Raw genomic sequence first — 62890 nt, 5'->3', positions numbered from 1 at the left:
TAGCCACAACCTATGGCTCAAATTGGTCAATTGTGAGAATGAATGCATTGAATACAGTGAAGTCAAAGGTAGTGCATAGTACATTAAGTTATGTGCCAATTCTGGGTTTTGTGCAGATATAGACTATTTAAGTAATTTCTGAGTCAATCATGGAGAAGAGGATAAATTTGAAAACAGTTATAATTCAAGAAAGCAAGAGAAAACAACTGAATAGTATATGCTAACATTAGCAAAATACAAATATATCAGATTACAGAGCAGTCACCAAAAGTCCTAGCGAACTATTTCAAAAACCACCTTCATTGCATTAATACATGAACCACTTTTTAGGAGTGTAATATTTGAATAGTTTCAGCCAATTAGGCAAACATTAAGCAACCATAATTTTAGAGAAGAAACAAGGAAGATGCCTTACCTTTTTCTATTCTATTGTTTTCATCTCTTTTCCCAGAAGATGCCTAAAATTAAAAAAAAAAAAACTCTAAATCACAAGGGTTAGGGTTTAGGGTGAGGCAATGAAATTGGCAACTGAGACAATATTTGAGCAGGATGACTTTTACCTTATTTCATAAACTCACCTTGTTGGAAAATATTGGTTCATAAGATCATAAATCCAACTTAGGAGCAAATAAAATTACCATTTCATGAGATCCAACTGTGATATTGTATAGAGAAAAAAAAAAAAAAAAGTCCATCAATAAGATATCATCCAAAAATGTTTGTAATAATCAAAAGCTGAGCTTTTTTACAATAAATCACAACAACAACGCATCAACATGAACCTTGTAAAACAAAAACATAAAACTTGTGACATGTACTTTTACATGGTATTATATAGCCACAGCATAGCCATAGAAAGAAAGCAAACTAATTAAGCAAATACAAGAAACAAAAGCAGCCTCAGAAGGCAAAAACATCAGGAAAAGCCCAGAAAAACCAACCAGAGTTTCACATAGAAAACAATTACCCAGATAGTAGCAGCTTACAAGAGTAGAAAGAGCAATCAACATCATTTCACTGCCTACAAAACCAAACATCATCAATATTAGATAGTAACTATGTTGAATCACAACACAGAAAGTATCCGGCAGTAAAAGATCATATAGCAGTAGCCTTCATCTAACATATCTAATTAAATAGTTCAGCACCATAATCTGAATTCCAGGGAAGAAAATCCGGAGAATTTCAGAATGACAGCCATCACAATATGTGTCGACAGGCCAAGCTAAAATATTATTGTTAGTGTGTGCACCAGAGACAAAACAAGACTGAAACAATCACTGTAAATTTTGCAGTATTGTCTTTCATTGTTAGTCAGCTTGAACTTCTTTCATTACTTGGTTAGCTTCCTCCCACAACAGAGTAATGATCCTGTTAATCCTTTCCCATAAAGAATATATCCTTCTATGATGAATAGTACTTTGGCGTGTTTTTGCAGCTTTTTGCTTTCGTTTCAGTCATCTGGGAAGGCTGCAAACTGACTAGCATCAGAAAGAGGCAATTCTGCAATTCAGGAATTGAATGAATAATTCATAAAAAGAATTGTGCGACCTGATGTACACACAATATGCATGGGATGGGTTGCTGTCTCAATGGGGCCTTTCATCCTCGTCAGAGGAGAAATTATCAAATGTCCCTCACACTTTGAGGCAAGGAATTTTTTATTTGAAAGAAAAATGAAGACTATGCCTTCACCAGATGAATGCTTGATATTAAGTAATAATAGCAGTTCAAACTGCAGAATCTAGAGGGCATGGCATGGATTCACCTAAATATATAGTAATGCAAAACAAGACAAACCAAATATAATGACCAATATAAATTGCAGAAAGCTAGCTTCAGAAGGCAACAAAAAGTAAGCTTTACCTTGAAACCATTGAACTATTATGCTGGACACCACTACAACTATACAGAATACCAATGAAATCATATAGGACGTATAATTCTTCACCCATAAATCATATAGTCAGATAACAAGGTTACAATGCATGTTCAAACTGAAAATGCATGGCTAAAAGTAATACATATATGCAAATAACAAAGTTTAATTGAGTATGAGAAGCATCCAACGCTGGAAAGAGTTGTTACAAGGTTTAACAAGTAATGATTTACTAAATAATTTGAATTCAATGTTTGAGTCCACTTACCTTATAGAAGAAAGAACAAAGTGGCCAAAGTTTTTGAGGGCATAACTATGAGAAAGTTACTTTCTAGTTACCCACATGGCCGCATATGCGTTAAGTCCATAGAAACCATACAAAACAAGGCCTTTCTTTTATTAAGTTTTTGGTTAATTTAATCCAACTTACCGTGCCTGTTTACTGGTCGCTTTTATATTTCTAAATGTAGGCACCAGCTATAGGTTTCAATCTCTGGTCTCTGTCCACTTTTGCATCTGTTCCCATATAATTATCTTTGTCGTACAACAATGTGACTCCACACTTTTTCACCTTGCTGAAATCAATGCTATTCTCACTTCCATGCTCAACAAAGAACATAATGTAGCCCTCACTATTCAAATTGAGTGTAGGCAATTCATCAAACATGATAGCAAAATCATATCCAACGAATACATGATCGAATTCAATAACCTCATGCCCATTATATTCAAACAAATGGCCAAAGGAAACGATCTCCTTGTTAACAAGCAAACGAAATCTTACTGTGAAAGTTCCAAGCTCTTGATAGTCTCGAAAAGATGCAACAGCACAGAAAGCAAAACCAATTAAGTTATCACTGAGCCAACCTACTAGAAGTAATACCACTCTGGAATTTTGCTTCCAGGGTAACATATACAAGCACTTGACGACAATATCGATCGCTGCAAGTAGTCTCTCGTTACCTGTACCAAGAAAATAATCAACTTTTGATCTTCTTAATTGTTTCAACTTCCCTTTAAGGTTTGCTTTAATGCCAATTAGGTCCTTGTAAAATATATATAAAGACGTTTTTAAGTAAGTTTTGTGAGAACATTATATTTATTTGTAAGAGATCATGCGTGATAAATCCAATTGTATTTAACTATTGTCCTCACAAAAATTACTACCTAAAGTTCATATTCCATTTACTACCCAGAATTTACTTCCCAATTCGGCGACAAACAAAGAGCAAATTAGTCCAGGATGTTAGAGCTTTTGAAGAGAAGATGTTGTTGAGTCTTTTAGTAGTGGCAGACTAGATTTTAATGGTTGAGGTTGGTCATAATCTAACTTGAGAGGGGCGGCTGTGTGTTCTATAAATCGCTCGATTATCGAAGATTGGCAAGGTCGATGGGATCAAGGTTTGAAGGTTTTAGTAAATGATGATCGAGGAAGAGAATGGTGGCGGTGAGGGTTGCAACAATATTGGAATTGGCTGGCGATTGGTCAAAATATAAACTTGGGGTAGTAAATTGGTATTTTGAAACTTTTTGGGTGAGAAAGGAGTAAGGCAACCCTTGGTTGGGAAAAAAAGTTGTGTACTCTTAATACAACATTAACCGTACTAAGTTGACGTGCCCCTTCCACAAGTCCACTTACTGCGGTCAGTGCTTTTTACCTTACGCTATTTTTGTTGCTTAAAAAAGATGTGATAGATAGATGAATAAAATATTTTTAAATAATTTATCATAATTAAAAGTACTCACAAAAATATAATATTTAGTTCATTTAATGTAAATAACTAAATTATTGAATAACATTAAAGCTGATTTGAATAATATAATTATTTATTTATTGGTTATAATTAACATTAGAAAATATTATTAGTTTGTAATAGTAATATTAAAAAATAAGAGCATATATATAATTAAAAATAGATTATATATATGCTTAGTATCATATGAAAAGAGAGTGAGAGAGAGAGACTTACTTCTTCTTCAGGGAAAAACAGTTAGATAAGCAATTGATGTAATTTCAGTTTGAAACAATTGATGAAGCTAATCGTGTAAAACGTGCTTGGGCACAGACTTGGTAAACCTGATAATGCTTCAAGTGAGGTGCAACCCTGTGCCTCTATTGTCTCTAACTGCTGTGGAAGCTCCGGTAAGGATTTAAGCTTCTTGCAATTGCGTAAATCAAGCCATAACAAGTTAGAGAGGTCTTTGATGCTCACTGGTAGGCTCTCAAAATTGTTTCGGCCCAGATATAATCTCACCAGTGAGCGTATTTGGCTAAGATCGTTGGGTAACACTTCGATACAACAGTCAGTCAGATCTAGTTTCCACAACCACCAGCTTGGGAAAGGATACTCTAGGAAACTCAGCACCTCCAGATTCCTACATCCGGCCAAAGATAACTTGTCGAGGAATTTCAAACATGTTATAGATGATGGTACTTCTCTTATAGCAATTCCCTTGACTTCAAGTATCTTCAATGCTTTTAAATTTCCCAAGCTGTTAGGCAATCTGTCAAGTTTTGAACAATCCGAAAGATAGAGATATTCAAGAGATTTCCACTCACAAATATTCTCCGGGAGACTCTCAAGCCTTGAACAGTTTTTAAGACTTAATATTACTAGTCTAAACAGATGCTCTAATGACGACAATTCTTTTATTGCAGTTCCATCTAAATATAACTCTTCTACGGTACTAGGGAAGTATGGAACCATTTTGAGATTTGAACAATTGAAAAGAATAATTATTTCAAGAGATTTTGTTTCTGGAACAAAAAATAAAATTAAAAGAACATAAATAACCTACAAATATTTACAATTTAAAGCACAAAATGAAAAATAAAAGTTAACATATACCTGGTCCCCATTCCAAAGTTGTTTAACTTTGCTAAAAGGCATGTGGAGTGCAACAAGGTTTTTTGGATTAAAATTTAGTGGCAATGATTTGTCAGAATATCCATCCCAGCGAAGGTACCGTAGCTTAGAGAAATCAGATTTTATGACTTCGAAAGCATGTACCTTTTTATCATTCCAGCAGCCATGTACTTCCAAGAATCTTAGGTTATGCATCTTCTTGAAAGATTTAGGATTTAAATGTAGCTGTCTTACTTCAGACATATCCAAGCGCATGCCTAGAATAGCTCTGGTCCCCTAATAATCAATAGCAGATTGATGATGAGTTAGTATTACATAGCTTAATTACATTAACTATCAAGTAATTAACTTTCTTTTAAAAAATGTAATATATTCTACAAACTGGAATTGAATGTTCTACAAACTAATATTTCATAATATCTCAAATAAAACATAGAAATAAAAAATTAATGTCTTTGGCTCTCACCGCATTATTTGTCAATACTGAAAAGATATCCTCATGATCCAAAAGCCGACTACGTTTGCTAGGATCATTAGGTGATTCCTGACAAACGATATCTCTACCCATTTCTTGAAGTAAATCATGCATTGTTATGGTGTTCAATGATGCGGTTATGAGAGACCTTTCAATCAGAACATTAATATCAAAATGTGGGGCTATGCCACAGCCATCCAAGATTGCTTCTATAAGATCTCTATTATACCCTTTAAAGAAACAAGCAATATCCAAAAATACCTCCTGCTCTTCATCATTTAGCCCATCATAACTTACTTTTAATACCTTTTGGATATTCATATCAAGAATTCTCGTTAATCTTTTTATATAGCTTTCCCATTCTTTCTTTGTCCTCTTATATAGAGAGGAACCTAAAACTTCAAGAGCAAGTGGAACACCTTTAGCATATGATAACACCCTCTTAGATAGCTGCACAAAATCTTTTGGGGGAAGGTTTTGTCTAAAGGCGTATCGACTAAACAATTCCAAAGCTACATCATCAAATAATATTTCAGTTTCATATATGTAATCCACTTCACATTTTTCTAATACTCGTTTATCTCTTGTCGTTATCATGAATCGACTTCCTGAACCCAAATACTCAAAATGTCCAATCAAAGATTCAATTTGCTTTAGATCTGTCACATCATCAAACACAATGAGAACTTTCTTGCAAGCAAGCCTTTTTTTGGTGAAGGGGGATCCTATATTGGCATGTTTATCCTTTAAAATTGCACGAATAAGTTTTTTGTGCAACTTAGTTAGCCCCTTGCTTTTCTCTGATTCTTCTCTAATATTTTTAACAAAGTAAGAGTTTTCAAAATGTCTAGAGATTTTATTGAACGCAGCACCAGCAAGAGTGGTCTTACCTATTTCACCAATACCCCAAATTCCTATCTTGCGAAGACCAAGAAACCCAATGAATAGTTGCCATTCAATATACTCGATTCTAGAATCTACCCCAACTAGGTTCTTGTTTAATTAAGGGAGAATCCTCATTCAATATCTCCAAAATATTTTCGACAACTTTCTGTACAAGTATAGACTCAGACCTACCAAATATAAATAAAAAAAAAAAAAAAAAAAGGAAAATACTCAAATTAGATAAATCAAAACGAAAACAATGTACATTTTCCATCCTTGGATATGTGACCAATGGAAAAAAAATTTGGATGTCAAATAGAGTTTGAACCTTTGCACATCCTTAACAATAATAATTAATTTGACATATGTCATATATCTCAATGCAAAAAACATTATATAGCCTAATAAAAAAATCAATAAAAGTTAAGCTACCTAATAAAAAACTGAACTAGTAGTTTGCTATCAAATGACATCATATTTAAACATTAACACAGGATCAGCCCTCCAAAACAAAAGAGTTTAAAAAAATTGTCACTAAAACTCAATATCTTTCATGTATCTACTATTTCTTTTACATTTCTCTCCAAACCCTTAATGCCAAAGAACTTATCACTTGTTTTAACTTCATATTATTGGTTCTTATCGTTTTTTTCCTTTCCTAAAGAGACCAAAAAAACATTGATTTGTCAGACAACATGATTTTCACAGTGTAAAGTAATAATCTAAGAGTACATATGGCTTAGTTTTAATATAAAATGATAACTTTCCATATATCACGTCTACCAATGTTTCTATTTAATATCACATGTGGACGACAGTTGAGTGATACACAATTAAAAAATATTAAATAGTTCAACCAATGATTAATGCTAAATTGAAACGAAGAATTAAATAAGTCAAATAAGTTAAATGAAAAACAAAAAATCAGCAGAAAATAAAAGTATTAACAGTCACCTGATGACATTTGAATCAAAGCCAGACAGATTGGCAGCTTCTCTCAAAGCAGTCCTCCATCTCTGCAATGTTTCTTGCGAACCCTTGAAACGTTTTTCAAGCTTAGAAAATGAGTCCCAAAAAGTCTCAATCTGATTCCTTACATATGATGGATATACACCATAGAAAACAGGGATTACAATCTGACCATAACTGTTCTTGCATTCAAGGATCTTTACAAGTTCTTCAAGGCACCATCCTGAAGAAGAATACTCTTTTGAGAAAATGATCAAGGAAATCTTTGACCCTTCAATTGCATTCCAAAGAGATGGAGAAATTTGATCCCCTGTTTTAAGCTCGTCATCAACGAATGTATTGATCATTTGTTGACACAAAGCGGCATACAGATGGCTAGTAAAATTATTGTGGGTATCCTCACCTCTGAAACTAAGAAAAACATCATACTTCTCTTGAGGAGAAGATGAAGAAGAAGCAGCAGCCATTAACTTCCAGTGATGAGAATTACTTGACATTAACAAAAACATAAAGAGCTAAACCAAGACAACATATAAATGAGTCTTTGCATCAATCTCTAAGTATTTCAACTTATCTCCTTGCCTAGAAGATGTCTTGCCTTTTTTCTTTTTCTTTTTTGACTAGACTAATAATTGCAACCCCAACAAACAAGTAATAAGCCATTCACATCTGGTGTGATTGTGACACAAATTCATTAATTCCACACGAGAAATTCCTCAGCAAGGGTTCACATTTAGTTACACCCAAAAGTTTCCAAGTCATTACAATTTAGTTAAATTCCCGATCTACCCTTCTACATCGCCCACTATTTGCTGTTAACTTTGTCTCTGCAATCATGAAAAACTGTTATTATAACAAAAAATATTATAACAATTTATTGAATTACATAAAATAAAATTAATTTTTGTGTGGTTTAGTCCTTGGTAAGGACACTGATCCATTTCTATTTCTCTTATTTCAGTCTTTTTTATTCTGCAGAAGAAAGAAACAAAGAAACTCATAAGTTTGAAGAAGTCATATTTCAATACATGTTATGTGCTAAAAAAATCAATGCATTGATATACTAAATTTTTTGCCTTTTAATGCCCTTGATGTATGCACTAAGGGCACGTGTTAAAATAATCCTACTTAATAATATTATTGCAAAAACATTATTAAACAAAAAATTACATGCAAAAATTAGTGAAGTATTCACTTAAGCTTATTAAAAGTCTCCTAACAAAAACAAGTGTGCGATTGTAAATTGTAGAGCAATTTGGATATATGACTAGAGGAAGTCAAGTCATGTTAATTAATTTTATGCGATTGATGTGCTAGCAATCCATCTTTTCTTCCATATTTTTATCGACAAGGGTAGAAATTGTAATATAAATTTCGAAAGAAAAGAAAGTTTTGTTACTTTGAGATAGGGAGATCACTAAAGAAGGTCAAAAAAATGTGTTATCAAATTAGTTATTTGAAAATGAAACAAAGATAAACATATGCGTTGAAAATAACAAAGATAAATACGTGCATTAAAAATGTACTAACCTTTGATGTAATAAATTAAAAAGTTAAATTATATTCTATGAAAGTAACATACTAATTTAGACTCTAAATTGAAGAAATAAAATATAATTTCAACTAATAAAGCTGAAATCCTATGAAATCCCTACATACTTTTATATAAATTATGTAGTGTTGGAACTTAAATATTATTGTTAAGCCCTAAAGAGATTTTTTTTTTTTTTAGAAATAAAAATAATTACATTCACGGTATGGTACAAAAAGTTGATAGTCGTCCAAGTCAGCAAGTCAATACAACTAACATAGAAATTTTCCACATTCAATTTGAAGTGTAAGATAAGACAAGTTAGAAACTAAATAATAGTATTTTCGAAGGAATAGTTTTTGGAAAATAATTCATAAAAGATCTATTTCTAGGTTGTTGCTTATCTCAAATCTTTGACATTCAAAACAAGTGTGGAAATTGTAATATAACTTCCAAAAGAATAGAAATTGTTGTTACTTTGAGATTAATAAATCACTAGAAAATGTCAAGTCGTGTTATACAGTTATATTAAAAAGATATGTTATCACATCAGTTTCCTATCTTTTTAAAACAGACTATACTTTCTTAATCCCCTTAACACGACCAATTTATTCAATTCTTTTAATTCATTTTTAATTGATGGAGAATTCAATAACTAAATCACTAAGAGCTAAGAAAAGGAAAGAAGAAATAGATGGAAAAAAATATATAAATAACGAAGAAATAAACAATTGTGCAATTGTAAATTGTACTCTTAGTTGGATAGATCTCAATAAACCTCCTCTTACCTTTGACATTATTATTATTAACAATCTCATTCTTAAACTATGTTTTATTAAAACCTCTTCTTAAATAAAATTATTTCAAGAACATTATTGAACAAACAATCACATGCAAAGATTAATGAAATATTCGCTAAAGCTTATGTAAAGTCTCTTGATAAAAGTAAATGTGTAATTGCAAATTATATTACAACCTGGACAAATCATTAAAGGAGGTCAAGTCGTGTTAATTAATAATATGAAATTAATGAGCCAACAGTTCTCTATCTTTTCTTTCGTGTATATCTTATCAATAAGTGTAGAAATTGTAATATGACTTCCAAGTTACTTTAAAATGGATAAATCACTAAGAGAAGTTAAATCGTGTTATACGGTTGTATTAAAAAGAGTTGTCCTATAAAATATACACAAAATGAGTGTAGACACCACAACACAAATCCTAATTTCTCAACCCGCTTAATCCATTTTATTAATTCTATTTTTTAATACCTAATTTCTCAACCTGCTTAATCCCTTTTATTAATTCTTTTTTTTAATACCGAAATTCAATTATTTTCTTTCGTTTTCAATTGATGGAGAATTTGATAATTGAAATTCCAGTTGAAATGTCGGGCAAGTTTTCGGATCCTGGAGTCACTAAACCTAGGAACTGCGAGTCAAAAAAAGGAAAGGAAAAAAGACAAAAAGGGCGATTTATGAGCTTATTCAAATTCTGCCGGTGAACATATATTCCATTGGATATTTATTTACTTAATTTCACATTAAATTGAATCCAGCTTCATTATTAACAATAATTCTCTTTGTTATAATACTTGTAAATGCCTTCCATATATCATGAAACTACGTATAATAGACCCTCTTAATTACTAAATAGTATTGTTTTAATGTGTGCTCTAATAAGGATACATACATTGATATACAAAATTCTTTGTCTTTTAATGCCCTTGATATATAAACTAAGAGCATACTGTATGATAATCCTACTGAATAATATTATTGTAAAAACCTTATTGAACAAAAAATTACAAGCAAAGATTAGTGGAGTATTTGCTTAAGCTTATTCAAAGTCTCCTAACAAAAACAAGAGTGCAATTGCAAATTGTAGAGCAATTTGGATATATCAGCAGAGGAAGTCAAGCCCTGTTAATTAATTTTATGAATTAATGTGCTAGCAATCCATCTTTTCTTCCGTATTTTTATCAATAAGTGTAGAAATTGTAATATAAATTTCAAAAGAAAATTAATTTTGGTTACTTTGAGATAGATAGATAAATCACTAAAGGGGGTCAAGTCAAACTGTATTATATAGTTGTATTAAAAAAATTTGTCATCAAATTAGTTCCTTAAAAAATGAAACAAAGATAAAACATGCATTGAAAATGTATTAACTTCCGATGCAATAAATAAAAAAGTTCAATTATATTTAATAAAAGTGATATACTAATTTAGACTTTAAATTGAAGAAATAAAATATAACTTTAACCAATACAGCTGAGATCCTTTGAAAAATCCTTACATACTTTTATAAATTATGTAGTGTTGGAACTTAAATATTGTTGTTAACCCCTAAAGAGATTTTTTTTAGAAATAAAAATAATTACAATCACAACATTGTAGAAAAAGTAGATAGTCGTCTAAGGCAGCAAGTCAATACAACTAACATAAAAATTTTCCACATTCAATTTGAATTATAAGATAAGACAAGCTAGAAACTAAATAACAGTATTTTAAAAGGAATAATTTTTTTGGAAAATAATTAATAAAAAGTCTATTTCTAGATTATTGCTTATCTCAAATCTTTGACGTTCAAAACAAGTGTGATATAACTTTCAAAAGAATAGAAATTGTTATTACTTTGAGATAGATAAATCACTGTCAAGCCATGTTATATAATTGTATTAAAAAGATGTGTCATCACATCAGTTTCCTATCTTTTCAAAACAAACTCTAATTTCTCAATCCCCTTAATACGTCCAATTTATTCAATTTTTATCTCAAAATTCAATTCTTTTCATTCATTTTTAAGTGATGGGGAATTCAATAACTAAAACATTGAGAGCTAATTCAATAACTAAATTAGGAAGGGAAAACTAAGTCGTTTATTTTTTATTGCCTTTATAGAACAATATGTTCTCTTGATATAAGCGTTTACCTGAGCTAATAAAGTGTTTTATATATTAGCTGCATCAGTATAATTTTCAGTTTAGTTAACACAATAGACTTTGTTCTTTAGAAATTGTAAAATTTTCGTTTCGTTTCACTTACAAATGAAAAGATCACTACAGGAGCTAATCAAACCCTGTTATTTGCTTTATAACACCTTTTTTTTTTTTTTTTGGAATTGCTATGATATTCTAATTAGCAATATATTAAATTATTGGCAGTTAAGGAAATATTTTATTCAATATATAAATTATAATGGTATGCTATTAAAGTATTAGTAATATGATGACATCTTTTTTAAAAAAAAAAAAAAATCCAGAATGCATCTTCTTGAGAAAATAATAATTTTTTTTTTTTTCAAGAAAACTCGGTAATTGTATAAAAAAACGAAAGAATACAGGGAAAAGGGACACCCCCACACTCTCTTACCTTGGACAAGCCCAAGGAAGAAAATAAAGCAAAAGCCTAAAAGCTGGATGTACAATCCATTACAACAGGCTTAACAAAAAAATAAGGCTGGGACAAAAAGAAACAACAATTTACAAAGCAAAAACAAGCCCAAACCAAGGCTAGAGCAAACCAGCCTTCTGTCAACTTACACAGCAGAAACCCAAAGTCTCTCTATTCCTATTAGCAGCAAACAGATGATCTATTCAACCATTAATGACTTCTTCCTCATACATCCTATTGCCTTTGACATTATTATTATTAGCAATTTCATTCTTAAATTATGTTTTAATGAAACCTCTTATTAAATAAAATAATTGCAGGTACATTATTGAACAAACAATCACATGCAAAGATCAATGGGATATTCGTTAAAGCTTATTCAAAGTCTATAATAAAAACAAGTGTATGATTGTAAATTGTATTGCAACCTAGACAGATCACTGAAGGAGGTCAAGTAGTGTTAGTTGATTTTATGAAATTGATGAGCCAATAATTCGCCCATCTTTTCTTTCGTATATCTCTTATCAATAAGTGTGAAAATTGTAAAATGACTTTCAAAAGAATAGAAATTTTGGTTATTTTAAAATGGATAAATCACTGAGAGAGGTCAAACCGTGTTATTTGGTTGTATTAAAAAGAACTGTCATAGAAGAAATATACAAAATGAATGTCTAAGCAAGAGTGCACAACCACAAGAAGCCTAATCTCTACGATCTTGTGATCCTATACAAAAAGCCAAACAAGAGAGGAACGCCATAGAATCTCTGTCCATCTCTCCCAACGGCAGCCCAAAAAAAAAAAAAACAACGAAAAGATATGCACAAAGGGCAACCTCACTTCCCACACCAAAGCCACAGCTGAGACTGCAACTTTTCCACTGTCTAGCCTACGATGCAGCATATATATATATATATATATATATATATATCATCTGCAAGAAATCCATCCTGCCCAAGTTCCCATCCTTCATACATGGCACTACAAAGGACTGCAGTATACTGGATGCATATTGAAACCCACAAGTGCACACGGGACTTTATAACCAGTAAAACCTGTCAAATGCACCATCTATTGCTCCCACCCCTTAAACACTGCATAATCTATTTGAGTTTGCTTGACCAAATAGATTATGCAGTGTTTAAGGTCACCATGGTCACACCTGCTAGCTTCTCCCAACCTAGGCACAAGGTTTGGCATATATATCCTGAAGATCCGGCAAACAAGAAACCCCAGAAATGATGGACTATAAAACCTTGAATTTCCTACTGAAATTTATAATTATATATATTTAAAAACTATTTATATTATAAATGCAATTTTTGCCAATATATTTTGAATATTAATATTATAAATTTTATTATATTATTATGAAATTTGAATATAATTATTTTGTTCAATCTAGTATTGTCCCAAACATAATACAATATCCTATCACACACACATGTATATATTCAATCCAATAGAATCATTTGAGGACTTTTATGTCTACACATGCTTCTTAACCGTCCCTGGTGGGGCAATTAAATGAGTTGAGCTGGTTGTGAGGACAGATTTGAGGAGCAAATAAACGGTGCTGCTTATAATGGCATATGGAGATGATAGGACTCCGTCCAACCAAATCTACGGACACGCAAAATCTGCACCGAAATGTGTATCGGCCTAACGTGTATCAGGCGCTAATTTTTTATCAATTTTTTTTAGTGAACGGCCGTCCATCAAATTTGACGACCGTTCACTCACATGGACTCCTGTCCATATTATATGGACAAGGTTCATATTCCAGGACGGGCATCCCTATTTAAGGACGCTCGTCTATAAATAAAATCACTAATAACAAATTTGCAAAACATTAGGGACGGCTGTCCATACATATGGACGGTCGTCCATTCCTTGACCCAAATATGAAAAAAAAAAAAAAAAAACTTTGGGGATGGCCCTCCATAAATTTTGAATGGCCGCCCCTTACATTTGGACAGGCGTCCATCGTCCATACTTTTAATAAAAAAAAACAATATAAACAAAAACCCATCTTCTTCTCGTCTTCATTCCTCCTCTTTTTCTTCGTCTCAATTGCCATGCTGTATATAAAGTGTAAGCTCACTTAGGACTTTCCAGTTTTCATATGTAACGTCTCATCACGATTCATGTTTCAAACACTCTCTATATCCCACACGAGCTGAAATTGAATATTCTACCGATCTTTGCTGAAATAAATATACAGTATTGTATATGCAAAGAACCAATAAATGCGCATGAATGCGTATTGCCATGCTGGATTTTTCAAATGGTAACCATAATCAATCTTATCTTTTAACTCTCTTAAGCGTTTGTATGATGTAAGAATAACTTCCATGGAAACGACTAGTCGACTGCTTACTTTTTTATGTAAAAGTTGTCGGCAAATAGAAGAAAAAGCAGAGAGCATAGTACACAGAGCAAGAGGCAATTACCAACACCAGCTGCCCAAACTTCTTATCTGGATAGCTTACTTGATTCTATTTTTTATTCTACTCCTTAACTCAGTCACAATGGCAACCCAAGAAGTGAGAAGAAATCACAAGACACAGTGAAAGTGAAAGTCACCGGAAAAACCCACGCAAGCCCTGCAAGATAATAGGAAGAAGAGAATGCCAATTGATCACCTTTGATCTTCCATATCTAGCTTTTTACTACCACAGAAGCTGCTTCTTTATAAAGGTAATGAGAGAGTTTGACGCCATGGTTGAGAAACTCAGGACGGTTGAAGTTGTTCTGGAAGAGTTCACTCAACTAGCTGGGAAACTTAGGAAAGATGAAGAGGGTTTTTAGAGTGGAGTATGACGATGAAATGGAGGGCGTTGAACTGAGTGAAGCGTGGCTGAAGAGATCGGAGTATGACGATGAACGGAGGGCGTGGACGATGCAATCAGTAGTTCCGTCCATTTACTGTTTACATAAGGGACGGCCATCCCTTAAGTGTGGACTGTCGTCCATACATAATGGACGGGCATCCATTAGTACGGACGCCTGTCCAAACTTAAAGGACGCCCGTCCACAATTTATGAACAGGCGTCCAAATTTTTTATTTTATTTTTAAAACAAATTAAGTTTGGACGGGCGTCCATTCCTTACGGACGCCGTCCAAACTTAATGGACGGGCGTCCCGTATTTGCGGACGCTCATCCAAAATTAAGGGACGACCGTCCACAACCTATGAACGGCCTTCCATAATGTTTGTAAATTTTTTTATTGTATTTTATTTATGGACGGGCGTCCTTTAAATGGGGACGTCCGTCCCTGGTATATGGACCTCGTCCATATAATAAGACGGGAGTCTATGTGAGTGAACGGCCGTCCAAATTCGATGACAGCGTTCACTAAAAAAAAATTGATAAAAAAGCAGACCCCTGATACACATAGGCCGATACACATTTTCGATGCAGATTTTTGGTATCGTATCTTATTGCTCACTGATTATTACTATAACCATTGAAGTCCAAAGAAGTGATGCTTTGAGATTAATTGTTTTGGCTCTCTTCATCAGATTTCCAATTCATTATATTAGAATGAATAGAACGAATTGATATTTATAAAATGAGCATTCTTTCATTCTCCCACTAACCAATGACTAAATCTTTATTTAAGTACACCTACCTCGAGAACAAGTATCTTTTCATACTCAATAACACAAAAACATTATGAAATACACGATTTACGCAACAAACATAAGAACCAAAATTGTCGTCTTGTAAAGATTTACATGACGACGTTGCGACAGTACCCCAAAGCATAAAACCTAAATATATTCTTTAAAAGATGATAAAATGTACATCATGCATTGAAAATTACAAACTACTTCCTCTGGCGTAAAAAAACTATTTATATACAATTTCTCAGGACGCATGGTGTGGTTGCTTCAAAATGTCAGCCGTTGAGAGGATGCAAATTAGTTTTTCAACAATGTCCACAGGTACCTCGAGGGGGAAACAAAGTTAGATGGTGATGATTTTCCAGAGATTTTGTGCTTGTAGACCTTTTTCTGGTATATGATTAGGCAGGCTCACGAACAAGTGACCCAAATAGAACTCAGAGCTCTAAGTCGTTGAAGTACTCCCCCAACGCAAGCAAGCCTCAAGCTGCTTGGCGAGTTGTTAGGATACGAGGCATCTGCTGTAGCATTTCCTGGTGAAAATGGTCAGCCTGTTTGGACAAGAAGTAGAAGTGCAAATTCGCTCACTAGAAAGTTTCTCAATTTAACAGATTGTCTGATAAAGAACTAATTGACAGATCAGAAATGGATTACTGAAAGATATTGAAAGTACAGATAGCATGCAAATAGAAACATCAGCTATTCTTACCTGGTTCACAAAGACGACTAGAGCTTCCAACTTCTCCATTGCAGTAGGTATCCGTGGACTACCTCCTCCTACCAGTTGACCAGCAGCTACAGTTTCAGCAAGAGTTATTACAATTTCTCCATGCCTTGAGACAGAGCATCTGATTAAGCAATATGTGAAAGAGCAAATTTTACACATATATATAATATATTATCCATAAATACCTTCAATGGAGCAAATTATTCACTTATTAAATAAATAGAAATATAATCACCTTAAGAAGCTCGAAGGCGAAATCCTCCAATCCAAAAGAAAAACGTTCGGTTGCTGTCTTCCACATGCTAGACATTACATAGAAAACATCGGCTTTTGCAGCAATAGATTTCATGCGAAAAGTTCAAAATAGTGGCTCATGCCACCCTCCACGTATGTGAAGCTCTATATCACTAATATGGGCCTGCAAAGCAGACCACAGTTCACAAGTTTGCCTATTTTGCTCTTCAACCCGGTGTCCATACTCCATCTCAAATGAACAATTCTGCACAACCTCGATGAGGACTTTTTGTTGAATGCAAGACAAAAATGACAAAAAGTAGTGTTCTATAAGCAACAGGAATTACGGAAATCAAATCACAAAGAACACCATTCAGCACATCAGAGATTATTACATAGCTTCATAACACAACATCAATTTTCACGGTGGTGTCAAGTTTGCAAAGCGTTGGAAACTTGTGCTTATGGATGGCTGGAATCTTTTGCCAGGACATTTTCGAGACATTTATTTATAGACTGCATTGAAATGACTTCTGTGTGGATGAGAAGTTATGAAGTCTTTCTACATACTCTTTACAAGCACTTGAAAAAATGGCGGAAAATTAAAATGAAGATTTAGGAAATAAAACATGAACATTTGGGGGAATCATGCTTTGAAGGGAACATGATTAAAACATAGATAGCAGGAGCATACACTGAGTGGTGATGGTAAGCTAGCAATACCAAAATTCCACAAACAGTCTAATATCAAGCGAACACTCTAGGTCCCCAGAGTCAGATACCAAAACACCGCAATTAGAGACATGCAATTTCAAGAAATAGCAACGCCTGTGAGTGAGGACATCAAAACCAGAAGTAATTCAACAATATTTTGACAAACCTGAGTTTACAGGCCAGAGAACCCCATCGTAGAACCTTCTACTCCACCACCTATATACAAACCCTCAGTGTAGCATTCGTTGTTTCAAATATTTGAATGAGAATAGGAAATGAGGGAAAGGGTTTTCTAGTGTCATAACACCAATCGACTAAACAAGAAACAGAAATAGTAATCTTCTCTATACCTGTTGTCTGCTTGCTCAAGCTCTTGCTCCAACTTTTCTAACTTAATCTACTAGATTCTAGCTACTGAACATAGCCCTGCAAAACAAACACAAATTAAATTTAAAATCCCAATCCACTTGTTGCATGTTAGGGAATCTGTTTAAAAGCAGGCCTCATCATACCTTTTCCACAACCGGCTTTTAGAGCACCTCACGGTTTTGTGCAAGACGTCTTTGTATCTGCAGAATTTTGACCAAAAAAAAAAAAAAGAAAGAAAAAAGACTCATTTCTGTTGAAGGGAATATCATTTAAATATTAAAAAAACCATATCACAAATTAGCCACAACCTATGGCTCAAATTGTCAATTGTGAGAATGAATGCATTGAATACAGTGAAGTCAAAGTAGTGCATAGTACATTAGTTATGTGCCTTCTCGGGTTTTGTGCAGATATAGACTATTTAAGTAATTTCTGAGTCAATCATGGAGAAGAGGAAATTTGAAAACAGTTATAATTCAAGAAAGCAAGAGAAAACAACTGAATAGTATATGCTAACATTAGCAAATACAAATTATCAGATTACAGAGCAGTCACCAAAAGTCCTAGCGAACTATTTCAAAAACCACCTTCATTGCATTATACATGAACCACTTTTAGGAGTGTAATATTTGAATAGTTTCAGCCATTAGGCAAACATTAAGCAACCATAATTTTAGAGAAGAAACAAGGAAGATGCCTTACCTTTTCTATTCTATTGTTTTCATCTCTTTTCCCAGAAGATGCCTAAAATTAAAAAAAAAAAACTCTAAATCACAAGGTTAGGGTTTAGGGTGAGGCAATGAAATTGGCAACTGAGACAATATTTGAGCAGGATGACTTTACCTTATTTCATAAACCTCACCTTGTTGGAAATATTGGTTCTAAGATCATAATCCAACTTAGGAGCAAATAAAATTCCATTTCATGAGATCCAACTGTGATATGTATAGAGAAAAAAAAAAAAAAAAGTCCATCAATAAGAATCATCCAAAAATGTTTGTAATAATCAAAAGCTGAGCTTTTTTACAATAAATCACAACAACAACGCATCAACATGAACCTTTTAAAACAAAACATAAAACTTGTGACATGTACTTTACATGGTATTATAAGCCACAGCATAGCCATAGAAAGAAAGCAAACTAATTAAGCAAATCACGAAACAAAAGCAGCCTCAGAAGGCAAAAACATCAGGAAAAGCCAGAAAAACCAACCAGAGTTTCACATAGAAAACAATTACCCAGATAGTAGCAGCTTACAAGAGTAGAAAGAGCAATCAACATCATTTCACTGCCTACAAAACCAAACATCATCAATATTAGATAGTACTATGTTGAATCACAACACAGAAAGTATCCGGCAGTAAAAGATCATATAGCAGTAGCCTTCATCTAACATATCTAATTAAATAGTTCAGCACCATAATCTGAATTCAGGGAAGAAATCCGGAGAATTTCAGAATGACAGCCATCACAATATGTGTCGACAGGCCAAGCTAAAATATTATGTTAGTGTGTGCACCAGAGACAAAACAAGACTGAAACAATCACTGAAATTTTGCAGTATTGTCTTTCATTGTTAGTCAGCTTGAACTTCTTTCATTACTTGGTTAGCTTCCTCCCACAACAGAGTAATGACCTGTTAATCCTTTCCCATAAAGAATATATCCTTCTATGATGAATAGTACTTTGGCGTGTGTTTTGCAGCTTTTGCTTTCGTTTCAGTCATCTGGGAAGGCTGCAAACTGACTAGCATCAGAAAGAGGCAATTCTGCAATTCAGGAATTGAATGAATAATTCTAAAAAGAATTGTGCGACCTGATGTACACACAATATGCATGGGATGGGCTGCTGCCTCAATGGAGCCTTTTATCCTCGTCAGAGGAGAAATTATCAAATGTCCCTCACACTTTGAGCAATGAGTTTTTTATTTGAAAGAAAATGAAGACTATGCCTTCACCAGATGAATGCTTGATATTAAGTATAATAGCAGTTCAAACTGCAGAATCTAGAGGGCATGGCTGGATTCACCTAAATATATAGTAATGCAAAACAAGACAAACCAAATATAATGCCAATATAAATTGCAGAAAGCTAGCTTCAGAAGGCAACAAAAAGTAAGCTTTACCTTGAAACCATTGAACTATTATGCTGGACACCACTACAACTATACAGAATACCAATGAAATCATATAGGACGTATAATTCTTCACCCATAAATCATATCTCGATAACAAGGTACAATGCATGTTCAAACTGAAAATGCATGCTAAAAGTAATACATATATGCAAATAACAAAGTTTAATTGAGTATGAGAAGCATCCAACGCTGGAAAGAGTTGTTACAAGGTTTACACAGTAATGATTTACTAAATAATTTGAATTCATGTTGAGTCCACTTACCTTATAGAAGAAAGAACAAAGTGGCCAAAGTTTTTGAGGCATAACTATGAGAAAGTTACTTCTTAGTTACCCACATGGCCGCATATGCGTTAAGTCCATAGAAACCTACAAAACAAGGCCTTTCTTTTATTAAGTTTTTGGTTAATTTAATCAACTTACCGTGCCTGTTTACTGGTCGCTTTATATTTCTAAATGTAGGCACCAGCTATAGGTTTCAATCTCTGGTCTCTGTCCACTTTTGCATCTGTTCCCATATAATTACTTTGTCGTACAACAATGTGACTCCACACTTTTCACCTTGCTGAAATCAATGCTATCTCACTTCCATGCTCAACAAAGAACATATGTAGCCCTCACTATTCAAATTGAGTGTAGGCAATTCATCAAACATGATAGCAAAATCATATCCAACGAATAACATGATCGAATTCAATAACCTCATGCCCATTATATTCAAACAAATGCCAAAGGAAACGATCTCCTGTTAACAGCAAACGAAATCTTACTGTGAAAGTTCCAAGCTCTTGATAGTCTCGAAAAGTAGCAACAGCACAGAAAGCAAACCAATTAAGTTATCACTGAGCCAACCTACTAGAAGTAATACCACTCTGGAATTTTGCTTCCAGGGTAACATATACAAGCACTTGACGACAATATCGATCGCTGCAAGTAGTCTCTCGTTACCTTACCAAGAAAATAATCAACTTTTGATCTTCTTAATTGTTTCAACTTCCCTTTAAGGTTTGCTTTAATGCCAATTAGGTCCTTGTAAAATATATATAAAGACGTTTTTAAGTAAGTTTTGTGAGAACATTATATTTATTTGTAAGAGTCATGCGTGTAAATCCAATTGTATTTAACATTGTCTCACAAAATCTTACCTAAAGTTCATATTCCATTTACTACCCAGAATTACTTCCCAATTCGGCGACAAACAAAGAGCAAATTAGTCCAGGATGTTAGAGCTTTTGAAGAGAAGATGTTGTTGAGTCTTTGTAGTGGCAGACTAGATTTTAATGGTTGAGGTGGTCATAATCTAACTTGAGAGGGGCGGCTGTGTGTTCTATAAACGCTCGATTATCGAAGATTGGCAAGGTCGATGGATCGGTTTGAAGGTTTTGTAAAGATGATCGAGGAAGAGAATGGTGGCGGTGAGGTTTGCAACAATATTGGAATTGCTGGCGATTGGTCAAAATATAAACTTGGGGTAGTAAATTGGTATTTTGAAACTTTTTGGTGAGAAAGGAGTAGGCAACCCTTGGTTGGGAAAAAAAGTTGTGTACTCTTAATACAACATTACCGTACTAAGTTGACGTGCCCCTTCCACAAGTCCACTTACTGCGGTCAGTGCTTTTTACCTTACGCTATTTTGTTGCTTAAAAGATGTGATAGATAGATGAATAAAATATTTTTAAATAATTTATCATAATTAAAGTCACCACAAAATATAATATTTAGTTCATTTAATGTAAATAACTAAATTATTGAATAACATTAAAGCTGATTGAATAATATAATTATTTATTATTGGTTATAATTAACATTAGAAAATATTATTAGTTTGTATAGTAATATTAAAAAATAAGAGCATATATATAATTAAAAATAGATTATATATTGCTTAGTATCATATGAAAAGAGAGTGAGAGAGAGAGACTTACTTCTTCTTCAGGGAAAACGTTTAACAATTGATGTAATTTCAGTTTGAAACAATTGATGAAGCTAATCGTGTAAAACGTGCTTGGGCACAGACTGGTAAACCTGATAATGCTTCAAGTGAGGTGCAACCCTGTGCCTCTATTGTCTCTAACTGCTGTGGAAGCTCCGGTAAGGATTTAAGCTTCTTGCAATTGCGTAAATCAAGCCATAACAAGTTAGAGAGGTCTTTGATGCTCACTGGTAGCTCTCAAATTGTTTCGGCCCAGATATAATCTCACCAGTGAGCGTATTTGGCTAAGATCGTTGGGTAACACTTCGTACAACAGTCAGTCAGATCTAGTTTCCACAACCACCAGCTTGGGAAAGGATACTCTAGAAACTCAGCACCTCCAATTCCTACATCCGGCCAAAGATAACTTGTCGAGGAATTTCAAACATGTTTATAGATGATGGTACTTCTCTTATAGCAATTCCCTGACTTCAAGTATCTTCAATGCTTTTAATTTCCCAAGCTGTTAGGCAATCTGTCAAGTTTTGAACAATCCGAAAGATAGAGATATTCAAGAGATTTCCACCACAAATTTCTCCGGGAGACTCTCAAGCCTGAACAGTTTTTAAGACTTAATATTACTAGTCTAAACATGCTCTAATGACGACAATCTCTTTATTGCAGTTCCATCTAAATATAACTCTTCTACGGTACTAGGGAAGTATGGACCATTTTGAGATTTGAACAATTGAAAGATAATTATTTCAAGAGTTTTGTTTCTGGAACAAAAAATAAAATTAAAAGAACATAAATAACCTACAAATATTTACAATTTAAAGCACAAAATGAAAAATAAAAGTTAACATATACCTGGTCCCCATTCCAAAGTTGTTAACTTTGCTAAAAGGCTGTGGAGTCAACAAGGTTTTTTGGATTAAATTAGTGGCAATGATTTGGCAGAATATCCATCCCAGCGAAGGTACCGTAGCTCAAGAAATCAGATTTAATGACTTCGAAACCATGTACCTTTTTATCATTCCAGCAGCCATGTACTTCCAAGAACAGTTTTTTGGATTAAAATTTGGTGGCAATGATTTGTCAGAATATCCATCCCAGCAAGGTACCGTAGCTTAGAGAAATCAGATTTATGACTTCGAAAGCATGTACCTTTTTATCATTCCAGCAGCCATGTCTTCCAAGAATCTTAGGTTATGCATCTTCTTGAAAGATTTAGGATTTAAATGTAGCTGTCTTACTTCAGACATATCCAAGCGCATGCCTAGAATAGCTCTGGTCCCCTATAATCAATAGCAGATTGATGATGAGTTAGTATTACATAGCTTAATTACATTAACTATCAAGTAATTAACTTTCTTTTAAAAAATGTAATATTCTCACAACTGGAATTGAATGTTCTACAAACTAATATTTCATAATATCTCAAATAAACATAGAAATAAAATTAATGTCTTTGGCTCTCACCGCATTATTTGTCATACCTGAAAAGATATCCTCATGATCCAAAAGCCGACTACGTTGCTAGGATCATTAGGTGATTCCTGACAAACGATTCTTCTACCCATTTCTTGAAGTAAATCATGCTGTTATGGTGTTCAATGATGCGGTTATGAGAGACCTTTCAATCAGAACATTATATCAAAATGTGGGGCTATCACAGCCATCCAAGATTGCTTCTATAAGATCTCTATTATACCCTTTAAAGAAACAAGCAATATCCAAAAATACCTCCTGCTCTTCATCATTAGCCCATCATACTACTTTTAATACCTTTTGGATATTATATCAAAATTCTCGTTAATCTTTTTATATAGCTTTCCCATTCTTTCTTGTCCTCTATATATGAGAGGAACCTAAAACTTCAAGAGCAAGGAACACCTTTAGCATATGATACACCCTCTTGATAGCTGCACAAAATCTTTGGGGGAAGTTTTGTCTAAAGCGTATCGACTAACAATTCCAAAGCTACATCATCAAATAATATTTCAGTTTCATATATGTAATCCACTTCACATTTTCTAATAAGTTTACTCTTGTCATTATCATGAATCGACTTCCTAACCCAAATACTCAAATGTCCAATCAAAGATTCAATTTGCTTTACATCTGTCACATCATCAAAAACAATGAGAACTTTCTTGCAAGCACGCTTTTTCTGGTGAAGGGGGATCCTATATTGGCATGTTTATCCTTTAAAATTGCACGAATAAGTTTTTTGTGCAACTAGTTAGCCCCTTGCTTTTCTCTGATTCTTCTCTAATATTTTAACAAAGTAAGATTTTCAAAATGTCTAAGATTTTATTGAACGCAGCACCAGCAAGAGTGGTCTTACCTATTTCCACCAATACCCCAAATTCCTATCTTGCGAAGACCAAGAAACCCAATGAATAGTTGCCATTCAATATACTCGATTCTAGAATCTACCCCAACTAGGTTCTTGTTTATTAAGGGAGAATCCTCATCATATCTCCAAATATTTTCGACAACTTTCTGTACAAGTATACGCAGACCTCCAAATATAAATAAAAAAAAAAAAAAAAAAGAAATACTCAAATTAGATAAATCAAAACGAAAACAAGGTACATTTTCCATCCTTGGATATGTGACCAATGGAAAAAAAATTTGGATGTCAAATAGAGTTTGAACCTTTGCACATCCTTAACAATAATAATTAATTTGACATATGTCATATCTCAATGCAAAAACATTATATACCTAATAAAAAAATCAATAAAAGTTACGCTACCTAATAAAAAACTGAACTAGTAGTTTTGCTATCAAATGACATCATATTTAAACATTACACAGGATCAGCCCTCCAAAACAAAGAGTTTAAAAAATTGTCACTAAAACTCAATATCTTTCATGTATCTACTTTCTTTTACATTCTCTCCAAACCCTAATGCCAAAGAACTTATCACTTGTTTTAACTTCATATTATTGTTCTTATCGTTTTTTTTCCTTTCCTAAAGAGACCAAAAAAACATGATTTGTCAGACAACATGATTTTCACAGTGAAAGTAATAATCTAAGAGTACATATGCTTAGTTTTATATAAAAATGATAATTTCCATATATCAAGTCTACCAATATTTCTATTTAATATCACATGTGGACGACAGTTGAGTGATACACAATTAACATTATTAATAGTTCAACTAATGATTAATGCTAAATTGAAACGAATTAATAGTCAAATAAGTTAAATAAAAACAAAAAATCAGCAGAAAATAAAAGTATTAACAGTCACCTGATGACATTTGAATCAAGCCAGACAGATTGGCAGCTTCTCTCAAAGCAGTCCTCCATCTCTGCAATGTTTCTTGCGAACCCTTGAAACGTTTTTCAAGCTTAGAAAATGAGTCCCAAAAAGTCTCAATCTGATTCCTACTATGATGATATACACCATAGAAAACAGGATACAATCTGACCATAACTGTTCTTGCATTCAAGGATCTTTACAAGTTCTTCAAGGCACCATCCTGAAGAAGAATACTCTTTTGAGAAAATGATCAAGGAAATCTTTGACCCTTCAATTGCATTCCAAGAGAATGGAGAAATTTGATCCCCTGTTTTAAGCTCGCCATCAACGAATGTATTGATCATTGTTGACACAAAGCGGCATACAGATGGCTAGTAAAATTATTGTGGGTATCCTCACCTCTGAAACTAAGAAAAACATCATACTTCTCTTGAGGAGAAGATGAAGAAGAAGCGCAGCCATAACTTCCAGTGATGAGAATTACTTGACATTAACAAAAACATAAAGAGCTAAACCAAGACCATATAAATGAGTCTTTGCATCAATCTCTAAGTATTTCAACTTATCTCCTTGCCTAGAAGATGTCTTGCCTTTTTTTTCTTTTCTTTTTGACTAGACTAATAATTGCAACCCCAACAAACAAGTAATAAGCCATCACATCTGGTGTGATTGTGACACAAATTCATTAATTCCACACGAGATTCCTCAGCAAGGGTTCACATTTAGTTACACCCAAAAGTTTCCAAGTCATTCACATTTAGTTATTCCCGATCTACCCTTCTACATCGCCCACTATTTGCTGTTAACTTTGTCTCTGCAATCATGAAAACGTTTATTATAACAAAATATTATAACAATTTATTGAATTACATAAAATAAAATTAATTTTTGTGTGGTTTGTCCTTGGTAAGGACACTGATCCATTCTATTTCTCTTATTTCAGTCTTTTTATTCTGCAGAAGAAAGAAACAAAGAAACTCATAAGTTTGAAAAAGTCATATTTCAATACATGTATGTGCTAAAAACAATGCATTGATATACTAAATTTTTTGCCTTTTAATGCCCTTGATGTATGCACTAAGGGCACGGTTAAAATAATCCTACTTAATATTATTGCAAAAACATTATTAAACAAAAATTACATGCAAAAATTTGGAAGTATTCACTTAAGCTTATTAAAAGTCTCCTAACAAAACAAGTGTGCGTTGTAAATTGAGACAATTTGGATATATGACTAGAGGAGTACTCATGTTAATTAATTTATGCGATTGATGTGCTAGCAATCCATCTTTTCTCATATTTTTATCGACAGGTAAATTGTAATATAATTTCGAAAGAAAAGAAGTTTTGTTACTTTGAGAAGGGAGATCACTAAAGAAGGTCAAAAAAATGTGTTATCAAATTAGTTATTTGAAAATGAACAAAGATAAACATATGCGTTGAAATAACAAAGATAAATACGTGCATTAAAAATGTACTAACCTTTGATGTAATAAATAAAAAAGTTAAATTATATTCTATGAAAGTAACATACTAATTAGACTCTAAATTGAAGAAATAAATATATTTCAACTAATAAGCTGAACCTATGAAATCCCTACATACTTTATATAAATTATGTAGTGTTGGAACTTAAATATTATTGTTAAGCCCAAGAGATTTTTTTTTTTTTTGAAAATAAAAAATTACATTCACGGTATGGTACAAAAAGTTGATAGTCGTCCAAGTCAGCAAGTCAATACAACTAACATAGAAATTTTCCACATTCATTTGAAGTGTAAGATAAGACTTAGAAACTAAATAATAGTATTTTCGAAGGATAGTTTTTGGAAAATAATTCATAAAAGATCATTTTCTAGGTTGTTGCTTATCCAATCTTTGACATTCAAAACAAGTGTGGAAATGTAAATAACTTCCAAAAGAATAGAAATTGTGGTTACTTTGAGATTAATAATCACTAGAAAATGTCAAGTCTTGTTATACAGTTATATTAAAAGATATGTTATCACATCAGTTTCCTATCTTTTTAAAACAGACTATACTTCTTAATCCCCTTAACACGACCAATTTATTCAATTCTTTTAATTCATTTTTAATTGATGGAGATTCAATAACTAATCACTAAGAGCTAAGAAAGGAAAGAAGAAATAGATGGAAAAAAATATATAAATAACGAAGAAATAACATTGTGCAATTGTAAATTGTACTCTTAGTTGGATAGATCTCAATAACCTCCTCTTACCTTTGACATATATATTTAACAATCTCATTCTTAAACTATGTTTATTAAAACCTCTTCTAAATAAAATTATTTCAAGAACATTATTGAACAAAACATCACATGCAAAGTTAATGAAATATTCGCTAAAGCTTATGTAAAGTCTCTTGATAAAATAAATGTGTAATTGCAAATTATATTACAACCTGGACAAATCATTAAAGGAGGTCAAGTCGTGTTAATTAATAATATGAAATTAATGAGCCAACAGTTCTCTATCTTTCTTTCGTGATATCTTATCAATAAGTGTAGAAATTGTATATGACTTCCAAGTTACTTTAAAATGGATAAATCACTAAGAGAAGTTAAATCGTGTTATACGGTTGTATTAAAAGAGTTTTCCTATAAAATAACACAAAATGAGTGTAGACACCACCACAAAAATCCTAATTTCTCAACCCGCTTAATCCATTTTATTAATTCTATTTTTTAATACCTAATTTCTCAACCTGCTTAATCCCTTTTATTAATTCTTTTTTTTAATACCGAAATTCAATTATTTTCTTTCGTTTTCAATTGATGAGAATTTGATAATTGAAATTCCAGTTGAAATGTCGGGCAAGTTTTCGGATCCTGGAGTCACTAAACCTAGGAACTGCGAGTCAAAAAAGGAAAGGAAAAAGACAAAAAGGGCGATTTATGAGCTTATTCAAATTCGCCGGTGAACATATTCCATTGGATATTTATTTACTTAATTTCACATTAATTGAACCAGCTTCATTATTAACAAAATTCTCTTTGTTATAATACTTGTAAATGCCTTCCATTATCATGAAACTACGTATAATAGACCCTCTTAATTACTAAATAGTATTGTTTTAATGTGTGCTCTAATAAGGATACATACATTGAATACAAAATTCTTTGTCTTTTAATGCCCTTGATATATAAACTAAGAGCATACTGTATGATAATCCTACTGAATAATATTATTGTAAAAACCTTATTGAACAAAAATTACAAGCAAAGATTAGTGGAGTATTTGCTTAAGCTTATTCAAAGTCTCCTAACAAAAACAAGAGTGCAATTGCAAATTGTAGAGCAATTTGGATATATCACAGAGGAAGTCAAGCCCTGTTAATAATTTTATGAATTAATGTGCTAGCAATCCATCTTTTCTTCCGTATTTTTACTAAGTTAGAAATTGTAATATAATTTCAAAAGAAAATGAATTTTGGTTACTTTGAGTAGATAGATAAATCACTAAAGGAGGTCAAGTCAAACTGTATATATAGTTTTATTAAAAAAATGTGTCATCAAATTAGTTCCTTAAAAATGAAACAAAGATAAACATGCATTGAAAATGTATTAACTTCCGATGCAATAAATAAAAAAGTTCAATTATATTTAATAAGTGATATACTAATTTAGACTTAAATTGAAAGAAATAATATAACTTTAACCAATACAGCTGAGATCCTTTGAAAAATCCTTACATACTTTTATAAATTATGTAGTGTTGGAACTTAAATATTGTTGTTAAGCCCTAAAGAGATTTTTTTTAGAAATAAATAATTACAATCACAACATTGTAGAAAAAGTAGATAGTCGTCTAAGGCAGCAAGTCAATACAACAACATAAAAATTTTCCCACATTCAATTTGAATTATAAGATAAGACAAGCTGAAACTAAATAACAGTATTTTAAAGAGAATAATTTTTTTGAAAATAATTAATAAAAGTCTATTTCTAGATTATTCGAAAATGGAGTCTGATTAAGCGAAACTAGGGATTCAAAATTAAAAATATCAGAGTTTCGAATCAAGATTAACAACAACAAAAAAAATCAACAAAAGAAATTTATTAATGAATTAATTGAAGGAAAAATGGGTTTTACATACCAAGTATTCAGTCTGGCTCTTTCTCACGAATCAGGCATATGAAGGATTGAATGAAGGGAGATTTAGGGTTTGACAATGTGATTTGTAACCAAATTTGGCGCGAATGAACTGTATCTTCGTTCTCCATCCCATTTCACGCGCTTTTTTGTGTCTTCCTAAGCGGAGCTCTGCAATTAGAGGAATTAAAAAGAATAATGGAAACTGGGTTTTCACTAGAAGTGAGTTAACTAAGTCGGCTTCGAAAATGGAGTAGGGTTAAGTGAAATAAGGGATTCAAAATTAAGAATATATGAGTTTCGAATCAAGATTAACAGCAACAAAAATCAATCAACGAAACAAATTTATTAATGAATTAATTGAAGGAAAAATGGGTTTTCACATACCAAGTATTCATTCTGGCTCTTTCTCACTAATCAGGCATAAGATGATATGAAGAAATTGAATGAATGGAGATTTAGGGTTTGACAATGTAATTTGCAACCCCTGTTAAGAAATTGTTGAAATATTTTCAAAATTGTTTTATGATACCCCCGTCAAAGTTAATATTTTTTTTAAAATTTATTTCATCATCTGTATTTGTATGAAATATCAATTTTATCCTCCTTGTCACCCATTTTAACAGCTCCGAGCTCCAACACCAACAGTCGGGGGTGAGGGTATATTTTATAGTTTTTGACGTTGGTGGAGGCTGTGTATTACACTTTTTAGTTTCAGGGGTGTATATGGCACAGACCCTTTTTTGAAAGACGATAAAGAACGTTTTCTCACTGATTAGTAACTATGAACCATTGAAGTCCAAAGAAAGTGATGGTTTGAGATTAATTGATTTGGCTCTCTTCATCGATTTCCAATTCATTATATTAGAATGAATTGAGAGTTATAAAATGAGCATTCTTTCCTTCTCCCACTAACCACAATGATTAAATCAGTACACTACTACTTCAAATTCTCAAGTATCTTTCCATACTCCAAGAACACAAAAACACTATGAAATACATGATTTATGCGAAAAATATAAGAAAGTAAAACTGTCGTCTTGTAAAGATTTACACGACGATGTTGCAACGGTAACCCAAAGCATAAAACCTAAATATGTTCTTTAAAAGATGATCAAATGTACATCATGCATCAAAAATTGATTTAATTACAAACTTAACTTCCTTTTGAGTAGAAAAGCTATTTATATTTACAATTTCTCAAGACGCGTGCATGTGACTGCTTCAAAAATTTTCAGTAGCTTAAAGGATGCATATTATTTTTTTAACAACAATGTCCACAGGTACCTCTGATGGGGGAAACAAAGTTTGGATGGCAAGGACTTTCTAGAGATTTTTGGTCTTGTAGACCTTTTTCCAGTATAAGATTAGGCAGGCTCGCGAGGACGAGTGACGCAAATAGAACTCAGAGCTCTAAGTTGTTGGAAGTACTCCCCCAACGCAAGCAAGCCTTGAGCTGCTTGGTGAGTTGTTAGGATACGAGACGTCTGGTGTAGCGTATCCTGGCAAAGATGGTCAGCCTGTTTGGACAAGAAGTAGAAGAAATGAAAATTTGACTCACTAGAAAGTTTCTCAATTTAAATCAGATGTGCTGATAAAGAACTAATTGACAGATCAGAAAATGGATTACTGAAAGATATTGAAAGTAGAGACATCATGCAACAGAAACATCAGCTATTCTTACTTGGTTCACAAAGACGACTAGAGCTTCCAATTTCTCCATTGCACTAGGTATCTGTGGGATGTAACCTCCTTCTACTCGTTGACTAGCAGCTACAGTTTTAGCAAGAGTTGATTGCAATTTCTCCATGCCTTGAGACAGAGCATCTTCCGTTTGTTGACATGACTGTCTTAGGTTACTAACTTCCATATATTGTGATCGGTCAAGGTGTCAAGATGAAGAACAAGAACCTGTTATCAATGTCAGTTTACGAACTAGCGTTATTCTAGCTGTGGTGAAAGACCTTAGATAACAATTCGATTAAGAAATATGCGAAAGAGCAATTTTTACACATATATATAGTAAATTACGGAATGTGTCCAAAACTATGGTTACTCCATTTATTATCCATAAATACCTTCAATGGAGCAAGTTAGTTCACTTATTAGATAAATTGAAATATGAATAACCTTAAGAAGCTCAGAAGGTCGAAATCCTCCAATCCAAAAGAAAAAAACGTTCAGTTGCTATCTTCCACATGCCGGACATTACATAGAAAACATCGGCTTTTGCAACAATAGATTTCATGAGGAAAAGTTCAAAATAGTGGTTCATGCCACCCTCCACTAGTACGTGAAGCTCTATATCACTAATATGGGCCTGCAAAGCAGATCTCAGCTCACAAGTTTGCCTATTTTGCTCTTCAACCCAGTGTCCACACTCATATACAAAAAGAGCCATATTAGCCACAACCTATGGGTCAAATTGGTCAATTGTGAGAATGAATGCACTGAATAAAGTGAAGTCAAAGGCAGTGTGTAATACATTAAGTTATGTGCCAATTCTTGGCTTTGTGCAGATATAGACTATTTTAAAGTAATTTCTGAATCAATCATGGAGAATATGATCAATTTGAAAATAGTTGTAATTCAAGAAAGCCAGAGAAAACAACAGAATAGTTCAAAAGTCCTAGCGAACTAATACAAAACCCACCTTCATTGCATTAATACATGAACCACTTTTTAGGAGTGTAATATTTCAAAAGTTTCAGCCAATTAGGCAAACATAAAGCAACAATAATTTCAGAGAAGAGACAAGTATCAAAGACTAAGAAGTAGAACAAGAGTTTGTGAGTCTGCAGAAAATAAAAGATGCAAATAAACATGTACAATAGCTTATCAATATTCATATAAATTAGAATCAGAGGGAAACAATCAAACTTACCTTATCAATAGGTTTACTTGCTTCTTGTTCTTACTTGTTAGAAGGCGGGAACGTTCCATGCGAAGTATCCTCTGACTGAAAAGATGAACAAAAGAATTATTTAGCTTGGGAATCCAAATAAGTTGTCCTCTACCATCATACCAAGTAGAGTAAATGTTAATAGTTCGCCCCTGAGTGTCTAGTTTTGTATCCACCTCCACAATCATATGTGTTGATGTATTCGGATTGCCATTACTTTTAAAGTTTTCCCCGCATGTGCCAAGTTGATGAATGGGCTCATAAATTCCCAATCTACTTGGGGTGACAAACTGGGTGGACGGAGAGTTCATGCCCTTCGAACTTATGATGGGATGCAGCTCCATTAGCTTTAGACATAAACACAAATACAAGATACAAGCATAAAGACAACAAGATGCCAAATTGATATAAGGGGTATTTGAGCGTGAGGTCTAAATTTGAATTAAACAAAATCAGGCTAACAAGATATCAAATTGACAGAGTTCCAGTGTGTAACAACCGAAGTCATGGAAACCTTAAAAACTTGCTCTACTTACGCATTAGCAACAGAGTCTAAGAGTGAAGTTCTAACATAATTTGATTCAGATCTGAGAAGCATTATTTTTTGCAGATGAAATCAAATTATTTATAGGGATGCAAAAAGACAAGAGCAGACGGACTATGTGGCAGTCTAGCAATGAAAGTCAAATATCTCAATGCACACGCACACCACAATCTACAATACACACTTCACCAGAGGAGTTGGAGGCACAAATAGAGAAAGAAAAAGGCCTTAATTTACTGCAAAATTTTGATTTTGCTTAACCTACAAATGAAAACATCACCATTCACCAGAGAAGCTAATCAAACCCTGTTATTTGCTTTATAACGCCTTTTTTTTTTCCCTTGAATTGCTATGGGTTTATTTGTTTTATTATTTTGGATATGATTTTGAGAATAATATTGGGTAGTTGAATAGGGGAGTATTACGAGATAAAATTTAAAAATTTACAAAAAAAACCCCCTAGGTTTGCTAATTTAAATTTTTGTAAAATGACAAAAACACCCCCACCCATCCACAGTGCTAGATTTCGGTCACTATCGCCAGAATCTGGCCGAAAAATGACGATACGACACAGACCGGTCGGTTATGGTGAGTAGGACGTTGATATGGCCTTTTTCGATCAAATCCATGGTAGATCTAACCGGAAAATGCCAGATCTAGGTCAGATCTGGCTGTCCACGGCCTCAAAAGTCCAGATCCGGCCAGATCACCAATCTGACTTTTTCCGGCCAGGTCCACTATGGACCTAGTCGGAAAATGCTAGATGATTACTAGCTAGTTCTGGTAGTTTGTGGGCCATTATGACAGATTTTTTTTGTAAATCTGGTAATTGTATAAAAAATACCGAGGAAATGAGGAAAAAACCCCACAACTCTGATACATTGGATAGGCCCAGGGAGAAAAACAAAGTAAAAGCCTAAAAGCTTAGGATGTACAATCCTTTACACCAGGCTTAACCAAAATAATTAAAAAAAAAAAAAAAAAAAGTTGGAACAATAGGAAACAACAATCTACAAAGCAAAAACAAGCCCAAACAAGGCCAGAACAGACCAACCTTTTTCAACTTAAAAGCAGAAGCCCAAAGTCTCTCTATTCCTATTAGCAGCAAACAAATGATCAATTAAACCATTAAAGGCTTCTTCCTCAAGACCTCTTATTGCCTTTGACATTATTATTATTGACAACCTCGTTCTTAAACTATGTTTTAATAAAACCTCTTATTAAATAAAATTATTGTAGGTACATTATTGAACAAATAATCGCATGCAAAGATCAATGGAATATTCACTAAAGCTTATTCAAAGTCTCCTCATAAAAACCAGTGTATAATTACAAATTATATTGCAACCTGGATAGATCGTTAAAGGAGGACAAGTCGTGTTAATGGATTTTATAAAATTGATGAGCTAACAATTCACCCATCTTTTCTTTCTTATATATCTTATCAAAAAGTATGGAAATTATAATATAACTTTTAAAAGAATAAAAATTTTGATTACTTTAAAATGAGTAAATCACTAAGAGATGTCAAACCGTATTATATGGTTGTATTAAAAAGAGCTATCATAAAAGAAATACACGATCTTGTGATCCTATACAAAAAGCCAAGCAATAGAGGAATGCCGTAAAACTCTGTCCATCTCTCCCAACGGTAGCCAAAAAAACAACAAAAAGATCTGCACAAAGGGCAGCCTCGCTTCCCACAGCAAAGCCACAACCGAGATTGCAACTCTTCCATTGTCTATGCATTGTTTAATGTCACCATGGTGACACCTGCTAGCTTCTCCCAACCTAGGCACAAGATTTGGCATATATATCCTGAAGAACAGGCAAACAAGAAACTTCAGAAATGATAGACTAAAAAGCCTTGAATTTCCTACTGAAATTTATAATTATAAATGATTTATATTATAAATGTAATTTTTTCCAATATATTTTGAACTTTAATATTATAAATTTTATTTAAATTAGTTATTATATTATTATGAAATTTGACTATAATTATTTTGTTCAATCCGGTATTGTCCCAAACATAATACAATATTAAATCATAATGAGACATGTTCTAAGTTTTACAACTGATTAATTGTAAAAACGATTTTTATCACTTTTTAAATCTCACAGTGATTTTTCTTATTAAATGAAATTTCTAAGAGTCAAGTAACTCTAAAAATTACCATTTTCAAAGATCCAACAGTGATATTGGGATTAAAGTTGTAAACCCTTGGAGATTTCCCTTATGTACCTAAAGGCTAAAGTTCCTGAGTATCGGAAATAACTCTAAACCCCTGGGTATCAGCAATTAGCAGTTTATATGATCGGGCTTAGTATTAACGATATATGGAAAAACAAATCTAATTATGCAAACATGTAGACAAAAGCAGCCTTAGAAGGGAAAAGTTCAACAATAAACCAGTGTTTCAAAAACAACAGAACTCGTAAATAATAGCAAGCTTACAAAAGTATTCAAGAGCAATCAACATACAAATCACAGCCCAAAAAACCAAACATCAGAAACCTCATCATAGCACTATCCCTAATGTAACACATAATTAAATAGTAGTTCGGCAAAATAAACCAATTCCAGGGAAGAAAATCCAGAGAACATCGAGATGACCGTCAAGGGAATATGTGTCCACACGCCAAGTTTGCAGCCAAATCTTAGCATGCCGGCCCGTGATCAAGCTAGACTGAAAGCACAATGAATAGCATTAAAAAAGAGGCACTTCAACAATTTGGAAGAGAACTGCAGGGCATGAATATAAATTGCAGAAAGTAAGCCGAGTTTTGAAGGCAAGATAAAATAAGCTTTATCCAAAAACCATTGAACTATTATGCAGGGCGCCACAACTATGTAGAAACTATAGAGAAAGTTCCAGATTTGGCATATCCTGAAGATCAGCTTGGGAATTGAAGTAAATAGTCTTGAATTTCCTCTGGAGGGTTTCCTATCGAAGCAAAAAGAACCTGTTGTGCTGAATTTGTACAAGCATCAGCCATCATTTTACCCTGGAGGGACATGGTGAAATAAAAGGAATCCTATCAACTTGTTCCGATCTACAATAATAAGCTCATGGGTTTGGACTTGGAACACCTTTTCTGTAAGAAGATTTCAACCTACAAGTCTCACTCAGATGAGTCCACGGTTTTTTAAGAAATCATATTCTAACTGTAAAACAAGGAAATTTACATTAGTAATAGCAATAAAACATAACCATAGCACTACGTTATTTCTGCAAAGTGAATAAATAATGAAAGATCATTCCACACATTATGACTTGAGATCATTGTATATCATTTTTTCTTTAATAAAAAGCCATGATTACGCAAGGCTTATCGGAGCATAGAAGTATCTAACACTAGAAACAGTGTAGAATAAAAAGACTTGACAAGTGTGATTTTAATAATAAATAAACTGAATTGAATGTTTGAGTCCACTTACCTTATAAAAGAACAAATCATGAGAAAGATAATTACTATTTACCAGCATATGCGTAGAGGCCATAAAACAAATACAAGCCTTGTAATATATTTATGAAATATATTTAATCCAACTTACTGTAATTGTTATATTGGTCGCTTGTACATTTCTGAATGCGGGACCAGCTATCTAAATTTCATATTGTTAATACAGGAGAGATAGAGGTGAGATTGAAACTGAAACTGATCAGAAGCCTGGGAAAGTAAGTTTAATTGAAGTGATGGGTTTTGATGAATCAGTTGATTAATGGTGCTCCGTTTTGGTTTTAGTTGCGTTAGTTAATGAAGTGCTGCGTTTTGTAAATATAATTATATAAAGCTGAAGAAGAAGTGCAAAACGCAACTGCGTGAAAGCCTTTCGAATCCAACGTGGACTCATTTTTAGTATAAAACAATTCAAGATCAGTTCTAGAAATTCTTTTTTCTCTCAAGTTTCTCTGTTTGTTTCGCAGGAAAGTGTTATAACTTTCAGGATTTTTTCTACATTCGATCCTAGGATTCTCACACCCCGGGCTCTTTCTCACAACTTAGGCATGTCAAGAAATGGAACAAATGGAAATTTAAACAACCAAATTTGGCGCCAATAAACAATGTCTCCACTCCATTTCCCGCGCTTTTCATTGCCTCTCTCACCACTAAACGACACACGAGCCTTCCGATTAGAGTAAAAATTGATTGTTGATGTTGTGTGATGCAGATTTTCTTGTTGATGTTTTGGACAATGCAATTTCAAAGTTGAGGACAATATCCAAATGACAGCAGCTTACAAGATAGAAACCAATAAACTTCATTTCACAGCCCAGAAAACGCGCCTGCAACATTTCATAGTAACCATGTTGAAGCACAACAGAGGTCTGGCTGTAAAATTATATAGCGTAGCCTTCATCTAACTTATCTATTAAATAGTTTGGTGACATAATCTGAAATCCAGAGAATTTCAGAATGACATCCTCACAATATATCCCACATGCTAGCTAAAAGCTTATCATTAGAATGCGCACCAGAGATCTAGCCAGACTGAAATAATCTGTAAATTTAGCAATTCTGAACAATGCAGGTCGCATTGTCTTCAATTGTTGGCCAGCATGAACTTCCTTCATTACTTGGTTAGCTCCTCGTCTGAGTATAAATCCTGTTACCCTCGCCCATAAAGAACATCTCCTTCTAAGATGAAGGGTTTGGCGTGCTTTTGCAGATTTTTTCTTTCCTTTCAGTCATCTGGGAGGGTTGCAAATTGACCAGCATCAGAACGAGGCAATTCCACAATTCAGGAATTGAATGATAATTCATAATCTTCTGTTGGACACTTTTCTCCAAAGGCATATAGGGTAAAAAGTTGAAAAGCTTTATAACCCTTTCATCTCATGCATGTATCCACTGTTTGAGTACATGTTAATCTCTTGCCGTGATGATGATTATTCGACTTTCTGAATCCAAGTAGTCAAACACTCCCATTAGATATTCTATTTTCTGATTGTGTCACATCATCAAACACAAGGAGAACTTTCTTGCGGCCAAGTCATTCTCTTTGAAGGTGACCAATATTGGGATGTATATGACCAAAAGTGCATAATTAATCTTTGGCACACGTCATTTAGTCCCCCACTTCTGTGATTTTTTCTCAATATTCTCAACGAATTAGGAAGCTTCAAACTGTCTAGAGATTTTGTTGAATATAGCCGCAGCAAGAGTTTCTTACCTACACCCCCAATGCCCAAAATTCACAGCTTGCAAAACCAGCCATATGTAAAAAAATTTCAATCCGTCAATTGTTGAATCTAGTCCAACTAAGTTTTTGGTGTGAATTACCGAGATCATCATTCAATCTCTTCAAAATACCTTCAACAATATCCTTTACAAGTAATGACATAATTTTAATTCATAGAACTGAATTCCTGATGATGTTACTTTGTAATGATCAAGAGAAGGGTACTGCTTGTTCCATCCTAGGATATGAAACATTTATGGCTACAGGGTATTAAGTACCTCTCTTTTTTCTTCCTCTTATATGTTCATTGACTAAGCATTCTAAAAATATAGGTTGGCACTATAAAGTACTGCCATCTATGAATTATGATGCTAGATATTTTCTTGTTCTTAAAAAAATAGACAAAAATTCAATTTTCAGTGGCACCAATTTCGGATTCAAACATAATTGGTGATCACTTTACATATCCTTAATATATATTCATTAGTTTGAAGGAAGCTCAATCACAATGCAAAAATACTTATAAACTATGATACTCATGGGATATGTCAACTGATCATAATATCAGTGCTCAAATTCAAAAGAAACGAAAATATTGTTCTTGGATAAATGAATTGATCAGGAATTAGCTATCAAACAGCATGATATTTAGAAAGAAGTGGATAAGTTAGGTTAGCCTCATCTTGAAAGAACTTATACATAGACTATGGTTATAAAATATAATCTAAAAATTATTTAAGGTAAATATGTATCACCTAAAAGTTAAAAATTACAAATTCTCACTAAACTTGATTATTTTTTCATGTCTCTCTCTCTTTCTCTAAACATCTCTCCAAACCCTTAATGGCAAAGAAGCTATCACTCATTTTAACTTCAAAATGATGAATACACTTGACATAAACAAACATACATTTTGATAAAAAATCATCTTTTCATCTAAAACAAAATCACAGTGTACATGTTTTCAAAAGCAGATTAATAAAGTTAATCGTAAACAAAGATGTTGAAAAGAAAAACACAAAAAAGAAAAATAAAACTTACAGCTGAAAGTAAAATTACTACATAAAAGACATTGATAACAAATTAACAGTTACCTAACGACTTTTGCATCAAAGCCAGATATGTTGCCTGCTTCCTTCAAAGTAGTCCTCCATCTCTGCAACGTCTCTGAATCATCCATAAAACAGTCTTTAAGCTGAGCAAATCCTTCCCTAAAAGTGCCATTTTGTTTCCTTACATATGATGGATCTATGTTATAGAAGACTAGCATTACAATCTGACAGTTCTTGTTCTTGCTTTCAAGAACCTTTTCAGGTTCTTGAGACAACATCTAAAAGAAGCATACCCTTTAGAGAAAAAAAAAACGATAACCGAAATCTTTGAATGTGTTCAATTGCATTCAAAAGAGATGGAGAAATTTGTTCTCCTATGATCAATTCATCATCAATGAAAGTTTTAATCCTTTTCTACAACGCTTCGTACAGAGTGCTGGTAAAGTTATTAAGGGTGTCCTTGACTTGTAGACTAAGGAAAACATCATACTCTAGTAGTAGTGGAAACTAAGACACTTCAAATTAACAAAACATAGAGGGTTAAACTAAAACACCTAATAGAGTAATTTACTTTATGTTACACTATATCTATGTCTTTGCATTGATTGCTGCTTATTTCTACTCAAATCCATACAATTGATCCTTAAAATCCATCAATCGTTCTTTTAAAAAATCAATTTGCCACCACCCTGGAACCATATCCCACCCACTAGCAGCCCACCATAATTCATACTGGGTCAGTTTCAGTGGAACCAATATTAGCAACAGCAAAAATCAATCAAAAATAAATAAAGAAATAATTGATTGAAGGCAATAATAGTGTCATGCCTGAAAAAATTAGGCTAACGTGGCGCCCAGCCAGCGCGAGTGATCAAACCTCGAAAAGATCCCACTGACATTCTAGCACAGTCGCGTCACGTAATGATGCGAGCAGCACACTCTTGTCAATACAGTGGGTGCGCGCCAGACTAAAGAAAGGATAGAGGACGTCCACGTGTCCAATCCATGCAACAAATGGCGTGAATCACTCTAGAAGGTGGGTAATGTGATATAAAGAAGGATTTGCACAGATAATCCCACCCACTTACAGATCCAGTAATGATAATCTTAATCCATCCCACTATAAATTGGGAGCTCTCCTCTCATTTAAGGGGATGGGCTAATCTCTCTCTCTCACTTGTAAAATCACTTGTAAAGTCACTTCCCTGACCACGACCAGGTCGCTATCATTAATAGACATCAGTGGACGTAGGATTTGCTTCCTTAAAGCATCCAAACCACTTTAAAACTCTCCCCACCGCATTTACTCATTATTTTTCTCACATTCGCGTGTGTCTTCTGGGCCAACCCAGCATTTCACACGTGCGTTTTGTTGGTGTAAAAATCACGCATCAACAGTATGGCGTGAGAATGAGGGCCTGATTTAGTGTTCATCCTTCATCAAGAGAATCTCTAACTCACGGGTCCCACAACAACAAATGGCTCACTGATTTGAACATGAGAAAATCAACCAGAATCCTGAGGGGATCCCTCAAACGCAAGAGGATACCTCCTCCAGGGTACCCTCGGCCCCGCTGACTATGGCGGGGAACATCCCATCAAGTTCACAACTTGACCCTACCATTCTAAGCTACTTGGAGAGGTTCAATAATACTATCCAAACGATCACGCAGAGATTGGACCGTTTGGACCAGGACGTACTGTCCAAGTCGAATGAGGTAGTGCAACCACCAAAAACGCCTGCAGGTCACGCGAAAGCATGGAAAAAGGCGGTAGCCTATGCCGCAAGCACTGCAGCACGTCAAAGAAAGGGTAAGCAAGTGGCGAATGGACCTAAAAGCTTAAAAAACCCGGCGAACACCGACCACACCCCTGGTAGAATACCTGTGGCGTTAAGACTCAGTGAAAGGGTGCAACCCGAGCCATCCCACGCCACGTTGTGTGAAAACCCCCACAAAAGTATTGGGCGAGGCAATTCTCATTACCGCCAAAACGATCTTGATCGTCGTGCGGGAAGCTACCACACTCTGCGGGTCGATTTGCACCACCGCGGAGGTCGTGAAAGTTCCCCGAATAATGCAACACCATCACATGGCTCTAGCCAGCATGTGTCAAGATTGGCCGAGACTGCCGACAGAGGCGTAGGGGAATCCGACCTACGGTCATTCCTCAATCGTAACCGTGAGGGTTGCACCCGCGTTGCGGAAAGTAATCCCCAGGTAGCGCCGCTACCTCAAATCGATGAGCTGCAGCGAGCTCTTGATCAACTGAAAGCTCAGCAAAATGAGTAAGGGCAGGTCGCATCATCGTCTCCCTTTTCTCTAGCGGTGTTAGCCACCCCACTACCATCAAGATTTAGGATGCCCGACATGCGAGCATTCGATGGAAATTCTGATCCGCAGGATCATTTATATGAATTCAATGACCTGATGGAGCTTCACCAGGTCTCGGATTTGGCGAAGTGTTGTTGTTTGGTAGTGACCTTAACCTCTCATGCCAAACGGTGGCTTAGGTCGCTCCCAGCGGGATCGATCAACTCGTGGCCTCAAATAAGCACGACGTTCCTGAGGCACTTCTAAGCGAACAGAAAGTTCTCAATGCCTTTGAGTTATCTCAGCAATATAAGGCAAGAGAGGGATGAGTCCTTCCAATCATATATAGACCGATTCCACAGAGAACTCAACAAAGTAGCTCACACTCCCGAAGAGTTTGTTCGGACTCTTATCATTGCAGGAGTTCGTCCACAGACCAACCTGTGGAAAGAGCTTCAGGCTGAGGACGATGTTTCCCTCACCCATTTTTACAACCTTGTGGAGAAATATCTCCGTATTGAAAACTCTGTAGCGGCACTCCATCGCCGCGACCACGACCGTGGCACCTCAGGCAGTGCGCCTAGTCTGGAAGGAAGAATGAGAGTTGATCACAGATGGGCTCTTGACCATCAGCGAAAAAGGAAGAAGCCGCGCTATGAGCCCAAAAAGTCCTATGCCCCAATTCCTCGTCGCGATCGCGACAGGAACCAACATACTCCCTTGAATGCATCTGTATTGGCTATTCTTGACAAATTGGAAGAAGCCAACCTGCTCAGAGAACCTAAGCCCATGAAAAATCCCCTATCGGCCAGGAACAGTAAGAAATATTGTCTCTATCATCGGGATAATGGGCACCATACCGATGAATGCCGAGCTTTCAAGCAAGTGATCGAAAACCTCATCAAGCAAGGGCATTTCAAGGAGTATATTGATGAATCTGCTCCCTCGCAAGAGAAAAATCAGGGGGAGCCAAGTAAGAAGCGCCGTGATCAGAAAGGAGTGTGCAACCTCAATTTAATCTTTGGGGGACCCCACTTCGCGGGGAACTCGAGAGGCGCCCAAGAAAGGTACGCCCGCGAAGCTCATCATGACCCCATCAGAGTGATGAGCACATCGCAACGGCCACAAAAAGTCCGCAATGAGGAGAAAATTTCTTTCTCTAAAAAAGATGCAGCACGACTGCACCATCCCCACGATGACGCCCTTCTGATCACACCCCTAATAGGGTGCCAAAATATCCACAGAATGTTAGTGGATAATGGAAGTGCTGTGAACATCCTGTTCGCTGCGAATTTCAAAAGAATGAATCTGAACGAGGCCAACTTGAAGCATGCCTCGTTCCCTTTTTATGGCTTCACAGGGGATCACCTGCTCCCAAAGGGAACAATCTCACTCTCAATCACGCTGGGTGACTTCGACGAGGTGACCAAGGTAATTGAATTCTTGGTAGTGGATTGCCCATCCGCCTTTAATGGAATCCTGGGGCGACCTCTGTTGAGACACTTCAAGGTAGTCACTTCAGTGTATCATCTGAAGATGAAGTTCCCTACCCTGATGAGGATCGGGGAAGTTAGCGGGTTTTAGCGCGTATCTCACGACTGCTATGTGAAAGCAGTACAGATGACGTGCAAAGGCAAAGGCACCTCGCGCGGCAATCATAGACAAACAATGGCAATCAGCCGGATCGAGCCGCAGCCTGGCCTAGCCGCGAATAATATAAATCCTCGCATTCAAGACTTCCCTTCCAGTGGGCCAGTTGAGGACCTGACCGAAGTACTAATCGACCAGAGCGAACCAAGCAGGGTGTTAAGGATTGGTAAAAATCTCAATCCCAAGCTCGCTACCGAACTGACCAGCTTCCTTAAGGAAAACATCGATGTGTTCGCATGGTCGCACGCAAATATGGTATGGATCAGCCCGAAGGTTATTTGCCATGCATTAAATATCAACAGTGAAGCCAAGCCAGTTCGCCAAAAGAGGAGAGCGATGGATCCGAAGTGGTATGCCACCTTGAAGCTTGAGGTGGATAACCTCCTCCGAAATGGATCCATCCGAGAAGCACTCTATCCAACTTAGGTTATAAACCCGGTCCTAGTAAAGAAGCCTAACGAAAAATGACATACCTGCATCGACTTCACCGACCTCAACAAAGCATGTCCGAAGGATAGTTTTCCCTTGCTAATGATCGACCAGCTCGTGGATGCCACCTCGGGGCACGAGCTGTTGAGTTTTATGGATGCTTACTCGGGATACAATCAGATTCTGATGTATGCACCGGACGAAGAGCATACATCTTTCGTTACAAATCGGGGGTTGTACTGCTACAAAGTTATGCCCTTCGGCCTCAAGAACGCTGGTGCAGCTTACCAGCGACTGGTTAACTGAATGTTCTCCGAACAGATAGGCAGATCGATGAAAGTCTACGTGGACGACATGCTGGTCAAGTCGCATATCGCTTCAGATCACGTGGCGCATCTTGCTGAGATGTTCGACATCCTCTGCTAGTATCGAATGAAGCTGAACCCCTCAAATGTTCATTTGGAGTATCCTCAGGGAAGTTCCTAGGGTACATGGTTAACCAGCGGGGAATTGAGATCAACCCTGAAAAAATCCAAGCTCTCCTCGGTATGAAGAGCCTGACCAATAGAAAGCAGGTCATGAGCCTGATTGGGCATATAGTAGCGCTAAGTCGTTTCATATCGAGGCTAACAGATTGCTGCTTGCCATTCTTCAATGTACTCAAGGCCAATAAGAAGTTCAAATGGACTCTCGAGTGCGAACAAGCGTTCCAAAGAATAAAGGAACACCTTGGGTAGCCACCACTTCCATCCAAACCTCTCCTACAAGAGATCCTCCTTTTGCACCTGTCCGTCTCACAGTTCGCGGTCAGTGCAGCCTTAGTTTGGGAAGAGAATATAACGCAATGGCAAGTATACTACACGAGCAAGCGTCTGTTAGACACCGAAATGTGATATCCAGAAATGAAGCGATTAGCCTATGCCTGGCTGATCGCTTCCCGAAAGTTGCGACCTTACTTCTATGCCCATACAGTTCATGTATTAACTAACTACCCACTCATGTAGGTCCTCCAAAAACCAAAGGTGTCGGGTAAATTGCTCAAATAGGCCATGGAACTCAGTCAATTAGATCTCCGTTACAAACCGAGAGCAACTATCAAAGGGCAGGCTGTTACCGACTTCATATCAGAGTTCTCGCATCATCCCGTAAACAAGTCGGAACAACAGCCCAGCGGAGTCATCCAAGAAACTATTCAAAATCTCACGACCTGGACTCTCTACATCAAACAGAAAAAGAGCCGGGGCAGGTCTTCTCTTATTAAGCCCCGAAGAGGCCCGCATTCATAGCATTCTCCGGTTCGGTTTTAAAGCAACCAATAATGAGGCCGAGTATGAAACTCTCCTCGTTGGGTTACGATTGGCCAGGGAAATGGGGGCGACCGTGATCAGCATCCACAGTGACTCCATGCTGATCGTCAACCAGATTCTAGGAGAGTATCAGGCCAAGGAAGATAACATGATCAGTTACCTGAAGAAAGCTAAGGTCACACTCAAGCCGTTCAAGCACTTCACGATCGCTTAGATCCCTAGAGATAGCAACTCTGTGGCGGATGCCTTGGCAAGGATAGCCTCATCATTGGACTCGGATGCACCAGAGAGCATTCCTGTTCGGTTCATTAAGACTTCCAGTATCAGCCCAATCGAACAGGCCGTGAATATAACAGAATCAGATTCCTGGATGACCCCCATCATTCGGTATCTCAAAGATGGGACCTTACCTGACGACAAGGTCGAGGCAAGGACTCTGCGAACAAGATCTACTCGTTACACCCTCATTGGAGATCGGTTATATAGGTGGGGGTTTAGCACCCCTCTCCTCCTATGTGTGACTAGCGAAAAAGCCGATTACATCATGAGGGAGATACACGAAGGGATCTGCGGTAACCACACCACCACACGATCTCTTGCTAACAAAGTTGTTCGTCAAGGGTACTACTGGTCCCTAATCCATGAAGATACCTACAACTTTGTCAAAAGGTGTGACAAGTGTCAGCGGTTTGCAAACATACTGTGAGCTCCCTCTCACCAACTGACGATTATGACTAGCCCCTGGCCATTCTCTATATGGGGGATTGATCTCATCAGCCCCATGTTGGTTGGTAAAGAGGGGGTAAAATATGTCATGGTCGCGGTGGATTACTTCACCAAATGGGTCGAAGCCGAGCCACTAGCTGCGATCACAACAAGAAAGCTCAAGGACCTCGTCTTCAAGAATATTGTGTACCAATACGGGATTCCTCATACTCTCATCTCAGATAATGGTAAACAATTTGACAACGAGGAGTTTAAACAGTTTTATGACAAGCTGGGTATCTATAAAAAGTTTGCCTCTATCGCAAGACCGGAAGCAAATGCTCAATTTGAAGCTGTTAACAAAACCATCAAGTACATTCTGAAGGCCAAACTTGACGTAGCCAAAGGAAACTGGGCCGACGACCTTCCTGAAGTCCTATGGGCGTACATAACAACTCTGAGAACCTCTACCTCAAAAACTCCCTTTTCGCTAGCTTATGGCTGCGAAGCAATGATCCTTGTGGAGGTCAGAACCGGTTCACTTCGGAGAGACCTTTACAATGAAGCAGACAACAAAGCGCTTATGCGCGCAAGTCTGGACCTTGTTGAAGAACGACACAGCAAGGCTTTGCTAAGAATAGCTGCCTATCAACAAACCGCGAAAAGGTTCTTCGAATCTAAAGTCAAGCGAAGAGACTTCCAGGTCGGCGACCTTGTATTGAAATAAGTTCTCCTCAGTACTAAATAACCAAGTGCGAGAGTTTTGGGACCAAACTAGGAGGGCCTATACCGCATCGCCAAGGTGATAAGACCGGGGACTTACCACCTCAAAAGGCTGAATGGTTCCATGGTGCTACGAGCTTGGAATGCTGAGCATCTCCGACCTTACTATCAGTAATTCCGAACTCAGTTCCTTTAAGAAGCTTATTTTTCGCAAACCTTTGTAAATAATGAATGTAATTCAGTTCGCTTTACATATGCAATTCTGTTAGTATAAAAATTATGTTCGCATAGACTTATTCCAATGTAATTGTAAGCAGTTACTATGCGATCTCATATGTAATAGAGGGTACTAAACTTCCAAGCACTGAAAAATTACTAAAAGCGAATTTTATTCATGATAAAGGGGAAGTACACAAAATAGGATAAGGGCTACAAGGACGAATCACTGATCCTCGTTCCTAGGACCCGGGGGAGTGACCTCTATATTCCCAGGTTGGTCACCGACTTCCTGTTTGGGCACGACCATCTCTGGGATGTACTCTGGATGGTCTTCCTGATCATGTTCCCGAGCTGTCTCCTTAGCTTTAGCCTGGGCCAAGGCAGCCAGTTTGTCCTGATACTCACCAGGGAGATCAGACATATCCATCTCAGGATTCTTCACCTAAAGAGCGAAGATAGACCTGACCGTCCAGTCCACGGCCCTGTTCTCCGTCTCCGCTTCCTGCCTTTCCATCTCCGCGGTTAGAGAAGCGACGCAACCCTGAGCGAAGTGAAGCGCTGCCTCAAGCTCTGTTCACTGCTTTTCAGTAGCCTCCCATAGGCTAGCCCTTTCCTGCTCGGCCCGCATGGCTCGTTCAGAGGTATTCTGTAGCGCTTGATCCTTCTCTCCAGCCTCCCTGGAAAACCTAGCCACAGTTCGTTGGAGTTCCTTCACCTTCTCTCCTTGTCCAGTTCAGCCTCTGGAAGTCCACTGTGCGGCGAGCAGTGTCCCTTTCAAACATGAATTGTTCTGCCTGAGCAATGGACGAATCTCTATTAGCTCGTGTGGCCTCTAGCTCTTGCGTGAGCAGAGCATTCTCCTCTTGCAGCTCGACTAATTGCTCAGCAGACCCCAGCTGGGCCTTTTACTGAGACATGTGCAGGGAAAGCAAAGCCTACACGATAAGACAGTTAGTATACTTCTTAAAGCGAACAAAGATCCCTCACCCTTAAAGATATCTTCGGAGATCGCAGCGAACCCACGTGGTGGATCCCGGGCAGTATATGCAATCTCGAGGAAGACATCTATGCTAACAGCGAACTAGCTAACTATCATTTGCAGCTTGTTAGAAGTCAGCGCTGAATAAATTTCTCGAGAGGGGTCCGCGAGAGCACCCTCTACGGGCAAGTTAACCCCTTCCTCGGCTCTGGTCGTTAGGGGGTCCATTTTGCAATCTGCAAAAGTGACAAAAGGGTACCATTCAGTCTTCGTACATTTTCGTACGATGACGTGGGTGAGAAGTTTTCCTCCTTAAACCTATAAAAACCCTAACAAGTATACTTAAGAGCCTCCAGCGGCTCTAACCTAACGGAGAGCATTTCATCTCCGATGAGCTACCGACGGATAGCCACCACATAGTGATTGTCAAAAGCTAATGACATTAAAGAAAAAAAGGAAAAAAAAAAAAAAGGAGAAGTCATCTTTACCTCTGAAAATGAGAAGGATCGACTCTTCTGTTCCAAATATCGGACAAACACCGCTCTGAAAAGCAAGGATTCAGTGCCAGCAAAAGCTCCTTGTTCTCTGATAATGAAAATGTTGTGACTTCGCTTGAAAGGAGTTTAGCATTTTATAGTGGAGGAAGTGACGCTTTGGTTTCCAGAAATCAAACGACGTTTGAGCGGAAAACGCACCTAAACCGTTGATCGCGACCACGTGTCACGAATCAACGGGGAAGAGTGACCGTCACACCTCAGAAAACCAGACCGTCACCCCCTCCCGATTGAAACGCTCAAGCGACGGTACGATTTTCCCTTTTTTCCACATTTAATGCATCCACTGCCGCATTCAATGCCTTGATAAGGAATGTCGTTTCAGCATGCTTTGCGTTTAATGTGCATAGCTAGCACTTATTGCGCAGAGGACACGTCTCTCAGAGCGAGGAGCATTTCATTTAATGCATTCTCCACTGAAAGCACACGGGTATCTGAAGAGGTCGTTACCAGCAACTCTTCGTCGCCAGTCGCGAAGCGACGCGACTTTTCAAACCTCATTAGCCACGAAGCAACCTGATTGTTTGACCCTATCTCGCGACAACTGCGAAGCGATGTGACACTTGCTACGAAGCAGGTGGCCATTTGTCCTGAAAATTGCTAAGTAAAACAGGTCGAGAATCCCATTAGGTCGGGATCACCATTAGCATCGGGCACCCAAGGCCAGGTCATTGGTTATGAGGTCGTAGATTCTTCTCAGCCACCTATGGGAATGTTTTCCCGATCTCCTTTACAATCAGGTCGGACCGACCAGCATCTCTTCGAACAAATCAGATCAAGGCATTTATAGTTTCCAATGTTCGATCTTCAAACCTTAAAAACTAGGGGACTTCTGTTATGCCTGAAAAAATTAGGCTGATGTGGCACCCAGCCAGCGCGAGTGATCAAACCTCGGAAAGATCCCACTGACATTCTGGCACAGCCACGTCGTGTAATGATGCTAGCAGCACACTCCTGTCAGTACAGTGGGTGTGTGCCAGACTAAAGAAAGGATAGAGGACGTCCACGTGTCCAATCCCTACAACAAATCGCGTGAATCACTCTAGGAGGTAGGTAATGTGACATAAATAAGGATTTGCACGGATAATCTCACCCACTTACAGATCCAGTAATGATAACCTTAATCCATCCCACTATAAATTGGGAACTCTCCTCTCATTTAAGGGGATGGGCTAATCTCTCTCTCTCACTTGTAAAATCACTTGTAAAGTCACTTCGCTGACCATGACTAGGTCGCTATCATTAATAGACATCAATGGACGTAGGATTTGCTTCCTCAAAGTATTCGAACCACTTTAAAACTCTCCCCACCGCATTTACTCATTATTTTTCTCACATTCGCATGTGTCTTCTGGGCCAACCCAGCATTTCACACGTGCGTTTTGTTGGTGTAAAAATCACGCATCAACAAATAGTAAAATGGGTTTTACATACCAAGTATTCACCCTGCTCTTTCTCACATATTAGGCATGTGAAAAAAATTAAATAAATGGAGATTCATGGCTTGATAATGGGTTTTACATACCGAGTAGTTCCTCCGCACCATTTCCCCGCCTTTTCAGTGCCTCTCTCACTACTAAAACACACATGAGAGCCGCCATGTCATGCGATTCCACCTGGCTGATTCGAGTCTCCTTTTATCTTCGGTCCATCGCTTGACCATGTCACGTGCTCGTCACGTTCTATGATGAGTGAAAAAACGTTTGAAATGGCTGCAGACTGAATGAATAATTCATGAAAAGAATATCAATTTATGATACAATGCAATTTGCGTGATCAAATGTATAAACAATATTCGTGGGATGGGCTGCCTCAATAGGCCCTTTATCCTTGTCAGAGAAGAAATTTTCAAATGTCTAGCATTCCCTCACACTTAGAACCAATGTTTTTTTTATTTGAAAGGAAAAAGAAGGCTATGCCTTCACCATAAGAAATGAAGAAATGCATTAGTTTGAAGTAAGTCTTATTTCAATGCATATTATGTACTAAAAAAATCAATGTATTGATATACTAAATTTTTTGTCTTTTAATACCCTTGACGTATGCGCTAAAAGCACGCATTAAGATAATCCCACTAAATAATATTATTATAAAAACATTATTGAACAAAAAATTACATGCAAAGTTAGTGGAGCATTTGCTGAAGCTTATTCAAAGTCTCCTAAAAACAAGTGCGCGATTGTGAAATGCAAATGGTAGAGCGTTTTGGATATATCACTAGAGGAAGTCAAGCCATATTAATTAATTTTATGAAATTGATGTGCTAGCAATCCATCTTTTCTTCCATGTTTTTATCAATAAGTGTAGAAATTATAATATAAATTTCAAAAGAAATAAAATTTTGGTTACTTTGAAATAGATATATCACTAAAGGAGGTTAAGTCAAACTATGTTATATAATTGTACTAAAAAGATGCGTCATCAAATTAATTTCTTAAAAAATGAAACAAAGATAAAACATGCATTGAAAATGTACTAACTTCTGACTAATAAATTAAAAAGTTTAACTATATTTCATAAAAGTGATATACTAGTTTAGACTCTAAATTGAAAAAAATAAAATATAACTTTAACCAATAGAGTTGAGATCCTATGAAATCCCTACATACTTTTATAAATTATGTAGTGTTGGAACTTAAATATTATTTTTAAGCCCTAAGTCGTCTTTTTTTTTTTTTAGAAATAAAATAATTATGTTCACAACATATAAAAAAGTTGATAGTCATCCAAGTCAGCAAGTCAATACAACTAACATAAAAATTTTCCACATTCAATTTGAAGTATAAGATAAGACAAGCTAGAAACTAAATAACAGTATTTTAAAAGGAATAGTTTTTTGGAAAATAATTAATAAAAAGTCAGTTTCTAGAATTTTGCTTATCTCAAATCTTTGATGTTCAAAACAAGTGTGAAAATTGTAATATAACTTCCAAAAGAATAGAAATTTTTGTTACTGTAAGATGGATAAATCATTAAGAAATGTTAAGCCATATTATATGATTGTATTAAAAAGATGTGTCATCACATCAGTTTCCTATCTTTTCAAAACAGACTCTAATTTCTCAATCCCCTTAACACAATCAATTTATTCAATTTTTATCCCAAAATTCAATTCTTTTCATTCATTTTTAAGCGACGTAGAATTCAATAACTAAAACAGTGAGAGGTAAGAAAAAGGAAGAAGAAATAAATGAAAAAAAATAGAAATAACAAAGACATAAACAACTGTGCGATTGCAAATTGCAAATTTTTTTTTCTAAAATATTTATTCAACATATATTATTTATATTATTTCACATTAAACTTGACTTTTAACACTAATGTTTTTTGGTAAAATATTTGTAAATGACAACAAATATTTTCATATTTTGTTTTATAATGATTTGTTAAATTAGGAAGAGAAAACTAAGGCTCCGTTTGGTTCACCATTTTTGCGTTTTTGGGAAAAGTTTTTTGGAAAAAGTTAAAAAAAAGTTGAATTGGGCGGGTATTATGATGTAGGATTTACAAATTAATAAAATACCCCTTATGTTTGTTTATTTACGAAACACCCCTATAATAAAACATTAAAAGTTAACAAAAACACCACCAACCCACCCTCAAATACGAACAGCCAGCCACCACCGCTGGAGGGTGGTCGGAGTTTCCGTATCGGCCATGACCGGCTAGATCTTGCCGGTCGTGCGCCGATATGGCCTTTTCCGGCCAGATCCACGGTGGATCTAGCCGACAAAGGCCAGATCTAGCCGTATTTGCTCGTCAACGATAGCCAACAAACGGTCGTCGTTGATGGTCAACGATGACCGTTTGTTGGCCATCGTTACGGACTAGTTATGGCAAAAGATCTGGCCATCAACGACCAGATCTTTGGCCTTAGATCTGGCCTTTTCCAGCCAGATCCACTGTAGATCTGGTCGGGAAAGGCTAGATCGATGCACTACAGGCCAAATTCAGCCAGTAGTGCGCCATCCTACTAGATTCCAGCCATTTTCTAGCAATGGTGGCCGGAATCTAGTAAATGTGGATTGCTGGGGTGGTTTTGTAATTTTTTAAAAAAATATTTAGGGGTATTTAATTAAATTAACAAATTTAGGAGGTTTAAAAAAAGTTGAATAATATTGAATAATATTTTGAGTTTTTGAGTATTTTACTATTTAACTTTTTTTAGAATACTATCAAAAACCAACCAAACGAAGCCTAAGTCGTTTAGTTTTTATTGCCTTTATAGAACAAGATCTTCTCTTGATATAAGTGTTTATCTGAGCTAATAAAGTGTTTTATATATTGGTTGCATCAGTGTAATTTTTAGTTTAATTAACACAATGGACTTTGTTCTTTAGAAATTGTAAAATTTTCATTTTGTTTCACTTACAAATGAAAAGATCACTAGAGGAGCTAATCAAATTGTGTTATTTGCTTTATAAAACCTTTTTTTTTTTTTTTTTCTCGAATTGCTATGATATTCTAATTAGCAATATATTAAATTATTGGAAGTTAAGGAAATCTTACATTCAATATATTAGGCGTCTTTTAAAGAAAGAAAAAAAAATTCAAAATGCATTTTCTTGAGAAAATAATTTTTTTTTTGGTAAACCAAATAATTGTATAAAAAATGAAAGAATGTAGAGAAAAGGAGGAAAAACCCTCTACAGCTCTGTTACCTTGGACAAGCCCAACGAAGAAAACAAAATAAAAGCCTAAAAGCTTAGGATGCACAATCCTTTGCACCAAGCTTAACAAAAAACAAGGCTGGAACAAAAAGAAACAACAGTTACAAACAAGCCCAAACCAAGGCCAGAACAGACTAGCCTTTTTCAACTTAAACAACATAAGCCCAAAGTCTCTCTACTCCTATTATTAGCACACAGATGATCCATTAAACCATAATGACTTCTTCCTCAGACCTCTTATTGCTTTTGACATTATTATTATTAACAATCTCATTCTTAAACTATGTTTTAATAAAACTCTTATTAAATATAATTATTGCAGGTACATTATTGAACAAATAATCATATGCAAAGATCAATGAAATATTCACTAAAACTTATCCAAAGTCTCCTAATAAAAATAAGTGTATAATTGCAAATTATAGCGCAACCTGGACAGATCGTTAAAGGAGGTCAAGTCATGTTAATTGATTTTATGAAATTGATGAGCTAACAGTTCGCCCATCTTTATTTCGTATATATCTTATTAATAAGTATGAAAATTGTAATATAACTTTTAAATGAATACAAATTTTGGTTACTTTAAAATGGATAAATTACTGAGAGAGGTCAACATGTGTTATATGATTGTATTAAAAAGAGCTATCATAGAAGAAATACATAAGGTAGCCTCATTTCCCACACCAAAGCCACAACCGAGACTGCAACTCTTCCACTGTCTATGCTTATATATATAAGCTGCAAGAAATCCATCCTGCCCAAGTTCCCATCCTTCATACATGGCACTACAACGACTGCAGTATACTGGATGCATAATTTGCTGCTCCCACCCCTTAGACACTGCATAATCTATTTGAGTATGCTTGACCAAAAGTCTTTCTTTTATATTTACCACCTTATTAAATAAACTGATTCAGTTTCTTTGAATTGGCATGTCTCTTGCTTTATGTTCCAATATCCATAATCTGTGCAACTTTAGTCATATTCAGTAGAAAACAAACACCCAAATAGTAGCAGCTTACAAGAGTAGAAAGAGCAATCAACATCATTTCACTGCCTAGAAAACCAAACATCACCAACATCAGATAGTAACTATATATGTTGAATCACAACACATATCCAGCATATATTATTTATATTATTTCACATTAAACTTGACTTTTAACACTAATGTTTTTTGGTAAAATATTTGTAAATGACAACAAATATTTTCATATTTTGTTTTATAATGATTTGTTAAATTAGGAAGAGAAAACTAAGGCTCCGTTTGGTTCACATTTTTGCGTTTTTTGAAAAAAGTTAAAAAAAAAGTTGAATTGGATGGGTATTACGATGTAGGATTTACAAATTAATAAAATACCCCATATGTTTGTTTATTTACAAAACACCCCTATAATAAAACATTAAAAGTTAACAAAAACACCCCCATCCCACCCTCAAATACGGACAGCCAGCCACCATCGCCGGAGGGTGGTCGAAGTCTCCGTATCGGCCATGACAGCCTAGATCTTGTCGGTCGTGCACCGATATGGCCTTTTCCGGCCAGATCCACGGTGGATCTGGCCGACAAAGGCCATATCTACGGCTAGATCTGGCCATTGACGGCCAGATCTAGCTGTATTTGCTCGTCAATGACAGCCAACAAACGGTCGTCGTTGATGGTCAACGATGACCGTTTGTTGGCCGTCGTTACGGACTAGTTATGGCAAAAGATCTGGCCGTCAACGACCAGATCTTTAGCCTTAGATCTGGCCTTTTCCCGTCAGATCCATTGTAGTTCTGGTCGGGAAAGGCTAGATCGACGTACTACAGGCCAGATTCAGCCGGTAGTGCGCCATCCTACCAGATTCCGGCCATTTTCTAGCAATGGTGGCTGGAATCTGGTAAATGTGGATTACTGGGGTGTTTTTGTAATTTTTTAAAAAAATATTTAGGGGTATTTAATTAAATTAACAAATTTAGGGGGTTTAAAAAAAGTTGAATAATATTGAATAATATTTTGAGTTTTTGATTATTTTACTATTTAACTTTTTTGGGAATACTATCAAAAACCAACCAAACTGAGCCTAAGTCGTTTAGTTTTTATTGCCTTTATAGAACAAGATCTTCTCTTGATATAAGTGTTTATCTGAGCTAATAAAGTGTTTTATATATTGGTTGCATCAGTGTAATTTTTAGTTTAGTTAACACAATGGACTTTGTTCTTTAGAAATTGTAAACTTTTCATTTTGTTTCACTTACAAATGAAAAGATCACTAGAGGAGCTAATCAAACTGTGTTATTTGCTTTATAAAACCATTTTTTTTCCTCGAATTGCTATGATATTCTAATTAGCAATATATTAAATTATTGGAAGTTAAGGAAATCTTACATTCAATATATTAGGCGTCTTTTAAACAAAGAAAAAAAAATTCAAAATGCATCTTCTTGAGAAAATAAATTTTTTTTTGGTAAACCAAATAATTGTATAAAAAATGAAAGAATGTAGAGAAAAGGAGGAAAAACCCTCTACAGCTCTCTTACCTTGGACAAGCCCAACGAAGAAAACAAAATAAAAGCCTAAAAGCTTAGGATGTACAATCCTTCGCACCAGGCTTAACAAAAAACAAGGCTGGAACAAAAAGAAACAACAATCTACAAACAAGCCCAAACCAAGGCCAGAACAGACTAGCCTTTTTCAACTTAAACAACATAAGCCCAAAGTCTCTCTACTCCTATTATTAGCACACAGATGATCCATTAAAACATAATGACTTCTTCCTCGGACCTCCTATTGCTTTTGACATTATTATTATTAACAATCTCATTCTTAAACTATGTTTTAATAAAACTCTTATTAAATATAATTATTGCAGGTACATTAGTGAACAAATAATCATATGCAAAGATCAATGAAATATTCACTAAAGCTTATTCAAAGTCTCTTAATAAAAACAAGTGTATAATTGCAAATTATAGCACAACCTGGACAGATCGTTAAAGGAGGTCAAGTCATGTTAATTGATTTTATAAAATTGATGAGCTAACAGTTCGCCCATCTTTTATTTCGTATATATTTTATTAATAAGTATGAAAATTGTAATATAACTTTTAAATGAATACAAATTTTGGTTACTTTAAAATGGATAAATTATTGAAAGGGTTCAACCTGTGTTATATGATTGTATTAAAAAGAGCTATCATACAATAAATACATAATCTTGTGATCCTATACAAAAAGCCAAGCAAGAGAGGAACACCATAAAACTCTGTCCATCTCTCCCAACGGCAACAAAAAAAACAACAAAAAGATATGCACAAGGGACAACCTCATTTCCCACACCAAAGCCACAACCGAGACTGCAACTCTTCCACTGTCTATGCCTATATATATAAGCTACAAGAAATCCATCCTGCCCAAGTTCCCATCCTTCATACATGGCACTACAACGACTGCAGTATACTGGATGCATAATTTGCTGCTCCCACCCCTTAAACACTGCATAATCTATTTGAGTTTTGCTTGACCAAAAGTCTTTCTTTTATATTTACAACCTTATTAAATAAACTGATTCAGTTTCTTTGAATTGGCATGTCTCTTGCTTTATGTTCCAATACCCATAATCTGTGCAACTTTAGTCATATTCAGTAGAAAACAAACACCCAAATAGTAGCAGCTTACAAGAGTAGAAAGAGCAATCAACATCATTTCACTGCCTAGAAAACCAAACATCACCAACATCAGATAGTAACTATATATGTTGAATCACAACACAGAAAGCATACANCTTTAATATTATAAATTTTATTATATTGTTATGAAATTTGAATATAATTATTTTGTTCAATCTAGTATTGTCCCAAACATAATACAGTATCCTATCACACACACATGTATATATTCAATCCAATAGAATCATTTGAGGACTTTTATGTCTACACAAGTATATATAGCAGTAGCCTTGATCTAACATATCTAATTAAATAGTTCAGCAACATAATCCGAATTCTAGGGAAAAAAATCCAGACATTTTCAGAATGACAGCCATCACACAATGTGTCCACAGGCCAAGCTAAAAGGTTATCATTAGTTTGTGCACCAGAGACCAAGCAAGACTGAAACAAACTCTCTAAATTTTGCAATTCTGAACAAAGCAGGTGTTATTGTCTTCCATTGTTGGTCAGTTTGAACTTCTTTCATTATTTGGTTACCTTCCTCCTACAACTGAGTAATGATCCTGTTAATCCTATCCCATCAAGAATATCTCCTTATATGATGAACAGAGGAAACTTTCTTCTGCTGTAGAATAACGTATCCCAAATTTAAAAAGTCTCACCCTTTGTGTGTCATGAGTTGATATACTAATTAATTCTTGAGTACATGTGACAATTTTTCCATGTCTGGTGCTATAAACTGATTGAGGAAAATAAACCCATGGCTGTTGCAAATTAACTCAGCTCCCTCTTGAATACTGTGAATCAGTTTCAGATTGAATTTGAACAAATTGTAGTGAATTAATCTGATCACATATATGTTTTACTTTTCTTGCTTGCTTTAATTTCTGTTTAATTGGAAGAATAATTCATTAAAATTTACACATGGTTGACTATTGTGGTCAACTATAAAAATATTTAACTCCCCACTTCTATGTATAAATATATGCAGGCTCTAAAGAGGAAGAAGCATTTGCAATTGATAGTTGATACTAACAAGCAATGAAGAAAAGAAGCTGCCTGGTGTTAGTGGTCTTCTTGCCTGTACGTACATTTTGTCCAAAGGTTTCCATCCCATTGTTTTTGAGTTATAAAGTTGCATTGGAAGAGTATGGACTGAAACATTCTAGACTCCAAAATCTTCTTCTAATTTTCCATGGCCCTCTTTAGTCATAAATGTTTAAGTAATGCATGCATGGTGTAATTTTTTGATTGTTTATTTATGTTTTAATTTTGGCATGATCTGTTTGGGTTAATTTGAGCTACTTGTTTTTGGTTGCTGGATTTTGACCCTATTTGTTTGGGTAGACAGCAATTGTGCATGGTAGATTTGTTTGTGTTTTTATTTGTTTTTGTTCTTTATCTTAATTTTGATATATTATAGCTATATCCCTTCGTCTATTTACACTTTTCCAGAAATCAGAATGGTAAAACATGGAAGAGAAAGTTGTCAAAGATGTAACTCAACAAATATAATTGAAGATTTACGCAACATTTAGGAGTTATAACATAAGCATCTCGGAAATTGTTTTTGCTTTTCTTGTATATCTTCCCTGTAAACACATTTCGCTCTACTAAATTCATAATTTTTGTTTATTTGCAATTTAAGAAGAATTTCATTACAATATCAAGAAATGAATAATAACTAATGGGCCTCAGCCCTGAAGTTCCATACGAATTTTGTGATTTTAACCCCTCCTGCAAAATCAGTAACTCTCTTTATCTGTCCATTTCTTCTCTACACACTCATTACCCAAAAAAAAAAAAAAAAAAAAATTCAGAACTCTCTAACGGATACATTTCTCTCTCCTCTCCTCTTCTTGTCTCCAATGCCCTCAATCTCAACAATCTTTGCCCAAATTAACAAACCCTATTGTCGCTTCTCTCTCTTTAGTTTACTGATGGGAATGAAGCACTTCATGCAGCCAAGAAACACAATTATGAGAGAAGTGAGTCGCCATCTCCAAACCCTAATTCAAAATTAAAGTCATTGCGGAAGAACGTAATGGTTGGGGTCCCTGACTCGGGTGTTCAAGTAATTGTTTCGATTTTCTTCTTTTCAGTGGTTATTTGATATTATCTTTTTTAAATTTTGAGAGAATTTGGGGAAAAAGTGACTCAAGCTTGAGAAAATGTAAATTTTAAAGTTTTGTTTTGCTTCTGTTTTGTTACTGAGAGGAAAAGTGAGAAATTTTTGAGTTTCTTTCTGTTCTGTATTAGAAGAGAGAGAGAAATTGGAAATTTGCGTACATGGTTAAAAGTAAAAGGATAATCAGGTTATATATTGTTGATATTCTTGAATGTTGTTAAGTAGCTTTACTGCCCAACTGTATACGGAGTAGATTCTAGTGTCTCTAGTTTGGATAGTGTCCGNAATCTAAATTAAATAAAATTAACAATTGAAATTAAAAAGAGAACAATTAAAATAAACCTTTGGGTAAAAACAAGATGACTAGACCTAGGGCATAGATTTTACACCAACTCTTATTCATATGTATCGATCTCTTATGCTAATTTTGTTAAGCTTTTCCTATAGGTCAAACTCCCTAAATTTCCAATAACTTTCTCTCGAACAATTATCAAATTAACCCCTAATTACTAACCCAAATTATCTCTAATTAAATTTAAGCAATTGGGGATCATTACGCTCTATGGAGTTTACCAAAACCTCACAAGTCGCGGTAACCCATCTCTAGCGTTCGCTCAACCTATGGTTTTACTACTGTAGACCAACTAAGTATCATCTCTCGATCTCAACTTAGTCCATTAGTTCATTCAATTCTTAGGCCCATAAGAATCAACAGCATTAGGAATAATAGTAAAACTTAAGAAAAATTCTTAATAAACATTAACAATCAAAGATCAATACATAATTAAGAGATTGGGCTACATCTTAGCCCTAGAGAATAAATTTAGTTCATAATAAACATGAAAGAAACAATCATCTTTATTAAAACATTCATCATGAGTTTACAAGAAAAGAACAAGGAAAACTTCTCTATATTGTGAATCAAAGCTCCAGAATTTCCGTTACTTCTCTTCTTTGTAGATTTTTCTCCCTTTCTTCTAACCAAAAGAATTCCCCAATAATGCTAAAAGACTTCTATTTATATCCCACAAGGGTTAGGGTTTTGTTTTCCCTTAATTCTCTTTGATTTAGAACCCTTAACCCTATTCTCCTACCTAAAAACGGATAACAAGTTAGTAATTTCCGTGACTGTGTCGCGGCACTGTAGCTAATGGAAAAAGTGTGCCGCGGCACAGTAGCTGATGCCCATATCATTGTTCTTTAGAGATGTTGATTTTTGAACTCGATAACGATGGAATTTGGAAAAGTTGTAAACATATGAAATGTAGCCCTTTGAATCCGCTTTCCAAAGGTCCAAGAATAGTCTTAATCCAAGTTCTAAAGCGCAAGGTATTATCAAAATACCAAGGTATGCGCAAGCTAGAACGTAATGTAGAATCTTCTCTTTACTTCAACTTCCATAACTTCTTCAATTCAACTCCGATTCTTGATCCGTTGTTTCCACTCGTCACTCATTCCGTTGCCAACATAATTCTTCATCCGAGCATAACATTTAAACACTAGTAACCTGAAAAACACTCAAAAACACCTGTGATCCCATAAAAGGCAATTATGAAAATATTAAGCAACTTTACCAAATTAAGCCTAATTTCCCACAATTAATCCCCCAAAAACCACTAACTAAATGTGTATTTTCAAGCTCTTATCAAGCCTCGACTCGTCGGAAAACGAGTAGTTCACAAGTTCGAGCTCATCTTCAAGCTCGTGAAAAATGTCGAGCTTTTCGGGCTCGATTCGAACTGCTCGCGAGCTTCTGAGAAACTCGAGACGTCATTTGAGTAGAAGAGCTCGTGAGATCGATCGGTAAGGTAAAGCTCGCGTATTCATATTTGCTCTAAAATCTGAAATAAAGTCATTCGGCCAAAAACAGAGACATTCAGCTACTCACCTTCGCCAGATCACACCGTAAGATATGAGACACCACCATTGTCCAGCCTTCATTCAACTACTATCGACCAGTGACCAGTCTTCAGCTACTACTGTCCACCGTCGTCTTCCCTTCTTCACTTCTATTTTGTTATTTTGTTAATATTATGTAGGTAAGCAAATTGAGCCTATTGCTACTGTCAAGTTTATTTCTTGTTGTGATACATAAGAATATTGAAACTTCTTTATTTTTCTTGTTTGGCTGCTTAAATACATGGGACAGAGTGCTAAAATGAAAATTAGTTGAGTAAAACGTGCCTCTGTTATGTTTGAATCCCTGTATATGGCTTTCTTAACTTTGGGTTTCTTTTTCTGTATCTGTTTCAGAGGAACTTAGATCATTTAGAAGCATTATCTAAGAAGCTCAAGGCAAAAACTGTTAGAATAGAGGCTCCTTCTCAGTCTATTGCTGCCACAAGGTACATTTTCCTTCATATTTATGTTGCTTGAATATATTGGTAGCTGCTAATATATCTAGGAAAGTCAGTATGAAATGTTTCAGCGAGTTGGGAATCTAATTTTTTTTTTCCCAAAAGGATTAGGTTTATTTTCGTTTCCCATGATTTCTTGTTTGCCTCATGGATTATATTGCCTATCAGATTGCTCGGCAGAATCTGATGTGTCCTACTTACCATTTTGAGTAGACCTTATGACACTTGAAGCATACACTTATCTCCCTTGATGTTTTCATGAGTGCATAGATGTTATTTCTTGTCTGAATTGGTGAAATTAATGATCCTTGAAATGAAAAGAGCTTGTTTTCTAATATGCAATTAGCTCTTTTCCAGAAGTGGATTTAATTCTGAGTTCTATATGAGGCTTAACAATATGTGTACTGCTCTTTCTCTTTCCTCAAAAATAAAACTAATATCCCAATAGGTTTCAATTTTTTGTCTGAATTTTTGTTGCTATAAGAGAAAAAGGGAATGAATTATTTTTGTTGTTATAAATTATGAGCTAGCCTGTATAGTTTATAATGAGTATTGGTTTGGCAGTATAGATATCTGGTTGGCTAGTATTGATGCTTGATTTTGACACCAACTAGTCGCACGTGAGAAATGCTGAGCTGACTCAGAAGACACATGTGTATATGGGGATATTGGGTTGAATAAGAGATGAAGAACAATGTTTAAAGTGGTTCAGATGCTTAAAAAAGCGAATCCTACGTCCACTGGTATTGTATTAATATATGAGATCAGGTCGCGTTCAGCGAGCTGACTTATAGCTTAGTGAATACAAGTGAATACACGAGAGAGAGAGAGAGAGAGAGAGAGAGAGAGAGAGGGAGAGAGAGAGAGAATGTATGCTATTTCAGAGAAAAATTAGCTAATCCCACAAACGGGAGAGGAGCCCTCTATTTATAGTAGGATGAAATGAGGTAATGATTACTGAATCTGTGAGTGGGTTAGATTGTCGTGCAAATCCTTCTTTGTATCCCGTTGCTCACCTGCTCGAGTGATTTCCTCGACTTATGCAGGGATTGGATACGTGGAACTTTTCCAACCTTTTGCCAATCTGGCGCATACCTACTACACTGGCAGGGGCATGCCTCTCACATCAGCATGCGATGTGGCTACGTCTGAATGACTACAGAGCCTACGTAAGCTCTAACTGCCCACGCTGACAAGGTTTGGCGTCAGCCTTACTTTTTCAGGCATAACTGAAGTCCCTTAGTTTTTAAGGTTTAAGGATCGAACCTTGAGAACTACATAATTATGCCTTGATTTGATATGCGTCGAATGGACACTGACCTGGTTGCAAAGAGGTCGCAGAAACATTCCGATGTAGGCGACCGAAAATGATCATTCTTAAGGTCCGCTGTTCTAGATCTTATTCAGTGCCATAACGATGATTCTGGTCTTCGACTGAAGTTCACGACCTGATTATACTTTGCGAATTTCTTGCTAAAAGTAAAGTCACGTCGCTTCACAACTGACATGCGACGAGGGCAAAGAGTCACGTCGCTTCGCAAATGACAAGAAGAAGAGTGTTTAATGTAACGACCTCTTCAGATGTTATCCGTTGCACTTTTGCAGCTGATACATTAAATGAAACACCTTTTGCTCTGACAAACATGTCCTGTGCGCAATAAGTGTCAGCCATGCATATTAAATGCGAGCCATGCTGAAACGACATTCCCTATCAGAGCATTAAATGCGGAGCATTTAATGTAAAGTAGGGAAACGAGCCGTCGCTTGAGTGTTTCATTGGAAAAGAATGACGATTTGGTTTCTCGAAGTGTGACAGTCACTCTTCTTCGCTGATTAGCGACACGTGGTCGCAATCAATGGTGAGAAGTGATTTCCGCTCAAACGTCATTTGACTTTGGGAGAACCAAATGCATTTCCTTCACTATAAAACCACTGGCTCACCTCAGGTAATTGCACAATATTCACTTCTTCAGAGAAAGCAAGAACCTTTCGTGAGCCTTGGTTTTCTGTCTTTCAAACTGGTGCCCGCTTGACACTCGGAGCAGGAGGTTCAATCTTTATACTCGAGAGGCAAGGATGACACTCCTATTGTTTTCCTTTTTCTATTTTTTGATGATAGCCATGCGGTAATGATGATCGTTTGTTAGTGGTTGGCTAGAGAATAAGCTTTCTCCTAGGGTTTGAGCCATTGGGGGTGGCTCAAGGATTCTTTTAGAGTTTTTCTAGGGTTTTAGGGAGGAAGTATTTATTTTTTCCTCCACGTCATCGTACGAGACAGTGTACGATGACTGAGTGATTCTTGCATGTCGCTTTTTTCAGACCGCAGAAGAATGGACCCTTTAACGACTAGGATAGATGAGGGAACCAGCTCACCGGTGCAGGATGCCCCGACGGGTCCT

At 35.6% G+C, this 62890-nt stretch overlaps 2 protein-coding genes and 2 pseudogenes across 2 annotated transcripts; all 4 read right to left on the bottom strand.

Annotated features, from left to right (window-relative positions):
* Positions 1–4683: 4683 nt before the first annotated feature.
* LOC116126002 (TMV resistance protein N-like) lies at positions 4684–7542 on the bottom strand. Its single transcript, XM_031411703.1, has 2 exons — positions 7061–7542; positions 4684–5022 (listed from the first exon to the last, which is right to left on the bottom strand). The coding sequence occupies exons 1-2, from the start codon at positions 7540–7542 to the stop codon at positions 5004–5006; spliced, it is 501 nt and encodes a 166-aa protein (XP_031267563.1). The 3' UTR covers positions 4684–5003.
* An 8524-nt stretch (positions 7543–16066) lies between these two features.
* On the bottom strand, positions 16067–23306 carry LOC116126001 (annotated as a pseudogene).
* A 7022-nt stretch (positions 23307–30328) lies between these two features.
* On the bottom strand, positions 30329–31519 carry LOC116126000 (annotated as a pseudogene).
* Positions 31520–31885: 366 nt separating this feature from the next.
* On the bottom strand, positions 31886–39082 carry LOC116125999 (TMV resistance protein N-like). Its single transcript, XM_031411702.1, has 3 exons — positions 38847–39082; positions 32003–32077; positions 31886–31913 (listed from the first exon to the last, which is right to left on the bottom strand). Exons 1-3 carry the CDS (start codon positions 39080–39082, stop codon positions 31886–31888), a joined length of 339 nt encoding a protein of 112 aa, XP_031267562.1.
* Positions 39083–62890: the final 23808 nt, after the last annotated feature.

The sequence above is a fragment of the Pistacia vera genome, unplaced genomic scaffold (genome assembly GCF_008641045.1).
Source record: "Pistacia vera cultivar Batoury unplaced genomic scaffold, PisVer_v2 Contig174, whole genome shotgun sequence".
In the NCBI taxonomy this organism is placed as follows: domain Eukaryota; kingdom Viridiplantae; phylum Streptophyta; class Magnoliopsida; order Sapindales; family Anacardiaceae; genus Pistacia; species Pistacia vera.
Note: the sequence above shows the minus strand (reverse complement) of the source record. Positions and strands in the feature narration are given on the sequence as shown.

Bases quoted from the DNA above. Each gene is read 5' to 3' on its own strand.
- LOC116126002 (XM_031411703.1), bottom strand. From the start codon at position 7,542: ATGGCTGCTGCTTCTTCTTCATCTTCTCCTCAAGAGAAGTATGATGTT.
- LOC116125999 (XM_031411702.1), bottom strand. From the start codon at position 39,082: ATGTTGTCTCAAGAACCTGAAAAGGTTCTTGAAAGCAAGAACAAGAAC. The intron at 32,078-38,846 runs GTAACTGTTAAT...TCATCTTTTCAG, and splicing joins TTTGATGCAAAAGTCGTTAG to TCAGAGGATACTTCGCATGG. The intron at 31,914-32,002 runs GTAAGTTTGATT...TATTTTCTGCAG, and splicing joins CAAGTAAACCTATTGATAAG to ACTCACAAACTCTTGTTCTA.